The 72089-nt window shown below is 36.9% G+C and overlaps 1 protein-coding gene across 1 annotated transcript; it reads left to right on the top strand.

The window, feature by feature from the left end:
- Nucleotides 1–15742: 15742 nt before the first annotated feature.
- On the top strand, nt 15743–55961 carry LOC149846980 (uncharacterized). Its single transcript, XM_089992980.1, has 6 exons — nt 15743–16089; nt 54463–54580; nt 54673–55019; nt 55115–55246; nt 55332–55430; nt 55541–55961. The coding sequence occupies exons 1-6, from the start codon at nt 15743–15745 to the stop codon at nt 55959–55961; spliced, it is 1464 nt and encodes a 487-aa protein (XP_089849106.1).
- Nucleotides 55962–72089: the final 16128 nt, after the last annotated feature.

The following is a 72089-nucleotide window of genomic DNA, read 5'->3' as shown; positions in this document are numbered from 1 at the left end:
CTCACTTTTTTTTTCTAAGATTGTTGTAGATCAACTTGTGTGTATTTACTACAATCGTCTTGGTAGCTCTTTTTTTTTTTACTTTTTTAGTAAATATAATCTCATAGATGTGATCAACATGCTCATGTTTAGTAGGGATTGACTTTTGGATCCTTGGAATCCAATATTTATACAAGTTTTTTATAAGGATCTAAAATTGATGGTTTTTAAATACGAAAAATGATTGTATTGTATGACAAAAATAATGTGCTTATTTAAAAACCCTAAAATTTTCAAAAAACTTGCCCAATGTCCAAAATCGCAAATGTTCGACTTTAAAAGTATTATTTTATCCTTCACATAGTGGACCTCTTTAGGTTTGAGCAATGTAATGGTGCGCTCCATGAATATCATGCCTTCTCACTATATGGTAGATTCACATGATTTTTTTATGGACCTCATAAAGTTTGCATAACTATATTTGTGAACATTATGTTAAACTGAAATATCAAAATGTTGCAAATATTGCAATAAATTTGCATACATAGTATGAAGTTCACATAGCCATATATGTGAACTTCAGTAACTGAAACTTGTAGAAACTTCACAAATATTCCACTAAATTTGCATATATAGTTCAAAGTTTGCATAACATGTTTATATAACTTCATTCCATTAATTAAAAAATGAACTTGTTCATACATACATTTATTTTATGCATTAAAAAATGAACATGCTCTTACAATAATTTATTCATTAAAAAATGAACTTGTTCATACAATCATTCATTCTCATTGGGACTTCGGTACAAACTTCATGAAAATCATCATCAATTGGCTCAAGTTTTGGCGTTCATAGAGGCAAATGGTTAGAATGTTGTGCGTGCCCACTAGAAGGCATATATTTGTTCTTGCATGGACTCTTTGTGTAATTGAAAGATGTGCATCCTAAATTATGAAGCGCTCTACTTGGGTTCAACAAACTACATTGCACATAGCCATTAATTGATGAAATAGAGAAATGCTTGATAATACATGAAAATGCATTTATTATTAATTTAAGAGAGATGTAGGTAGTCTTTTGAAATTGTTTTTTTATTATGTTCAAGAACACAATCTCAAACAGAGTTTTAGTATCCTCACGGTATCTCAAAGATTCTCACACTATAAAAGGAATATCAAGGAAGAAATTAATTACATTGTTTTGTTTCTTTTACCTTTTCAAATAAATTTTAAGTTCTTTACACAAGAATCATTTTGTAAATCTTTATGCAAAACCAACTTCGGGCCCTGGCCTGCATAATTTAACAGTGTAATTAATTTTGAAAAATCAATAATGTTTAAAAATAAATTTTACAATGCATAAATAAAATCAATAATAAGTAGAGAAACACATGCTCCTAGCCTACATGGCCCGTAGTGGTTCACATCTGACCGCCACAAATCTCAAAAATGATTTATACATCTTTTACAAAAATTTAGCGAATATGCAACATACTCAATATTTCAGAACATGTTCACAATGCATATTCAAACACACAACATGAATGCACATAAAGTCAATTTCATACGCATGCCATCAGATATTTGCAACATATGGTGGTTTATATCCCGACCATGGTTTTAGGAAGATTTTAGCCACTTTGCCTGAGGGTGGTGTTGTTGACTCAACTGTAGTTTTGGTATACGAAGAAAGTGACGTCAATGGTTGGAGATTTTCATTGATGTCCTGACATTAAGTGATGATTCTTAATATTTTGATGAAAGGTGAGGATTTGTGATATCGATCAAAGAACAAGTATAGAACCTAATAATAATATACAAATTGTGTGTTAAGCTACAACTAGGAACCTAACTTGGACATCAAGAATTTATGCCCATTTTGATAATCCATGAGTTTAAGAAAAAGTATAAACTAAAATTGTGCATGCAAAAGTAACTCTGATAAATAACTTAAGTTATTCATGCATGTGTATTGAATCATGCATATTTACTGTTTTGTATTAGTTCATGCATTCATGCTTATTCTGTTTCACATGGTAATTGTTATTGCATGATATTTGTTTAAATGCTTGAATGGTAACTTAATTATGATGAATTGTTATTGTAATATTCGTTTAAAATTTATCCATAAATGCATAAAATTGGTTTATGTTGTTTTTTTACTGTTTAAATTTTTAGAAGAATTCATATAAAGAACTTTGGTTCTTACCTGTTTTCAAAACTGTTTTAGAGGTCTGGGTGTTCAGTGATGGGTTGACTTGTTAGTTGGAGCCTTGTGTCTAGTTCTGGTTCCCTGAGAGAATGACTCATTATGTCTTAGACGATTTTACTGTTTTAGTTATTTAACATTATTCATTGATTAATAAAATTGATTATTCTTTATTGATTCAATGCACAGTCTGTTTGTGGTTTGATATATTAAATTTGTGAGACCGCAGATCTTTGGGTTTGTTTTCACAATTGTTTAAAAAAAATTCTATTATTTTTATGATGATTAGTTGGGGTCATTATAGAAGCAACACATAAAAGATACATGTAAATGGTTAACTGATAATTAGCCTATGAAAATTTTGATACAAAGTAGCATTTATCTTGAGCTCGCTCATGCAGTTGAGAAAATGTAAAAGAGATGATACAAATTACGTGATTCATGTTTAATGCTTTTGCAAAATGACAGGCATCATAATTTCCTCAGTCAGCAAACCCATCAAATATGATTTATTTTCAGTACAACAACAACAACAACTACGCCTTCATCCCAAAACAATTGAGGTCGGCGATATGAACCAAAAAAGAAAATCATTCTGGGTCTTCCACATGAATCCTTCTCCTCCAATCATTTCTATCCAATGCCATGTCCTCGGTGAGGTTCAAATCATTCATATCCTTTCCTATCATCTCCATCCATGTCTTCCTAGGCCTATCCTGACCTCTTTTAACTAATATATTTTCCCATTCTTCTAACTGAAGCATCATTAGGCCTTCGCCGAATATGCCCAAACCACCGTAAACAATTCTCTCTCATCTTATTTTCAATGGGTGCAACGCCTACCTTCTTACGTATCTCCTCGTTCTGAATCTTATCTTTTATTGCATTTTCACACATCCATCTAAGCATACACATCTCAGCCACACTCATTTTTTGAATATGATGTCTCTTGGCAGCCCAACATTTCGTACCATATAGTAAAGCGGGCCTAATAGTTATCCTATAAAACTTTTCCTTCAACCGCAATGACATTCTATGATCGCACAACACTCCAGTTGCACTTTTCCATTTCATTCACCCAACCTTTATCCTATGATTTACATTTTCATTAATTTCTCCATACTTTTGAATGATAGATCCCAAATATTTGAAACAATCATCCACCAGTATTTCTTGCTCACCAAACTTCACTACACTCCCATCACTACTTCGTTGCTTACTAAACCGACATTCCATATATTTTGTCTTACTCTTAGTCAACTTAAAACCTCTTGCTTCCAATGTCTGTCTTCATAATTCTAACGTAGCATTAACCCCAGCTCTAGACTCATCAATCAAAACAATATCATCAGCAAACAACATACATCACAACACATTTTCTTAAATTGGTCTCGTAAGCTCATCTATCACTATAGCAAATAGGAAAGGGCTTAAAGCAGATCCTTGATGTAACTCAACCGTTATAGGAAAATTGGTTGTCACCCCTCTACAAGTGAGGACATTGGTTACTACTCGTTCATACATATCTTTAATTATACTAATGAAAATAAATATGATTTATTTTCAGTGATCCCGCAAAATTCAAAAGTTGAAGAGGAAGAGATAAATGTATAGCTTACTCAAATGTCAGCACCACACATGGAACTTAGATGATTTGAAAACAATGGAGAACAAAAGTGAGATTCTTGTAGACCAAGACCATAGAAGATAAAACTGGCCAAGTTTATCTTCAAACACCATATATGATCATAATCAGCCTTTTTTATCGCTTGTCACATCAACAGTTTCCACATAAAGCATATAAATGCCAAACACTACTTAGAGTGTAAGTATGTTGATTTACAGATACAAACGCTTCTTCAAAATGGAAATGGTTAAACTAAGGCCTTTAAAATATTCAGCTTGATCAGGAAGATGAAAAAGTAAACTAGAAAAATAACAAATGCAAACTTATGCAACAATCAAATTTTTAAACGTTTGATAGGATTGGAAAAACTCTCGCGGAGGGCAAAACGATACATACTTGCTGACATCAGCAAGAGAAGCCTGAAGTTTGACTAGATGTGCCATGAGTTCCTTTGCTGCTCCTACGTCAACATTCTTTACAGAGGGTACAAAATTTTTAATAAGATGACTTTGCACATGTAATCATCCCAAGTAGACCAATAACAACAAAATCCATGCAAAAAAACACAAGAAACTAAAAGATAGACATGAAAATCTTACTTCGTAATCATATCGTGTGTAATAGTGCCGGCCATAAACAGATCAGTGTTGACGAACAATGTCCTCCACAGACACCAGCTTTTCTCCATCCAGCTTGTGCTTTTTCTTGAATGCATGAATAGAAAGCCATGCCAAGGCGGCCCAGACTCCATCTTTCTCGTGGATATGATCTGAGCCTGGACCAAAGTTTCGTAACATTCACTGAAGAGCAATTGATTATTTGTAAAATTATGCCTTTCCCTTCCTATGCTTATTTATTTTTGAATTATTTACCATTTATAATTCTGTGGGACTCACTTGACCATAAAATTGGGGTGGGTGGGTGGGGGGACAAGGAATTGCAATACACATCTAATCATGAAACAATAGAAACAAATTGTCAAATTACTAGAAGAAATTCATGTGCATCTAATCTATCTGGTTGGCACAAGTTGTTGGGATAAACCACCAGCTAGTGGTGGTGGTTACCCACAATGTGGATACCCGCCCACGAAAGATGCTCCTTCCTATAAACTCGCACAGAATCAAGGAGGAACAATTATGCAAACTGTTCCCACTCTGTGCCTATAAAAAAGGTATCATGAGCGACCCCCTAATATGGTGAAAAATACAGAGGAAAAACAGAAAAGGAAAACATGTCGAGAGCCTTACCTTTCATCTGGTGTTTTTTCATCCGGTGAGAGAACAATGATCCTGCTCACCAACTGCATCAAAAAACATGCGCTCGTGGAGGGCAGCAGTCCGGCTGAGGAGTGAAGCCTCCCCTGCTTCAACCACTGCCAGCCACCATCCAACGCTTTCAATGGCAGATTCAGGTATGTGCTGCACATGTTGTTTTTGCTTTTTCTATCTTTGTGCACAGGCTAAACCCAACAATGGGTTATGGGCCCACACTTCTGTGGTATGCTGCGTTTTATGCCCCTCTAATGCAGTATTTTTTCGACAGTCAGGTCCATGTCTGGCTACACGGTGTCGGCGTCTCCCCCCTTCAAGAAAACAACCCTATAGGGTTCGCGGAGGGAGATGCATCGTTGTGCCAAACACTTTCTCTGTCGGGTTTCAGGAATACCCGACGTTATGCCGGTCATTTCCCAAAATGCCCAAATTGGAATTTTTTACTGGTCACCGACAGGTGCTTTTCTTTCTTCTGCGAGGAGCCTTCCGGAATCACCGTCGATCGACGACCTGATAGTCACCCATTTCGGTTTCCCTATCGCGACACCGCCTTTTCTTTTGGTGGTCGGCCAGAACAGGGTGAAGGCCACCCTCTGTTCCGTCTGCAACTGATGTCGTCGGCGTCTGGCCGCTGGAGACATCTTTGGGCAATGCGGTTTCGAAAGGGGCCAGTAGCGGCGATTCTTCAGGAAGAGAGAGAAAATTGAAAAGGGGGTTTAGGGTTTCTGAAACCCTAATTCATAAAACAAGATTTTATAGTTTCAGGTCGGGTCCATATTTGGATCCAGACCCGCCCCACCTAAACCGATCCATGAGGTTCACTGGATCGGGTCTATGCTTTGGGGTGAGGGATCTTGTTTTTTCTCATAAATCCAGACCCATGCCATTTTTGGATCGGGATTGGGTCCATAATTGGATCTGAACTTGACTTACTTGTACCGATCCATAAAGGTTCTTTGGATCAGATTTAGTTCTCGGCTAAGAGGCCCAAGACCCTTGCGACTCAGACTCGTTTTTTGTTTTTGGATTCGAGTTAGGTTTATGGAACTCGATCTAGACTTTGGATCTATATCTGATCCATATTGTTTCACTAGATCGAGTCACTATTTTAGATTCAGATCTGCAGACCCGTTCCAACCCATAAAGCTACCAGGTTGGATCTAGATACAGGGTTGTCGATCACAGTACCCAAGTCCAAATGTCCCTGGATCGGATTCAGAAAAACTGGATCCGGCTCTATCTTTGTTAGATCCAGAACTTGGTTGAACCAAGTTATATGGTTTTGGATCTGGCCAATCTGACAGAACTAGATCCACTAATCTGTAACGGTAACAGTGAATCAGTTCAATCATTTCACTGGGTTTCTGAACCATTTCAGGCTATTCAAGAATTGATTCTCAGTCAATTGGATCCGATTCAGAGTTTCTGAGATTGGTTTAGACTGTTACAGACCCGGTTCAAGGATTTTATAACCGGTTCATGGGTCTTTCAACTGATTCGTGAGGTTTTAAAATCGATTCAAGAGTTTTTATAGTCGGTTCATTCAGTTTTAGGATCGGTTTCATGAATCTTTCGACCTATTCATTAAGTTTTAGGATCGGTTCATGCGGTTTTAGGACCGATTCAAAAGTTTTTCACCGATTCATTATGTTTTGGGTACTCATTTCATGTGTGTAAACATCAAGTTGCAACATGTTAAAGTTCTTATTTTGATAACATGTTCATTTATTTATAATTGTGCATGTATGAATGAATGTATAATATTAGCATCAAGAATAGTTAGATGACTTAGTGTATTCACGTCACCAAAGTGACTGAATACACGCATGTTGTCGAAAAAATTCTAGTACAGTTTTAGCCAATATAAACATTGTAGTTAGATTCGTGAAATGATGAACGACCCAAATGAAATTTTATCGTGTTTGAAATTTAAGTAGGGTAAAATAAGATAAATATGTCGAGATACATCGCACATGTGTATCCAAAGGTACTTTGTGTTGATGGTCTAACTTCACAAGAACCTTAGTTTTATCAAATATGGTCGGTAGGTGAAGTAGTTTCGCGTGTTGGAGCGCTTACCAAAGTAAGGCTTCAATGACCCCCTACACTTGCCTGAAAATAAGCATATTAAGGGTCTTTATTCATTTATTTTTTTTATTAAGTTTTGTCTCGTACGAATGCATTTTGATACATGTCTTTTGTCGTGCAGTTTCTAGTCCTGTGATTTTAGATGACTCTAGCTATATTCCTTTTCTAGATGGATTGAACTTTAGTGATTGAAAAGAAACTATTCACTTTACATTAGGTTATGTGGATTTAGATCTGACCCTAAGGATAGATAAACCCACTGCCCTGACTCATCAAAGCACTGCTGAACAAAAGAGTGCTTTTGAGAAGTGAAAGCGTTCGAATAGGCTTAGCCTGTTGCTTCTGCAATCTAAAATGACTAAGAATATTTGAAGTGTCATCCCGCAATGCAGGACAGTGAGAGAATTCTTGAGTGCTATTAAAGCACAATTCGTGAGTTCAAACAAAGTCAGAGCCAGTACCCTGATGTCAAACTTTATATCTATGAAATATATTGGAGGGGAAAACATTCGCCAGCACATTTTGGAGATGAGAAACATAGCGTCTCAGCTGAATGACATGAAGTTGACAATTTCTGGGTTTTTTCTAGTGCATTTAGTTTTAGCGTCCTCACCCTTGGAGTATGGACCTTTCAAAATATCTTACAACACACATAATGATGAATAAATATTTAATAAACTTATGTCCAAGTGTGTTGAAGAAGAAGAGAGATTGAAAGAAGAGAAGGTGCAAAGTGCACATATGACTTCTCATGCACTCAAGATAGAACTGAAGAAGAATGCATTCAAGAGAAATGTTACAAAGAAGCCAATAAGGGATAAGACATCCCAAGGCAAGTAATCCGACTCTGCTCTCATAAAGTACTTCTTTTGTAAGAAGAATGGATATAGGAAGACAGATTGTATAAAGTAAAAGAAGTGGTTGGAAAAACAATATACTATTCATATTTGTCATTTGTTTCTCATGAATGTAATTTATTACAAATTCCTAAAAATAACTAGTAGATTGATTCTGGTGCTACTATTCATATTTCTAACTGTCTATAGTTGTTTCTGAGCAGAAGGGAACCAACAATGAATGAGAAGAGTATTTATTCGGGAAACAAGATGCGTTCGGATATGAAGAGTGTTAAGACCTGCATGATTACTTTAGATACATGCATAAATTTAGATCTTCATGATGTCTTTTATATTCTATCATATAGTAGAAACTTAATTTCAATTTCAAAATTGTATAAATTTAGATATTATTTTAAGTTTTAAATTTCCAAGTTATTCATTTACAGAAATTCAATTGAAATTGGTTCTGCATTAGTTTATGATGGTTTGTATAAATTAAACGTGAAGATTCAAACTCAGAAGTCTTTGACTTCTGAATATACATTGGTTGAGAATAAACGTAGCACAATTAATGACAAATCCTACATGCTTTGGCATCGAAGGTTGGGTCATATATCTGAAAAGAGAATAAAGAGACTCATAAATGAAGAGATCTTAAAATCTCTAGATTTTACCGATAATGATCCGTATGTTGATTGCATAAAGGCTAAGCATACAAACACGAATAAAGAGGGTGACAAACGTAGTAGTGAGATATTGGAGATAGTCCATACAGATGTATGTGGACTATTTTTCTCCTTGTTATACAAGCGAAAAATATTTTGTCACATTTATTGATTACTACTCTCGGTATATGTATCTCTATTTAATCTTTGAAAAAACTGATGTTTTTTAGATATTCAAGAAATTTAAGAAAGAAGTAGATAAATAAACCAATAAAGTTATTAAAATAGTAAGGTCTGATAGAGGTGATGAATATTATGGTAGGTTTACTGAGATTGGGCAAAGGGAAGAACCATTAGCGCAATTTTTCAAAGAAGAAGGCATTGTACCTCAATATACCATGCCTGGTAGTGCCTATCAGAATGGTGTAGCTCAAAGAAGAAATCGAACACTTAATGAAATGGTCAGAGCTATGTTGAATTGTTAAACATTTCTCATTAAGGTGTGGGGTGAAGCCTTAAGGACAACTGTGCAAATTTTAAATAAGGTACCTACAAAGTTTGTGCCTAAAACTCCTTACGAGTTGTGGACAGGTAGAAAACCATCTTTATCTTATATGCACATGTAGGGATGTCTTGCAGAGGCTAAGTTGTATAACCCCCACATTAAAGCTTTTGATCCAAGAACAACCAGTGGATATTTCATTGGTTATCCAAAAAGATCAAAAGGATACAAGTTTTATTGCCCATCTCACTCACCACAGATTGTTGAAACGAATAAGGCAAAATTCTTAGAAGATGGTTCAGTAGGATTAAGTGCAATTCAAAACCTTAATTTTGAGAAAGTACATGACCCAGTTTCATCACCTGTTAAGGAAAACACCGAAAATAACCATATTATCATTCCTAATGATGACGTGGTTGATCACCCGGTTGTTGATGCACAAATCCAAAGTGAACCTATTGTGGACAATGCGAAAGAGCACGAACAAGACAATCAGGTTCAATCTGAGCTTGAAGAACGACCTATTTGGAGATCCACAAGAATTAGAAGATCTGTCATACATCCAGATTATGTGGTGTATCTTCAGAAGCCCAGTGATTTCATAGATATAGATGATAACCCGTAGGGTGTAAATGGGTCTTTAAGACGAAGGACTCTAAAGGTGACATAAAAAGACATAAGGCAAGATTGGTTGCTAAAGGATTCACCCGAATAAGGCATAAACTATAATGAAACATTTTCTTCTGTCTCAACTAAAGAGTCAATGAGAATAATTTTGGCCCTCGTAGCTCATTATGACTTGGAGGTATATCAGATGGATGTGAAAACAATGTTTCTCAACAGGGATCTGAATGAAAAAGTATATATGGATCAACCTCTTGGTTTCTTTGAAAACGATCGTCTGGTTTGTAAGCTCAACAAATCTATATATGGACTTAAACAGGCCTCCTGACAGTGGTATATTAATTTTTCCCAAGTCATTGTGACTTTTGGGTTTACAGAAAACATTATTAATCAATGTATATACCTTAAGGAAAGTGAGAGTAAGTTCATTATATTGATGTTGTATGTGGATGACATTTTGCTTGCAACCAACAATATAAAGTTGTTTTAGGAGACAAAAGAGTTTAATGCATCACATTTTGATATGAAAGATATGGGTGAAGGTGCTTATATACTTGGCATTGAGATCCGTCGAGAAAGAGCAAAAGGTTTTTTAGGTCTCTCCCAAAGATCCTATATAAATAAGGTGTTAAAGCAATATGGGATGAAGAATTATTCTCCTAGTTCAACACCCATATCAAAAGGTGACAAACTGAGCTTAAAGGATTGTCCATAGGACAATGTTGACAAAGCACAGATGAGTGCTTATCCATATGCATCAGTTGTTGGCAGCTTACAATATGCACAAACTTGTTCTTAGCCAAATATTTCTTTTGTAGTAGGGGCGCTTCATAGATTTCAGTCTAACCCATACATACCCCATTGAAAGGCTGCCAAGAAAGTCTTGCGGTATTTACAAGAGACAAAAGACTATATGTTGACGTATCATAAAGTTGATCACCTCAAGGTCATTGGCTACTCATATGCGGACTTAGGAGGATGCCTTGATAGTAAAAAGTCTACTACTGGATACATCTTTTTACTTGTTGGGGGCACGATCTCTTGAAGGAGTGGGAAGCAGTCGACCACTGTTGCTCACACAATGGAGCCATAGTTCATAGCATTGTACGAGACTACCTTGCAGACCATATGGTTGAAGAACTTCATATCACAGTTAAAGGTGGTCAATTTCATTGAGAAGCCACTGAAGGTCTATTGTGATAATGAAGTTGCGATATCTTTTTGAACAACAACAAACGTACTACGTCATGCAAGCATATAGAGCTAAAATATTTTGTTGTTAAAAAAAGGACAGAGAATCATCTAGTGCATATTGTTAATATTGGTACCAAAGAGATGATTGTTGATCCTCGTACTAAAGGGCTAGCACTGAGATTATATTTCAAACATTCTTTGAGGATGGACTTGTTAAACTATTTTTGACATATGCATATGAATAAAGTGATCACATTCAGTTCATTAATTCTCGTTATTATTATTTTTTTTAATCTCATAAGGATTAGAGATTCAACTAAGGATCTACATAATAGATTATAAAGGCAGATCTATTCATCAAGTCATTCTCATAAAGTTTTCTGGTTAAGGGTTTATCGTCGGAACAAGTGGGAGGATGTTGGGATAAACCACCGGCTAGTGGTGGTGGTTACCCACGATGTAGATACCCCCCACAAAATATGCTCCTTTTAATAAACTCGCACAGAATCAAGGTAGCACGGTTATGCAAATCGTTCCCACTCTGTGCCTATAAAAAGGGTATCATGAGCGACCCCCTGATACAGTGAAAAATACAAAGGAAAAACAAAAAGGGAAAACAAGTCAAGAGCCTTACCTTTAATCCGGTGTTTTTCCATTCGGTGAGGGAACAATGATCCTGCTCACCGACTGTATCCAAAAGCCTACGCTCGTGGAGGGCAGCAGTACGACTGAGGAGTGAAGCCCCCCTGCTCCAGCCACCGCCGACCACCATCCAACGCTTCTAATGGCAACTTCAGGTATGCTTTGCCCATGTTGTTTTTGCTTCTTCTATCTTTGTGCAGAGGCTGAACCCAACACAAGTAACCTTCAAAATGTTCCTACATACAAAAGAGAAGAGAAAAGAAAAGAACAATATATCACCTACCAGTGACAAAACTTTCTTCTCCACAAATTGAGCATAACCCAGTATCCCTCAAGTTCCTGAAAAAATTCCAAACAGTAGGAACCTAAAATTGGGGTACATAAAGAGATATAAGTCAACTAAAAATGCCTGAGGCACACAAGCACCCATTTTTTTTATGATACCTAAAAAAACTTCAGATTTAAATGCCTAGCAACAACATCAAATGCAACTGATGTAGGCATACTCCTGTAAGAGAAATAAAAATTTCTAGTAAACCCATATTCATGGCCAAGATTACAAGCTAAAACAATGTTATGCCTTATGAAAACAACATGAATTGCTGAGTCAAGGTTGTTTCTTGCTATATATCAAAAACACCATTCCCTCTTTCTTTTTTACTTTTTCTTCTGGAATGTAGGTCTTTAGCATTTAGGACAGTGATATAGATATCATACCCTATTCATGCTTATAAAGCCATTTTATTTTTATACATAGATCTTGAAAACATAACATTTTTTTTAAGATACTGACATTGGTTATTGAAATCCTTTTTTTAGAAGACGAATCATGATGAGTATAACGACAAGCTCAAGTCTGCAGTCAAGGATTTGAGATTCATTAAGGAGTTGTGCATCTAGTTAAAGGTGTTGTTGGTATTCCATCAATACAAGTTGGAGTCCCTCGATGTCCGAATTGGGACACCAGAGACTGTCCCTAGCTCATTCCAAAGGAAGCCTCCACTCCCTGCGAGGAATGGTGTGGGCTAGCCAAAGATCTCATCCTTAATCAGTGACACCATAGTTTGAGGTTCTATCGAGCGAACGATGAGTGTTGATGGTCGAGATGATTATGCCTACAACATGCCTCACAAGGAAGTTGGAGAAAGCTTGGGGGGATCACAGAGACAAGAAGCCCCCTAGTCATGCTTTATTCTCTTTATTTTTTATCTCTTTTGAAATGCATAGAACATGATATCTTTATGAATTTGGTAATAATGGTAATGATGCACATTCATGATTTTTTGATATGAAATGTAATGCTTGGAATTTTTTTACTGTCCTTGTGAATGCATGACAATTGAACGCTTGTGATTGCGAGTATAAGAATATCTGGTGAAATGATGAGCAATACTTTCTTCCTTAGAGAAAGGGCAACCTTCTTTTGTGAACTTATCCATTTCTAGGATACATACACGCATGCATTGTGAAGAACTTTTTGCACAAACTTGTGATATGTGTGTGCATACTTATGCTCCCCAATTGTCTTAATTCAATGCGCTCTAAATCAATTGGTTTCAAAATTTGACCACTTCAACCTTCTTCCGTCTTTCCAAGTTATCCCAAGACAAGAAATATTAGTTTGACATTTATTGTCTCCTTTTTTATTGACTCTTAACCGAGATAAAAAGATAACTAGTCATAACAACTCATAATCAAAATATCTATGGTATAAAATTTTCATATTTTGCCTATCAGATATTAGGACTCTATATGCCGCCAAACAGGAAGAGTACCCTCAGGATATTTCATGCCCCTAGGAAAGAGAATATTGAAGATAAGTCCAAGTTCACCCTAAGTCAGCAAGCCGTTCATGAATTCCTCAGCTACTAACCTCCCCATTTCTTTCTTTAGATAAGCATAATTTTTTTACTCTCATGCGTGACCATTTTTTTGTTCTTTCTGACTTTCTAGCACATATGATCACTCAGGCTCTTTTATTTCTTAAAGACCATTGCCACCTGAACCTACAATCAGGCGATAACTTTACAAGAAACCACCAAGCCTAAGAGTATGACAAAGCCTTTTCTCCTTTTTAATACATAATGTTTCCACACAATTGGCCTATTTTTTCCCTTATTCATCTCTCACATGGTTTGAATACTAGATAAGGTCCACCTAAGGTTAGTGACTAGAGATTCTTTGAGACCGAACGAAGAAATTTAAGAAGCAAGGCAAAGTAAGAGATGACTTAAGCTTGGTTTTGAACTCATAGATTTATTTATCTAAGGAAGTCCTATATGGTTTTATGTCTAGACTTATGATATATTATTATGAATTCCCATATGCAATCATTTGGGTGACTTCACTTCGTTGTCTGTTTCTTCCTCCTTAGGATAACCCTTCTATTGAGATTTTGGGCTTTCACGATTTTATTTTAATCCATCCTCCTAAAAGACACATTTACATAAGATAAAAAAGAAATATTTTTGCAAAGTTTTTTTAAAAAGAATATCCAATCTAACAATTGATTTTTTTAAATGCATGACATTAATTAGATAAGGTAATTCAACTCCATCAGAATTGATCAACCAATATGCATTTTTAGGTAAGACATTTGACAATGTAGGCCCTGTATGGTGAATGAACTTCATGACCAATTCATTGACTTAAAAAGATCACTCAATCACATGTTTAATATAGCATCACTCAATCATTCATATTCTTCATTGTGCTAAGTTGCTATAAGCCTTTTTTAATCTAAGACCTGACCTAACATTATTGGTTAACCATAGATAATGATTATTATTCTCATGTCAAGAAGTATAAGGAATGTTAAGAACATGTTGATGTCATTCATGCACCATCATTTTCTTGGTTGTTCCTCAAGTAGTCATTTGATGTTAATCACATTCATCCGTAGGCACCAACATGTAGTTGCATTCATTTACAAGAACATTGTATACCGTTTTGGTGTGCCCAAAGACCTAGTGAGTGATAACTGTTTTTATTTTAAAAATAAGAAAGGTCAAAAGATGTGTAATAAAATTGGTCTAACCAAATACTTTTTTTGGCTCCCAGTTACTTCCAAGGTGATGGCCAAGCTAAAGCCACCAATAAATCATCATTTGCGTCAAAGAGAGAATTACAAGAATTGTTCATGATTGACATGATAAGTTACATGATGCCACACCACCATTTGTACACCCGCCAATGCAACCCCTTTAGATGGGTTGCATTGGCGGGTGCAATGGTTCTCACTCAATATAACTAACGACGGGTTGCATGTGTCTGTCACAATTGAAAAAATGCAAAAAACTGCAAATCATGAATTTATGTACTTTTGCATTTTTAGCGACAGTTTTCCACCACCCCAGTTCCGCTTGGACCTTTAGCCGAGGTCGAAATCGCTGTTAAATAAAAACTTAATGACACCTGCATCCTTTCAAGGGCGTTTGAGTAGGGATGGCAGTGGGGCGGGGCGGGGGACAAGGTTTCCACCCCCGCCCGCCTCAAAATTTTATCCTCCACCCCCGCCTCCATCCCCGTTTCATACCCTTCATCCCCGGTCCAAACGGGGATGAGGCGGGGCGGGGCGGGGATATTGCGGGGAAAAGTGGTCGGGGCGGGGATTAGGCGGGGATCGTGGCGGGGACGGGGCGGGGCGGGGCGGGGCGGGGAAAAGTGCACATCCACCCCCGCCCCGCCTCCGCGGCGGGGATGGATTTTATCCTCCACCCCCGCCTCCATCCCCGTTTCATACCTTTCATCCCCGGTCCAAACGGGGCGAGGCGAGGCGGGGCGGGGCCCCGCTTTCCCCCGGTCCACTGCCATCCCTACGTTTGAGGGTGGTTTCCAACCATCTCTAAAGAAAAAAAAAACGCGTAAATTCACGTTTTATCCTGAGCGCCGCCGCTCCACTATAGCTGCACACCTACTGCTTTTTAGCTTTTCAAAGAAGACAGAAATTCGGAATTTTGATCAGTTTGGATCCCTGGGATCAATCCTCGGTTTTAGTGGGATCCGATTGATGTTGTGTTGGAGTTCGGGTTGCACAATCAGTAACAGCGGGATTGTGTTGCCTCTCTCTCTCTGAATACACAGGCGTCGTCGTCGAGATGATCGCCGTGCACCGCCGGAATCCGTCCCTCCTCGTGCTTTCCCGGCGATTCTCCGACTCCCATATCGCTCTCGTCCTCAAGGAGATTGAAGGGATTCAATCTTCGAAGCCCAATGAATCACCGCCCTCCCCTCCCGTCGAACCTCGACCGTCCGATTCCGGCCGGAAGGTTGAGATCTCGCACCCGTGGTCGGAGTGGGTGGAGCTCATGGAGATGCTGCTTCGGAAGCGCTACATCGTCGGCAGCGGCTCTCTTTCCGGCACCCCAGACGCCTCCCTGAAGGACGCCAACAGGATCAGGACGGCTTCTCTCAACTTCGCCCGCGACCGTTTCGATATCATCAGGTCGGAAGCAATCGATTCCCCTTCTTTTTCTTCTCTTTCACTATTTAATGAATTTGAACGATATTGCCCATCATCATTTGGCTATTCCATTTCCTTTTCTCGTCACTGATCATTCATTATAGTAACACTTGCATTTTGAAAAAGAAAATGCTATTCTTTTAGCACAAGAAAGGCATTTCCAAAATCATGAAAGTTCATTTTTATACCAGGGGGAGCAAGCTCTCCAAATTTTTAGAACCGAGTTTCTCATAAAGCTTAAATAGTGTGAAAGAAGCTTATAGTTTCATGCTTCTGAAGCGAGTTTCCGAGGCTTTAAGAAACATTCTATAGCTATGGTTTGGGCCTACAATGCAACTCTAAAAGACCTACAGTCTAGGCTGAACATGAACTCTTCACTGTGGTTCTAGCTAGATCTGTATGATTGCATCTAGGTCAGCATTCTGGTTTCCAAGTGCGTTATTTTCCCTAGTTGGGAGGAAGATTCTTGAATTTGGACCTTCCTCTTGTGGGCCTGAAGTGTGAGATGATCAACTCCTATGAGCTCTTATGTGAATAAGACAATGCAAGAGGTTGTGATGTAGTTCTCATTACTGTGGTTGTGATGCCACTAGCTTAAATACGACATTGATTACGAAGAAACCTTTGCACCTGTTGCACGAATGGTCACTGTTAGGTGTTTGATCACCATTGTCTCTATTAAAAACTGGAACATTTATCAAATGGATGTCAAAAATGCTTTTTTAAATGGGGACCTTAATGAAGAAGTATATATGGATGCTCCTCCCGGCTTGGATGTTCCAAAGAGAAAAGTCTTTTGTTTGCAAAAAGCTCTTTATGGTTCAAAACAAGCTCCTAAGGCTTGGTATGATCGATTTAATGAAGTAATGGTTCAAAATAGGTTTGTTTCATGCTACACTGACACTGCTCTGTTTGTTAAAAGGTCTGATGCAGGTATTATGATTTTACTACTATATGTTGATGATATGTTGATAACAGATAGTGACATAAAGGTCATCAAAGGTATTAAAAACACTTTGAAAGAAAGATTTGAAATGTCAGATTTGGGGTATCTAGCTTATTTTCTTGGTATTGAGGTAGCCTATTCTCATAGAGGTTATTTTTTGTCTCAAACTAAACTTGCATGTGAGATTCTTGACAGATCTGGTATTACTGATGATAAAATTTGTGAAACTCCTAAAATTGTGGGATAAAAAATGAAAATCGATGATGGGATTTCGTTGAAGGATCCTACTCCCTACTGGCAGCTTGTGGGGTCTCTAATGTATCTTAGCATCACAAGGCCAAACATCTCACATGCCGTGCACGTTGCAAGCCAATTCCAGCATGCTTCTACATCCGTTTATATGGGCGCTGTTCTCCGAGTTGTCAGATACATAAGGGGAACTATCAACAAGAGAGTTTTTCTTTTCTCATCCTCTGAATTAAATTTGATTGCATATACTGACTTTAATTGGGGAGGTGACCCAAATAACCGTCACTTCACTACAGGCTTTTGTATTTTTTTCGGTGAATCCCTAATCTCATGGAGATGCAAGAAACAACAAAAGGTGTCTCTATCATTCACAGAAGCAGAATATCGAGCCATGACTTCTACAACTATGAAAATTGTGTAGATTCATCAACCGTTATAGGGATTCAGGTTCAAGGATCCACTAAGTTATGTTGTGATAATAAGAGTACAATCTACATTGTCAAAAATCACACATTTCATGAACGCACAAAGCATATTGAGATGGACTGCCACCAGAGTTACCTGAAACACACATGCATAAGGGGAACCGCGCTTCCCCGAGACGCACTTCGGAAGTGCGAAACGTGGCGCTTTCGAAATGCACGATGAAGCGCACGTAAAAAAGAAGAAACACGTCCCCCTTTAAAGGGAAACACGTCCCCCTTTAAAGGGAGACGCGTCCCCCTTTCATGGGGTACGCGTTTCCCTTTAAAGGGGGACGCGTCCCCCCTGAAAGGGGGATACATTTACAAAATGTCTTTTTTACCATTTTTAAAAATGAGATTAACACGTGAAAAACAAGAAACTAATTTTTTTTTCCGAATAAGGGCAAAACAGGTATTTTAAAAAAAATCGTGAAAACTTAATAACAAAGACTTAGGGTTTTGTTTTTCACTCGACTCCTCTCTCTCTCTCTCTCATTTTTGGCCACGGACAACCGGCGACCTCCTCCGATCGGCGACCTCCGACGATCTGCGACCTCCGACGATCTGCGACCTCTGATGATCGACGACCGACGACCTCCTCCTTTGTTGACATCCGACGACCGAAGACCTCCTCGAGCGACGTTGGCAATGTCTCTATTTAGGTATGTTCTCCTCTCTCATCCACTGACGTCCGACGAGCTCTCTCTTTCGATTCACTCTCCTCTCTCATCTACTATTCGATCCATCCATGTGTAATCAACGAGCACAGTTACCATAGATATGTTGGTACACCCCCTGTGATACAGGCTTTAGACTCGAATGATCAAGATTGTTTCCTTGTATAGACTCGAATAGGGGCTATCGCTCCCTTGTATAAGAACAATTGTGGGTACACCCTCTGTGATACGGGCGGAACACTGACTGTCTTTTCTGATTCAGGTATCAGTTTTCTGATTTGGGTTTTAAATGAACATAAAAAGATCTAATTTCTTTTAAGGACTTTTTGCTGAGATTTTAATTCTGTTTAAATTAGATATGTTGGTTTAAATGTTGATCTGCTTGTTTCTTATACTAGGTTCACGAATGATCAAGATTGTTTCTGTTTGAAATAAATTGATTGGTGTTATAGTTTTTTAATATGCATCCTTCTAAAATGGGTTCACAGTTTCGCACTGATTGTAGTTAAATCGATTGATCGATGCTTGTGTTTCGATGTTTATTACGAACATGTTTTCAAGAATCATATATATAACCTTATGGGTTTTATACACAAATTTTACTATATGCATTGAGTCTTGGACTCTTGGCTGATTCATGTACTGATTCGTTAAATTTTATTTGATGGCCATTAAACCAAAATTTCTAATAAGAATAAATAGAACTATAGTCTGCAGTTTTTTTAGATTGGATTTATCAGGCTTCTACCTATTTGTGATTTCCTGGTTTAAATTAAATCTGTAGTGTTTCAACTGTTTGTTTGTTTGAGATTTAGTTTAATTAAACTTGAGTTTTAAGGCTTGATGCTTTCCTCTGTATTCATTACGAGTGTTAATGCTATTAGAAAAAGGAAATCTGATTGGTTTCACAGTTCTGAAATTTAGATTGTGATTGCAAAGCTGTGTGTGATACATATTGTCTGGATTATTTTAAGAAATGAGCATAATTAGTTTATGTGCGCTGACACTGAAGTTGTTTAGTAAACCCCACGGTATTTTACGTGAATTTGATTGCAAGGGACGTTCATGGTTCACTTTGGGTCTCTTATTTTTCCCTTTTGTTTCTGCATTCCACTCTCCATCTTTTGCTGTTACAACAACAACAACAACAACAACAACTACGCCTTCATCCCAAAACAATTGGGGTCAGCGATATGAACCAACAAAGAAAATCATTATGTGTCTTCCACATGAATCCTTCTCCTCCATTCATTTCTATCCAATGCCATGTCCTTGGTGAGGTTCAAAGCATTCATATCCTTTCTTATCACCTCCATCCATGTCTTCCTAGGCCTACCCCGACCTCTTTTATCTAATATATTTTCCCATTTCTCCATCCTTCTAACTGGAGCATCATTAGGCCTTCGTCGAATATGTCCAAACCACCGTAAACGATTCTCTCTCATCTTATTTTCAATGGGTGCAACGCCTACTTTCTTACGTATCTCCTTGTTCCGAATCTTATCTTTTATTGTATTTCCACACATCCATCTCAGCATACGCATCTCAGCTACACTCATTTTTTGAATATGATGTCTCTTGGCAGCCCAACATTCCGTACTATATAGTAAAGCGGGCCTAATAGTCATCCTATAAAACTTCCCCTTAAACCGCAATGGCATTCTACGATCGCACAACACTCCAGTTGCACTTTTCCATTTCATCCACCCAACCTTTATCCTATGATTTACATCTCCATCAATTTCTCCATACTTTTGAATGATAGATCCCAAATATTTGAAAGAATCATCCACCGGTATTTCGTGCTCACCAAGCTTCACTACACTCCCATCACTACTTCGTTGCTTACTAAATCGACATTCCATGTATTCTGTCTTACTCTTACTCAACTTAAAACCTCTTGCTTCCAATGTCTGTCTCTATAATTCTAACTTAGCATTAACCTCAACTCTAGACTCATCAATCAAAACAATATCATCAGCAAACAACATACACCACGGCACATTTTCTTGAATTGATCTCGTAAGCTCATCCATTACTATAGCAAATAGGAAAGGGCTTAAAGCAGATCCTTGATGTAACCCAACCGTTATAGGAAAATTGGTTGTCACCCCTCCACAAGTGCGGACATTGGTTACTACTCCTTCATACATATCTTTAATTATACTAATGTACTTGAGAGAAACACCTTTCTTCATCATTGTCCACCAGAGAACGTCCCTAGGTACTCTATCGTAAGCCTTCTCCAAATCAATAAAAACCATATGTAAATCTTTGTTCCTCTCTCTATTTCTCTCAATAAGTTGTCTAAGAAGATGTATAGCTTCCATAGTTGATCTTCCAAGCATAAAACCAAATTGATTCTCCGATATCATGACAATCTTCCTCAACCTAGACTCAATCACCCTCTCCCAAAGTTTCATAGTATGACTCATGAGTTTTATACCACGATAGTTTGTGCAATCTTGTATATCACCCTTATTCTTATATAGAGGCACCAAAGTACTCTTCCTCCACTCATTAGGCATCTTATTTGTCCACCAAATCTTGTTAAAAAGATTTGTCAACCATTCTAAACCTTTCTCTCCCAAGCATTTCCAAGCCTCTATAGGTATACCATCTGGGCCAACTGCCCTTCTTGATTTTATTTTCTTCAAAGCCTCTGCAATTTCTTTCTTTTGAATCTTGCGCATGAAGTCACGATTCATCTCATGAAAAGGAATTGAAAAGTCTCCAAGATCCTGAGCATGACTTTCATTAAATAGCTTATGAAAATAATCTTTCTATCTCTCCTTAATCTCCTCATCTTTGACTAAAACCCTTTGCGTTTCATCTTTGATACATCTAACCATACCCAGATCCCTCGATTTCCTATCTCTCATCTTTGCAAGCCTATAAATATCCTTCTCACCCTCTTTGGTATCCAACTTGTCATAAACCTCCTTATATACCTTATCCCTCGCGTTCCAAACTACTTTTTTAGCTTCCTTATTTGCTATCATATACTTCTCCAAATTCTCATTATCACGATTTTTTACTTAGATTTCTATAACACTCTTTTAACCTTAATAGCTAATTTGACATCCTCGTTCCACCACGATGTATCCTTACCCAGCGGTGCACCACCTTTAGACTCACCCAATACCTCCTTAGCCACCTTTCTCATGCCACCCGCTATCTTATTCCACATAGATTCTGAATCCTCATCGAGACACCAATCAACTTCCTTAACTACCCGCTCTACAAACATTCCTTGTTTAGCTTCTTTCAGTGCCCACCACTTAATTCTAGGATCTATCATATGTCTATCCCTTTTGTGGTATTGTCTAATTCTAAGATCTAAAATTAAGACTCTATGTTGTGTAGCTACACTTTCTCCCGGTATAACCTTACAATCGATGCAACAACCCCTATCTCTCTTTCTAAGTAGGAAAAAATCTATCTGACTCGTATTAACCCCACTTTTAAATGTTACTAGGTGAGACTCCCTCTTCCTAAACCAAGTGTTTGCTAAGATCATATCATACGACAAACCAAAATCTAAAATCTTTTCTCCACTTTCGTTTCTTTCTCCTATACCATAGCCTCCATGGATACTCTCAAATCCATTCCTACTAATGCCTACATGCCCATTAAGGTCACCGCCGATGAAAAGCCTTTCTCCATAAGATATCCCTTGTACTACTCCATCTAAATATTCCCAAAATTGACGCTTAATGGAATCATCTAAACCTACTTGAGGTGCATAAACACTAATAATATTAATAATATTCGTACCTAATACTAATTTAATAAGTAAAATCCTATCACCCTTCCTACGGACCTCAACTACATTATCTATAAACTCACGACTCAATACAATCCCTACTCCATTCCTATTCCTATTTATTCCTGTATACCAAATCTTATATCCCCAAGGTTCTATCACTTTTGCTTTCTCACCTACCCATTTGGTCTCTTGTAGACATAAAATATCAATCTTTCTCCTACACATAACATCTACTAACTCTACCAACTTACCAGTTAAAGATCCTATGTTCCAAGTGGCTAACCTAATTTTATGGTCTTGGACTAACTTCTTTACCCCCACCCATCCCACAAAGGGAGGGAACCCTTGCCTATTTGACACCACACCCGGGCGCCGGTGTGACGCGTCGCTTTCGGGCGACGACCTAGCAACCCTTGCCCATTTATCACTGCCTCCGAGCCTATATAGTACAGCGCGTCGCTCAGTTGGGAACGCCCCAACAAAATTCTCATATAGGTTCATATTCATAGGGTATGACTAACTTTTTATGGTGACTGTCACAGGCCTACCGCAACCCTCCTCCTTTATCCGGGCTTGGGACCGGCAGTGTATAACTAAACAGTTATACACAGGCGGAGTTCATCTTTTGCTGTTAATAATAGTTTTTTTTAAAGTGTTTTAAAATGATTCCTATACTTTTATGATGTAGGTATATTTTCCTGTTCTTTGCTTCATTAATGACCATAACAAGCTATGATCAAGATAGTTATGATGACGATAATGATTCTTTGTACAATTTGGAGCATGAATCGTCTAGTGGTGTTGGGAAGGATAATGCAAGAAAGGGCAAGACCAAGAGGTCTTCTGATTGTCCATATCAGTTTGAGGACAAAAATAAAAATTGTTTTGATGAGGAAGATGAAGAAGAATATGACTTGGATGACTACTATTCCGAAGATGATCAAGATGATTGTAATAACCTCAATTTTTGTAATTTATTTATTTAAATTTATTTGAAAATAACGGGTACTTTTCTAAATTTGGGCCTCGGATCCGTTACCGGATCCATAAAAGAATGCGTAAATAGCCCACAATAGGGTATTAAAACTATACTTATAATATTTAAATAAATAATTAATAGTATAAGAAAAAAAACCCCAAGTATTTAAGGTTGGATCCGTGTTTGGACCCAAATGGATCCAACATATGGATCTAAGGTCCATAAAGTGGTCTTTATATCCATATCTATAATAAAACTAATAATAATAATAATAATAATAATAATAATAAGAAATAAATAAAATTTTAAAATTTTCTTAATTTATCCGAGGATCCACAGTTGGATCCATTCGGATCCAACTTGTGGATCCATATAGATTGGGGCCGGGTTACGGGACTCGGGTTCGGACCCGAGCCGCGCCCCTGTAGCAGCCCTTTTAAAAAGAAAAGGGGCAACCCGATAAGGGTTGCCCGATAAGTTTGAAACAAAGGAAGAAAGGGGGGGGGGGTTAGGGTTCTGAGAGAGAACCCTAACCGAAATCGCCGGAAGGAAAGAGAGGGAGGCTTGAAGCGCAGCCGCTGGAGGGAAGGGGGCTCCGATTTCACCGGGCCTTCCTCTTCAAAAGGGGTCCCAAGTGGGTCTCTTTCCCCGATTCCCATGTCTCTCTCCCTCTCGTTTTCGTGCTCATCGGAGGGAGCTCAGTCGCCGGCAAAGCTCCGGCTACCTGCTGCCATCGCCAACCTCTAGCGAGCACCCTGTCACGGCAGTGAGAGGAGCATCACCAGCCGACTCTGCTTTGCGTTCCCAGCCTCCGATCGCCGGAAAAACTTAAAAAGGTACGAGTTTTTCTTTTGGGTTAAGTGAGGAAAACGAACATGGATTCGATTTCCATGAAGTATTTTAGGGTGAAAGCATGTGGGTGAGTAAATCCAAGCATTTACTCTAGGATCCATGGACAAAATCCATGTGTATTCATTTTTTTTTTGTATGCTATTGCGGAATAATACTCATGTAGTGGTGTTTTTACATTAAAACAGAAGGTTTGAAATAAAACCAAAAACATGGTTGAACGTAAGTTATGAACTTTATAAACCCGAGTATGTTTGAGTTATGCAAGCATACATGCTGTTCTGAAATTTTTGGGATTTTGGTATGCTGTCAGCAATAAAAGAAAAAAAAAATAGAGTTAATAAATTTTTATTTTCATGATTAGGGCCCAGGCATTCAGTCGGCTGGGCTGTGTACCAGACCCAGCCAACTGGGTCGGCTGGGTGGGTTTGGCTGTGTGTTAGACCCAGTTTTGGCCGGGCCATTTGTTCAAATTTTTTAAGATACATGTGGTGTTCCCTAAATTTCCAGATTTCATTAACTGGGTGTATTTCAAAGCATGTAATTAAATTGATTTTGAACTTCTGGTTATGGCTATATATACTGACGTGGAATTTTTTTTGGGGGGGGGGGTTTAATAAAGTTTACTTCAGATTTATTATGTCAATCTGAATCAGTTATTTGAACCTGATTTGTTAGAATGAATCGAGATTGCATCCATTTTAAACTCTGATATGTCTTGGTTAACTAAATAATGTATTGAAATTTTGATTTTTTTTGTTTAGAAACTGTTAAAGCTTAATCATTTTGGACATTTAAGTAAACCTGAGACTAATAGGGGTTGAGCCTGGTGGTTGTGGAGCCTCATCCGAGTGCATCGGCTGGGCATTTTCGGCCTTAGCCCCAGCTGATTACATGTCGGCTGGATAATGATTTTTGGGCTCGGTGTGTCTTCATTTTGGGTTGGGTGCAGTTAACAGATTGCTTTTGTTGTAATGGGTATGGCAGGCTGCACTGTTACAGAGAAAATTTTCTAATATGAATAGTCCTTGCGTTGGATCGAATCTGAAACAAAAGACCCACTTAGCATGCAAATTCTAGAATTTGCTTTCTTGTATTAAACCGGCCATCTACATGCTAAAGAATGGATTATTTTCAGATGCATTTACTTGACATAATATGTTGAATTAAAGTAATATCACGAGGCTGCATCTTATGCATGTGTGTACATTGCATCATTGTTCACTTGTTTATTTGAGAAGATTCATGAATAGAGGCATTTAATTGGCATGATTATGTGATCACATGCATATGAAGCTTGTCTAGTTCATAACTCAAAAGTTTGCATACACGAATATGCATCGCGAAACATGGGAAGTGAATGCTTGTTCGAAATTATTGTTGTAAGAGAGTGTACTTGTGCATAGACCCATATGGAATTTAGATGCTTTTGCAGGGTCAAAATGGCATGGTTGTTCGTATGTTTTAATTGGATCGATTCATGAATGAACTCTTGCATTTGACACGAGTATCTGCATGTCATGAAAACATGCATATAACGTGGGTGTGTGAATTTATGCTTATGCTTATGAAATTATTGTTTCATGCACAACTTGCATACATGAATGTGCATTGAAAAGCATGTGAAAAGAATGCATAAGTGGCATACTCTTTATGATTTTTGCTTATGAATGCAGTGATGATCAAATTGGATCATCAGGGCTGGGTGAGCTTCGAGAACCAGTTGTTCTCTGTTTTAGTTATTTTGATGCATTGCAATAAATCAAATGTGATATTATTGTTTTACCGCACTGTTCTATGTTGTCACGGGCTGTGGTCCCGTGAAAAGCTTAGCATGCTGATGTGCAAGCTTATGTTATTAATTCTGCATGTAAATTGCAAATGTAAAAGAGATGAATTAATAACCAGATAAAAGAAAGTAAAAGAACAGTGTAATTCACTTTCTCCTTGATGTCCCTGCTTTAGCGTGAGAATCTTGGATGTTGCGGTTTGGGGAAAACCGTGAGGATACAAAAACTCTGTGTGCATTGTTGCCCCTGAACCCGATATTGAGGTTATTCTCCTGGCCACGGTTTTAGGGAGAGTCCGCCACTTTTCCTAGGGGTGGTGTGTTTTGACACAACTGTTGTTTTGATATACCAATAAAGTGACGCCAGTGGATGCTGTTTTCCATGGTGTCCCTGATTTTGGATGCTGTTTTCCAAGGTTCCGATGGATGGTGCTGTTTCCTGATATCGGTCGAGGGCTAAGTTTGGAACCCGGTAATAAAATACAAATTGTGTGTGAAGTTATCCCGAGAATCCTATTTGACATCGGGGATTGTGCCCGTTTGGTGTATCCGCGGACAATAATAAATTAAAAAAGAGGAACTTAAAGATTGTGTGCATTTAATAGGACATGCATATTGAAAGAGGGGAGCTTAAATGAAAGATAATAAGGGTTCATGCATTGCACATAAATCATGCATATTCTTGCTATGCATTAGTTCATGCATGTTTACCTGTTCACTTGGTTATTATATGTTGATCATTGCAGGATGTTGATCTTTGTTGCATTTAATTTCCTTATTGATTAAGTTGTGATCAATGTTAATTACTTCGTGTTCCATTATGTTCAATGTTTAATTCTGCATGAATGGTTAATTGTCTTATGAATTGATTATAACTATATTCCTCAAAATATTACATGGATCTTATTTATGTTTTTTTTTCTTATTTGATTCATTAGGGAAACCTGTACGCAGAATTCTTCGAATTTCTGACCCTCTTCATTTATTGGTTTTTCCCAGACACAGGTGATTAGTGAAACCGACTCGCTTCTAAGGGAATACGAGAGTCACGTTTACTTCAGACAGCTTCACTTACGGACATAGTGGCTCTACTTTTGTTTTCTTTTAGTTCTTATTTCCTGCAATTTGTTATTTCACTTTTGACATTGAATATGACTCTTATTGATTCATTAATAAAAGAGTTCAGTTGGTTGGTTATGAATGATAAATGTAAGTTGTTTGTGGTGTGTGGTTATCCAACTGAAATTAGAACTGTAGGGACCCCAGGTCTCTGGGAAGTTTTCCGCAACTCTTAGAAAAAAAAAATATATTCCGCATTTTTCAAAGGTACGAGTTGGGGTCGTTACAATGATGAACCACCTAGCATGCATAAAACAATAGTGCTATGGCGTCATGTATTGAAACAAAAGAAGAGTGGGCAAGGAAAGCAAGGTGAAACCCAGGTTTTTATGTGCAGGCACTGCAAAAATATTTATCATGGGTCATATACTCGAGTTTTTGCACATCTCATGGGATCTTCAAAATGACAAAGTGTTGGGATTGCCTTTTGCCCTTTAGTTGCAAAAAATGCAGAATTGGCAAAAAAAATTAAGAGGCAAGTTTGCAGAGTGAAGGTTTCATCAAGTGCATTTGAGTTAAGGAGATCAAGAATTGATAATCCGAAGAAGCCTATTAGTATGACTACATCATCTAGTGGAAGCCGAAAAACAGTTGATATTCGTGATACCTTTAAAAAAGTAGAAAGAGATGATGTAGATCACAAAATTATCAGATTTTTGTGTGCAAATGACATACCTTTCAATGTGCTTCGATCACCATATTGGGAAGAGATGATATCTGCAGTTAGTAAAGTGCCTGGATATAAACCCCTATCATATGAAAAAATGCGAACAACGTTGCTTGACAGTGAGAAAGAGTGTGTTCACAGAGAGTTAAATGAATTTCGAGAAAAGTTTGAGGAGTTTGGAGTTTTCATTGTCTTAGACGGTTGGACAAATATCAAGAACAAACACTTGATAAATATACTTGCCTCAAATTTTTTTGGCTCGATGTTCTTATATGCAAGCGATTTTTCTAATGTGCAACAGTCAGCTGCAAACATTGCCGAGTTTTTGAAGACGGGATTTAGACTTGTGGGGCCTTCTAATGTAGTGCAAGCGATTACAGACAATGCAACAAATTGCAAGTTAGCAGGTGAAGAATTAAAACAAACATATAAGTATATTTTTTGGTCACCTTGTGTTGTGCACACACTTAATTTGATCTTTAAGGATTTGGCACATGAGTTTCATTGGTTGGGAGAAACATATTTGCAGAGTAAAGAAATTGTGAAGTATATTACAAATCATTCAAAGGCACTAACAATCTTTAGAAGCAATGAAAAATTAGAGTTAATAAAGATTGCAAAAACAAGGTTTGCTTCACATTATACTATAAAGCGCTTTTTTGATGTGAGGGAGAGCTTGAGGCTCACAGTAATTTCAGATAGATGGAGCGAGTGGAAGCAGTCATGCATGGATGAAACTATGAAAAAAAAGGCTGTTACAACAAAAACAACTGTTCTTGACAAAGAATATTGGGATTCTGTACGTTTAGCATTATTGATTACAAAACCCATATATAAGATGATTAAATTTTGTGATCAGGAAGACCCTATAATTGATGAAGTGTATGAAAGCATGGACAATATGTTGGGGAAAATTGAAGACAATCTAAAAGGACAACCAGATTTGTATGAAAAAATTCATAAGATTGTCTCAAATAGATGAGATAGAATGAATGTGCCTCTCCATAATCTAGCCCACATGCTTACTTCAAAATATTACGAGTTGGAGTATCTCAAGATCCCAACAGCAGGAGAGGTCAAACGAGTTTTTTCTGGTAAAAATTTTATTCTATCTATTTAATAAAGTTTAAAGTTTAATGATTTAATTATTTTATTATTTCATTTGCATTTTCTTGTTATAGTTATTAAACAATTTTTTTGCAGAAAAAGATAATGATATCTTAGACGGTGCAATGCTCGCGCTTGAAGTGATATCTGTTGGAAATGAAGAACTATCTACACTTTATAGGTCACAACTTATGACTTTTGCATCAAGAAGTGAAAGATTTAGCCGAAATGCAACAAGAATAGATGCACTGAATCCTACAATGTCGGTGCTTAATTGGTGGCATTTTTATGGTGGTGATACACCTGAGTTGAGGGCATTAGCCATTAAGGTTTTATCTCAACCTATTAGCACATCTTCTGCAGAAAGAGTGTGGAGTACCTATAGTTATATTCACAATGTTAAAATAAATAGGCTCAATGAAGATCGTGTTGATACCTTAGTGTATATTCATTCCAATCTTCGATTGATTGACATATATGATTAAATTATGTTGTACTTTTGTTTTGGTATTTTTTTTCTTTTTTCTATCATTGATTATTTATTACCATTCATATTTTATATTCTTGTTATAAAAAGGTGCAATAATCGCTACAAAGAAGGACCTAGTCGAAAATGAGATATCAATCCAGAACTTTCTATTGTAGAAGAAAATACGTTGAGATTAAAGGACATGCGTTTAAGAGATTTGGATGATAGTGCACAACAATCAAGCACTATTTCCAAATCCAAACCCAAAGATGCACAAACAAGAGCTTCATTACCTCCAATAATCATACGTACAAATGAAGTTGAAGATGATACAAATCAATCCAACAGAGCTAATAGAACTACAAATATACAAGAGCGACCATCAGTTCCTCAAGGTCGGATTGATCGTTTCTTTAGCAGGAGACCTAGGCAAGGTATGATGATATTGTGTTTTTTATATTTTAAATTATGGTTTTTGAATATTTTAATTTTTTAACGTATTCATTATAGGAAATGAAGGAAGGAGCAGAAGACATGGTCGTGGAGGACAAGAAACACGTGATGATGCAGAAAGTTCGCGATCTATTGCTGACTTGAAGGGGGAAGATAAAGATGACAGATTAATGAACTCTTGAATTATTAATTATTTTTTTGATGATGTAGTTGGAGTAGTCCAACTTAAAAACTTTTATGTTACTTTTTTGTCATAGTCTTGTAATATTTTGTTGGTAAACTGTAGTTTTATTTTGAATCTTGCATGATGAAGTGAAATAGTGAATCATGTTAATTTTAAGTTTAGAGTTTAGAACTTTTTAGCTTATAATTTACAGTTTAGAAATTTATATCTTAAAAATTTAACCATATCTCTATGTAATCTGAGTTTATTGATTTTTCATTTTCTATGTTACAGTGATGACAAAATTTACAACAATCACAACATCAAATAACAAGTCATTTGATTCTTTCGTTGAAAATATATACTTTTTAATCAAATTTAATTGTTTTCTTAATGCATTATTTAGTGTTTGCATGCATTTGTTAAATGGTTGCAACAAGAATGCAAATTATGATATTTTCTTGATGTATGATTTTTTAAATGCTTGACAGTTGCAATATGATTCATTTGTTAGATAATTACAACTTATATTATTTATTGTCTTAGATATATGTTTTATTTTGTTAATGATGACATAAATCTTATTTTTTGATAAAATAAAAATATAATATTATAATTACATTTTCGCTTCCCTTTCGATTCTTATTCGCTTTTAGCTTCTCACTCGAATCCTATGTTGCTTCCGAGACGCTTCTTAGGTCGCTTCCGAGACACTTCCTGGTTCGCTCCTAAGTCGTCCTGCGCTTCCCGCTTCTTAAAATTTTAGAAGTGCCTCGCTTCCCGCTTCCTGTATCGCTTCCCGCTCCCGCTTCCTCGACTGACAACTCTGACTGCCACTATGTTAGAGAAGCATACTTGCAAAGAATTATAGATCTTTCATACGTGACTTCAGAATATCAGTTGGTAGATTTCTTCACCAAGGCTCTATGCTCTCCCAGATTCAATTTTCTTCTTGGCAAATTCGTGGTCATTTCGCCCTAAGTTTGAGGGAGGGTGTTAAATTGTATGTCCTATGTACATATATTTTTATATGTATATAACGAGAGATACATATGCATATATGTATCATACATATATGTATATGTATCTATTGTTATATATATATATATATATATATATATATATATATATATATATATATATATATATAAAAGTATATATTTTTCCTTCATGTAACCCCAAGGGTATTTTTGTCTTTTGTTCTATTTTACGCATATTTACATTTATAAATATGTTTGTAATTTATTTCTTTTTTTTTCTTCTTTTCCTTTTTTTTCTTCTTTTCTTTCTTTTTTATTTGTTGACTTAGTCAACCTTGGAGGGGGGTCCAACACTAGTCGTTGGACCCCTCCAACGATTAGATTTCTAACCATTAGAGGGGCTCCAATGACTAGTGGGAGCCCCTCCAAGGTTTCCTCTCCTCTATAAAAGGGGTTGAACCCCTATTGTAAAATCATCCAATGCTTGGAGCATTGTTCTCCAACTTCAATAAAATTCTTTATATTTTTGCATTTGGGTTCTCTTTTTGTACCTTTGCATACATTGTTCTAAGTGTTCTTGTGCCTTTGCACCTCTCCCTTGTGGTGGTTGTGCGTATTTAGCACTATATCTCTTTTGAGATAGTTTCACACTTACATCATGCATTTTTTATGATTTATTTTATGCATAAACTCTCAAATATGTGTAAGGAAATAGAACCCCAAACGAAACTTCAAAAAGAAGCTCACCAAAGATCTTTCTTAATGAACACAAAGGTTCATTCAACACACTCATAAGAACCGAAATACTCAAAAGAGTGCACACACCAAGAGAAAAAAATTTATCTCATTAAGGTGGGATAAACCCACAAAAAGTAATAATCAACCAAGAAGTAAAAACCCATATTTATAGGGCTGAAAAGAAGTTAGAGATGGGGTGTCATTGGGCTCCCAACGTCTCTAATTAGAGCCCTTGGGAGTCCAACGTCTCCTATTGCTGTTTTATGCTTTATTGACTGAAAAGTCAATAAAGGCATTAAGCCTATTTGAATGTCCAGAAAAAAGTTGCTTTATGCTTTATTGACTGAAAAGTCAATAAAGGCATTAAGCCTATTTGAATGTCCAAAAAATAGAAAGTTATTCTAACTAGCGTAATTCTAACTAAACTAAGAAACTAAACTAAAAAAAAAGATTACATATGATGGAGGTATCTCGCATATGAGATTACAATTTTTAACAATATGCACATGATCATATTCTTGCATATAATAATCTTCACAATTTTCATGAGTATGACATGAGCAATTGCAAACATGATAATCCAATGCATAACATATCCAATAAATACTTTGCCATTCATACCAAATAAATCTGGGCATAATTACATTGCTCGGGATGCATACCATAACCACTGAGTAACTATGCTGCCACACATGTACAAGACAACATTAGTATGCAGTTGGCAGCATGTTTCTTATGCAGAAACATGCAGCCGAAAATAGTGGACAGCGGACAATGTTGCACATAAATGTGAATCATTGTTCCGCCCTACAACAGTCCTCCAAAAACACCAATAGAAATAATTTGTCAGCATAGAGAAATAATTAAAATTCAGCCAACTATGACAACATGAAGGAATTATTTTAAACATGGTGCTAACATGGATCAAAACTCATGATATCAAAAATTGATTTTTGTGAACTCGGTTTTGGAGAACCGATACACCAAAACAGTTGGCCAACACAAGAAGAACAACCCGGATAGATCTGGACCAGATTTGTCCAAGCGAAATAAAGTGACAGATCTGCTTGCGTAAACGCAGCAAATCTGATCCAGATCTGTCCACTAACGAAGGCCAGCAAGTCTGTCCAGATTTGCCTATGTAAACACAGTAAATCTTGATCAGATTTGCCATATATAGTTAACAGTTTCTAGACTCAAACAAAAGCTGCATTACAGCAAATCTTAAGCCAAAATAAAAACTGGTTTTGAATCAACCTAATCGCATACAAATACAGTTTCGATATAAAATAAAAGCAACCATTACCAGTCTTCAAATGACTTTAAAATAATATTGATGGTGCTGTAAAATATTTCTGTTATACATCCTTACAGGAAATCGGCTCTACATATTTTTTTTGTACAACCAACAAAATTTCAGCATAACAGGTATGAGTGACAGTCGATCAAATATAGTCTTAACAACAGTCAAATGAAGAAAAATAGGATGCTGACAAAAAAAATGAAGCTGATGCACAGTCATACTAGCACTCACATGAAGAAAAACATGCTGGAAAATAAATCCGATGCACAGTAATACCAGCAGTCACATGAAGAAAAACAGCATGTTGGAAAAGATAATGCTGATGCACAGTCATACCAGCAGCAAAAGAGGAAAAACAGCATGCTGAAAAATAAATCCTATGCACACTAATATCAGCAGCAAAAGAGGAAAAACAACAGAAAATAAATCCGATGCACACTAATATCAGTAGCAAAAGAGGAAAAACATGCTGGAAAATAAATACGATGCACAGTAATACCAGCAGCAAAAGAGGAAAAACAACATGCTGGAAAATAAATCTGCGACAGGTCTGGTTTTGATCAGATCTGATCCAAACCAGATTTGCATGGTTTTTCCTCGCGTGCACACACACACAACACACAACACACACACACACACACACACACACACACACACATATATATATATATATATGTGTGTGTGTGTGTGTTTAGGTCACGTGCATAAACAAAAAATTTCCTTAAATATAAATCTGTCCACATGTATTACCCTTATACCAAAACAGAAAATAAAAATAGATATTGAATGAGTGCATGATGTATATTCACATGCATAAGTAGAAAAAGCCATTAACATGTATTAGTTCCACAACAAGAAAGACCGACCACTATCAAGATCATGCATATTTTCAACAATGGATATTTTAGGAAAACCAACACAACCAAAAGGAAATAAAAAATCATCACTCTATATATAAATATCCTTTTTGAAAACATATTTTCCTCTTTTCCCATGAAATATACATGCATAAATCGAGTTATGCCTATTTCTTCCCCGTTCGAACTTAAGGAGGAACCCATACCTTTGATTGAAAACGAAAAAGACCAAAAAAGTGTTCGTCAGTCGATTGAAGCAGCGGAAAGGGATCCTTCTTCTTCTTCTTTCCTTCCCTTTTCCTCTCTTCTCTCTTTTTTTCTCTTTCTTTCTTTTTCATTCTTCCTTCTCTCTCTAGAAAACGAAATCTAGAGAGAGGGGCGAGTTAGACCCTTTTATAATATATATATATATATATATATATATATATATATATATATATATATATATATATTGGTCTTCTAGAGAGAGGGTGATGTCTTTTCTCTAGAGGATAGAGCTCTCTCTAACCAAATCCTATTTATCCTCTTATTATCACTTATTTTATTTTTTTCTATTAATTAATTTGGGATCTATCTAGATCTCCTATCTAGGTAGAGTTCTACCAAATGTGGAGCTCCACCATATCCAGATAAATAAAATTTTGAAATTCAATTAATTAATATTTTTATTAATTATTTAATATTAAATTATTAAATAATAATTATTTTTTAGAATATTCCAGAGGGTGTCTTCCCCCTCTGGGAGTCCTCTCAACATGAAATTTTTACTCAATTTAACCTTTAGATTGAATTTAAAACTTTAAATTGGTTGGATTTGGATTTTGGATCTGAACTCGGATTCAATATCCAAATCCATATCCAATATCCATATGGATCTCAACCTGGACCAGATCCTAATTAATATGGGTCTTGGACTAGGCCCAGATTCATATCAACTTAGATCAGACGGATCCGATCCGATCCAATCCGGAACTTGTTACATCTAGGCGGATCATTTTTGAAAAAATGCAATTTTCAGGCCAACTGTAGCCCGCATTTAGAAAAACAAAATATCAATGTTTTTAGAATTACAAGACACATCTAATGATATACTACTTGATTTTCACCTCCGAATTTTGCTTGATTTTAAAGGTCAAAAACACAAAGTTTTACCAAATCGTATTTGCCTCATTTAGGTCTTGTCAATGGGTCATGGGCCACGCCCAGACTCAGTTGACGTCGCCTTAAATTGAAGATTTTATCAACTTTACAAAATACTCAGCCAAATTTTCAGAAATCTCAGAATCTACAAAAAAGGAAAAACACACAATATTACATCTATTTTTTACTTAGAGAATAATTTTAAGCCCGTGGGGAGGCAAGTTCTCCAAAATTCGGAACATCATGTTCCTGAAGTGAGCTTTTGAGGTCTTAAGAAGCATTCTATAGCTACAATTTGGGTCTCCAACACAACTCTGAAGGATCTACAGTCTAGGCAAAACATGAACTCAGCATCGTGGTTCTAGCTAGATCTGTATTATTGCATCTAGGTCAGCTTTCTGGTTTCCAAGTGTGTTATTCTCCCTAGTTGGAAGGAAAATTCTTGAATTTGAACCATCCTCTTTCTTTTCTTCAAATTTCATTTTGGTACTATGGTTGTGGGCTGGCAGTGCGAGATGATGATCTCCTATGAACTTTTTGGTGAATGAGATAATGCAAGAGGTTATGATGTAGGCCTCCTTAGTGGCGTTATGATACCACTAGCTTAAAATGGATCCCTGTGAGCTACTCAAGTGGGAAGTTACATAGTTTGCTAATAGAGGTGTGTTTGTGTTTCCAGTGCTAACTGAGTGACGTCTAGCTTGGGCATGTATGAGACACATATATATGACTAGGGATAGCCAAGCGATGTAGTTTTACTCGCTTAGGTATGCGCACATTACAATGGGTTAAAGATGCTCTGATATCAAAATTTGGGCTGTGGACATGAAAATAGGAAGAGTTGGTTAGGTTCAGTTCTTATTCTGTATAAAGTTGACTTTGGCTTAAGGTTGATGGATCACGACTGAATAATTTGGACTAAGATTTACTTTGTTAATTTGGTTCAAGAGAAACATACAAGATAGGTTTTATTTCATTTGGTTCAAGAGAAACATACAAGATATATTTTAGCACACCTTGGGTTTGATGGATCTGAATTGTCTTGCAAAGGACAGAATGGGCCGGTTGCCTAATAGAGAATGATATCTGGCCAAGTAGGACCTAATTAACTAGACTTAAGTGGATTAAGTTCTAATCGACCAGCTGGTGAGGTGCAATCAACCAAATTCACTATTTGTTAATACATGTTTAAGTTACAAATGTATTTGGTCTGATTGATTATGGTTTGCTTGAATAGCTTACACTCTCCTTGAGTCCACCAGATTTGGATAACAAGCTCATAACATTCATGGACATAACTTGGTCTAGATGCGTTCTTGAACCTCCATTGGATGCACCCTTGCTGGAAGAATGTTCAATTGCAATTGATTCTTGTGTTACATTTTGGTTAGGTAGAAGGTCCTTCCTTTAATTCAGATCAACTAAAGATTGCCTATCAGCAAACATTATTTACATAAACACTTTAGTGAATTGAGTTAGGATTGATGCCTCTTTGATGCTTTAGTCATGGTTATTTGTTGGAAGTGAGGATCATGATGAAGTATGGACATTTCCAAAGCTAGACATACAAAACCTTTCTTCATTAATGGAAGGATAAGTTATAACCCTTGATGAGTACTTGAATTATGATATTGGCCATATACTTTGTAATCTAAGAGAAGAATTTGAGCAATTCTGCAAGGAAGATCTACCCATAATATAGGTCGATCAGATTGATGGAACAAACACTGGAGTCGTCGATAAGAAGGTAATGGATAAACAACTGAGTTTATTTTAGAAGGGCCAAACAAGTGCAAAATGATAGTAGAGATAATGTCTAAATCAAATGAGAAATCTGAAAAGGTTCCTCAAAAGGAAGATCAGTTGAGCAATGCTTGTGCCAATCCTACTTAGAATATAGATAAGTTGATCAATGTGAAAAGATGTCACGGCTGGGCCATGATCTCAGGATCCAGACCCAATCTGTTTTAGTTTTATTTAAACACATGCTCATTAATGACATGTTGTAATTTTCACACTTTGTGTAAAGGGTGTTTCTTAACCCTAATTAAACTGTACGTGTGTATATCTAATGAAGAAAACCGCATACCCTAATTTGGGTTTTCTGCAACCACCGACACCTCTCTCCCTCTCTACTTCTCTTCCTCTTGTGATTGAAGGTGGGATACCATTTTCTAACATGGTATCAGAGCATTAGATCCCTTGAAGATCGTGTCCAGCCTCCTTGTCATCCTCTAAGGTATTTTTCTTTCGGTCCCCATTGTTTCTTCCTTCACAATCCAAAATATTCGATTTCTTCTTCTCTTGTTTGTTTCCTCTCTATTCTTTCCTTCATTCTACACATTCTTTTCTGATTTTCCCCGTACAATAATCTTTTCTAACACCACAAATCAGAATTCATGTTTGCGTGATTTCAAAGATTGAAATCACGTCAAACCCGTTCCTTATCTTTCTTCATATTGACGTCAGAACTGAATCTGACCTGAACACGTTCACTGTATTTCCTTGATTGATTAATATCACTCTATCTACCTCTCAACTTTGGCATTTTCCCTTTTAGAAAGAAAATACGTTAAAGAAAACACATTATTTTCATATTAACGTGCTTTCTTACTGATTGATCCTTATTTCTTTTTCTTTCTTATTGCATATTCTGTTTTTTACCTCGGGTCTGCAGGTTATTTTAAAAAAAAGGCAGACAACCGAGTTCTCTAAAATTCCATCATCTGTTCCAAGTTCTGTTCTAAGTTTTTATTTTGTTTGCTCTAAAGTGATTTCTCTTTCTGGTCTCTTAATCCTTCTCGTTTTTCACCCATTGACTATGAATTCATTTTCCTCTTCACAATCTGGCCTTTCTTCCAACTTTCTCAGTCAGCTTGTGTTTGAGAAACTGAACAATTTCAACTTTTTAACCTGAAAGAGACAAATCATCCCATTAATAAGGAGTCAGGATCTTTCTGGACATCTGGATGGTTCTGTTCCTGTCCCTCCAAAGTTTGTATTACAAGAAGGCAATAATGGGGAGGGTGAAACTTCAATTACCTTTGTTAGAAATCCAAAGTATGTATCCTGGATGAAGCAAGATTAGGCTTTGGTTGCCTACATCACTTCCACTCTGTCACAGGAGGTGCTTATGGCAATCCCAAATAACTGCTCAGCTATGCAGTTATGGCATTGTCTTGTTCGGACATATTCTCAAGTTTCTCAGGCTAGAATTTTATTTTTAAAGAAAGAGTTTCAAATGCTGAGGAAGGACTCCATGACGGTCATGGAGTACTTAAACAAAATGAAGACTATCATGGATCAGTTGACCATCGTGAGTTGCGCGGTCAGTGACAAAGATATGGTGCAACAGACTTTGAGCAGGCTGGGACCCGATTATCACATGATGGTTACTTCTTTGTTGTGTTTGCCAGACTTACCTACATTTGAAGACCTTCGTGCTAAGCTCTTATAATATGAGATGACCTTGAAGGGATTCTTCGAAGGTACTCACAACCCCATTGGAGGACATGAGGTCCTTGCCACAAGTGTTACTTATGGTCGAGGACGTGGCAGATATGAATATCGGGAAAGGGGAGGTCAAGAGAAGAATAGACAAGGAGCCCGTGGAATTTTACCTACGCCCAGTATGCCTCCTAATCTGCAAAGGCAAAGGACAATACCTACCTGCTTTCTCTGCAATAAAAGGGGGCACATCAAAGTAAATTGCTGGTATAACCCGCAAAATCGAGGAAAACAATTAGAGACAAGAAAGAGAACAAATACATTGAAGAATACTGGGGAAGTCAAGGAGTTGTTGTTATCTGCCTTGGCTGAATTGAACATCAAACAAAATGATCAAGGTACTTGGTATGTTGATTCTGGTGCAGCCACTCATGTTACTGGTGATGCTAGTAAGCTCCTAAATCTTGCTCCTTATGTTGGTAGAAATAGTAGTCACTGGAGATGAGTCTCATCACCATATTTCACACATTGGAAATTCTGTAATTCCTATGTCCAACTCTTCCCTTGCTCTTTCAAATGTCATTCATACTCCTAATATCAAGAAAAATATTGTTTCAGTCTTTAAACTTTTCGATGACATTAATGCTTCAGTTGAGTTTACTCTTTTTTCTGTTCATGTTAAGGACCTTCACACGAGGGAAACGCTCGCTGAAGGAAAACGGCAAGGGAATATGTACGTGTTTCAAGAGAATCCTTCATCTTGTGTTCAACCTGTTGATTCCATCTTGAAGCTCACAACATCATCTTCAACTCCTCCTGAGAATGTCCTTAACATCTTGAAGCCAAATTCCATCTTGAAGCTAATATTTCTGAATATATTGAGCCGAATCTTTGGCATGGTCATCTGGGTCATTGTAGTAGTTGTTTTATTGATAAGCTTGCTTCAAGCAGTCTTATTCCCAAGTCAAGTCTGAATTTAAGTGTCGATAATAAAAAATGTTTTAGTTGTCTTCAGTGTAAGAGTCATATTCTTCCATTTTATTCCATTAATAAAAGAGCTTCAAGACCATTTGAAATTATATGTTATAATGTTTGGGGTCCGGCTCCAGTTCCTTCAATGTCTGGCACTAGATATTATCTCATTTTTGTTGATAGCTATTCTCAATATACATGGATCTTCTTTATGAAAACTAAATCTGAAACCTTCAAATTGTTTCAAAATTTTCATTCTTTTGTTCAAAATAAATTCTCTGAGAATATTACTTGTTTCCAATGTGATGGAGGGGGTGAGTTCTCTTCAAATGAATTTATTAATTTTATCCAGACAAATGAAATAAGTAGGCAGGTGTTTTGCCCTCATACACCTCAACAGAATGAGATTGCTGAACGGAAGCATCACCATATTGTCGAAAGTGCAATGAGCATGATGCATGGTAGTAATCTTCCAGTTAACTTCTGGGCAGAGGCCTTTCATAAAATAGTCTATGTCATAAATCGATTGCCCATGAATATCTTGGAAAACAAATCACCCCATTTCTCTTCGTATGGTGTGCATCCAAATTATCATGATTTGCGTGTATTTGAGTGTATATATTATGTTCATGTTGACAATTCAATGCGACACAAGTTTTAGGATAAATCATTACAATGCAGATTTGTGATATATGTTGATAATTACAAAGGATATATATGCTATGATCCCGTGAACAAACACATCAAGATATCTTGAACTCAGATCTCTTTTCTAGTATTGACGGTGCTTGCTCTTCAGACTATAATCAAAGAGATGAGGGAAACGTGTCTACTATTGCGCAAAGAATTGAGGTTACCCGGCCTCGACATCCTATTGATAGGTGGGTTAGTTATGAGAACTTCACAATGGATTTTCAACTTTTCTTAAGCGCCTTGGGCAAGGAAGATCAACCCACCACGTTTTATCAAGCAATAAATTCTAAAAGATGGATTGAAGCTATGAACGAAGAAATGGAGGCTCTTCATGAGTGTGGCACTTGGGATATTGTTCCCAGACCACACAATCGAAATGTGGATGGTTCAAAGTGGGTGTATAAGATAAAGTATAAGCCAGATGGTACTATCGAGCGATACAAGGCTCAACTGGTTGCCAAAGGCTTCACATAGGAGCCAGGACAAGACTATGATGAGACCTTCAGTCCAGTCATGAAAATGGGCACTATCCGCATCATATTATCATTGACTGTTGAGCACCGATGGACTCTAAGTCAACTGGATGTAAAAAATGCTTTTCTCCATAGAACTCTGAATGAGGAAGTATACATGGAGCAACCCACTGGGTATGTCGAAGGGAATTCCAAAGAATACGTGTGCAGGTTAAAGAGAGCTATATATGAAAAAGGTGCAAAAGATCCGACCCGACCCGATCCATGTAAAGATTATGCACAAGAGGACCCGAGCCATGTAACCCTTTTTATTAATCGGGTCTGGATACACCAGACCCGGATCCATACCTCTGTAATGTAAATATAAATGCACGGTTTTAGGTCATGATTTCATGATTGAAATCGTGACAGCCGCAATTATCTTTATCCTATCTTTTCTTTCTCTTAACGCAGGTTCAAGAAATGATTTTAACATGGTATCAGAGCCTAGATCCATCTAGGGGTTGAAGAGGATTCCAAAAGGTGTGACAGATCAAAGGTTTGAGGATTCGTCCATCTCCCATCTTTAACCTGCACACGTATTCTTTGGAATTCCCTTCGACATACCCAGTGGGTTGCTCCATGTATACTTCCTCATTCAGAGTTCTATGGAGAAAAGCATTTTTTACATCTAGTTGACTTAGAGTCCATCGGTGCTCAACAGTCAATGATAACGCAGGTTCAAGAGAAGATTTTAACATGGTATCAGAGCCTAGATCCATCTAGGGGTTGAAGAGGATTCCAAAAGGTGTGACAGATCAAAGGTTTGAGGATTCGTCCATCTCCCATCTTCTTTTCTTCTTCAGCTTTCTTCTTTCTCTATCTCCATCTCCAATCTCCATCTCTCGTCTCTCCCTTTTCTTCTTCCCCAGTTCTCTTTTGGTGGATTCACGTCTCACGTGGATCCCTAAGTTGTTCACGAGGAGTTCATGTGAATCTTGGTTCACGAAAACCCTGTGCGTCAAAAGAGGAGGAAAAGCTCGTTCCATGCGAACCTCCTGTTTCACGTGAAACGTCAAGATCGAACTATAACCCAACCTATTCTTCATTCTTTATTCAAATCTAGTTTGCCAAATCTGCGTCCTCTGCGTATTATTTTTTTTCTTCTCTGCGTATCCCTTCTTTTCACTTGGACTGGATATCCAGATCTGATCGTGAAGTTTAGTCAAATCTGAGATATTAAATCTGAGATTCTAAACTTCTTTTGCTGTCCAGCCTGCTGTGTGACAAATTTTTTCATTTGATTCGATTCTCATTCTTTTTTTTGTTTTATTTGTCCTTTCTTGTAACATATTCCTTCTGGCTGCCATGGGTGGGATTCACATTGAAAATACAATATGTAAAAAAAAAAAAATCCCATTGCTTAAATATCAAACCTTACAGAAGGTAGAAGAGAAAACTCAGTTTTTCTTCTGACAACCTCTGGTTGCCAATCTTTGAGGTTACTCAGTCGTCAAAAAAAAAGGGCCGATCAGCAAACCTCTCTGGTTGCAGACTGAGCACTTCGTGAATACTCTGGTAAAATTCCTTTCCTTGTTAAAATTCTTTTCTTCATGGATCTTCATTCTTCTCCATCCAATCTTTATTCAAGTTTTCTCAATCAACTTGTTTCTGAAAAGTTAACCACCTAAAACTTCTTGATTTGGAAGAGACAAATCATCCCTTTTATAAGGAGTCAAGGTCTCTTAGGTCACCTGGATGGAACTACTCCCGTCCCACTCAAATTTGTTACGAGAGAAGAAAAAAATGACAAAGGAGTAAATTCAATTGTGTATGTAAAAAATGTAGACTACCTCAACTGGGAAAGAAAAAATCAGTCAGTGGTTGCATATATCACTTCTACCCTGTCCCAAGAGGTCCTTGTTGCAATTCCCGACAATTGTACCGCTCTGCAACTTTGGGAGAAATTAGTTCAAACATATTCACAAGTTTCGCACGCGAGAATGATTTTTCTCAAGAGGGAATTTCAGATGCTGAGAAAAGATTCCATGACCATCATGGAATATCTGAACAAGATGAAGACTATCACAGACCAACTTGCAGTTATAGGATGTGCGGTGAGTGACAGTGATATGGTGCAACAGACTCTGAGTGGATTGGGATCCGACTACAATATGATCGTCACTTCACTATTGTGTCTGCCTGTCCTTCCTACCTTTGATGAGTTGCGAGCAAAATTGATTCAGTATGAGATGACTCTGAAAGGATTCTCTGAAGAATCTCACATTCACATAAATTCTCAAGAAGTTTTTGCCACAGGAGTGACTTATGGTAGTGGCCCGAGGAGGACAAGGGCGAAGTGGACACAGAGGGCATGGTCTGCTTCCCACTCCAAATATGTTAGCTCATGCGCAGGGATCAAGATCCATCCCTTACTTGTTTCCTTTGTAATAAAAAGGGGCATATCAAGGTGAATTATTGGCATAATCCAGAGAATAAAGGAAAGAGTCCACAGACATAAACCAAAGGGAAGTTATCAAATACCAGAGACAGTGGAGCGATTAAAGATCTGCTGATATCTGCCTTGTCAAAATTGAAATTGAAGCAGAGTGATGAAGGCACTCGGTTTGTCGACTCAAGGGCAGCGACTCATGTGACAAGTGATGCAGGTAAGATTTATAACCCTATTCCTTATTTTGAAAAAAGTAAGATTGTTACTGGAGATGGATCCCACCATCCTGTTTCTCATGTTGGAAAAACTGTCATTCCCATGTCATATTCCACTCTTACTCTTTTTGACGTTCTTCATGCTCCTGACATTAAGAAAAATAGTCTCTGTCTCCAAACTTATTGATGATAATAATGCTTCAGTTGAATTCACTCCCTTCTCTATGCAGGTCAAGGACCTACGCACGAGGGAAACATTCGCTGAAGGAAAGAGACGAGGCAATATGTATGTCTTTGAAGAAGCTCCATGTCATACTGTTCGCCCTGTTCATCTGAATTCGAAGTCTTCATTAGAGTCGTGTTCATCCTCTTCTGCTAATGTTTTTAGTATTTCTGAATGTAATAAGCCATTCTTATGGCATAGTCGATTAGCACATTGTGGGAGTCATTTTATTGAGAAACTTGTCTCTAATAATCTCATTCCAAAAGAAAGTCTCAATGGGGATGAGAGCAGTCACAAGTGTTCCGGTTGTCTTTCATGCAAGAGTCATGTATTGCCTTTTCATTCCATTAATATGAGAGCTTCAAAACCTTTTGAGATAATCTGTTCTGATGTATGGGGACCCGCCCCAATTGCCTCTGGATCTGGAAGCAGATACTATCTAATCTTTGTTGATAACTATTCTCGATACACTTGGATATATTTTATAAAAAATAAGTCGGAAGTCTTCTCTTTGTTTCAAAATTTTCTTTTCTTTGTCAAAAAACAATTTTCTGAGTCCATTCAATTTTTCCAATGTGATGGGGGTGGGGAATTCTCATCCCGTGATTTTATTTATTTTCTTCAAAATAACGAAATAAGAAGAAGGGTGTCATGTCCTTACACCCCTCAACAAAATGGAATTGCTGAACGAAAACATAGGCATATCGTTGAAAGTGCCATGAGTATGCTTCATGACAACAAGCTTCCCATCAACCTATGGACAAAAGCTTTCCATTCTACCGTGCATGTGATAAATAGACTGCCTATGGTTATTCTGGAAAATAAGTCTCCTTATCACTGTCTTTTTGGAACTCATCCTAGTTATTATGATCTGCGTGTTTTTGGATGTGTTTGCTATGTGCATATTAATCAGTCCTTGAGAAACAAGTTTCAGGACAAGGCCCAGAAGTGTAGATTTGTGGGATATGCAGATGACTACAAAGGATATAGGTGTTATGATCCCACCAACAAACGCATCAGAATCTCAAGAAATGTTGTCTTTGATGAACAAAATTTTGATCACGGAACTGACACAACGAATATGTCAACTGAAGTTTACTATCCTTGGCTGAGCTCAGAACTTTTTGCTGGCTCCAATGAAGCATGTTCCTCAGATTGCGTGCAGCAAGAAGAAGAGATGTTCGAGAACACTGGGACATCGGGATCATAGAATGCAGAGGAAGTACCGGGCAGATACAAAGGCATTGTCTATTCTAGACAGAGACCGACAACATCAAGCCATTCAGATCATGTCTCAGTCGCCAATCCTACTCCTTCTCATACTCTTGAGGTCAGAAAATCAAACCGCATACGACACCCTATTGACAAGTGGGTTAGCTATAACAACTTCTCCTTGGACCTTCAACTGTTTTTAACTGCCATCAACAAGGAAGATGAGCCCATCATGTATTATCAGGCAGCTGCTTCTACGAAATGGGTAGATGCCATGAATGATGAAATGCAAGCCTTGCATGAATCTGGAACCAGGGAAGTTGTTCCCAGACCACCTGACAAAAATGTTGTCGGATGCAAATGGGTCTACAAAATAAAGTACAAGCCAGATGGAACCATTGAACAATATAAGGCAAGGCTTGTGGCAAAAGGATTCACTCAAGAAGCAGGGCAAGACTATGATAAGACTTTTAGTCCAGTTGTAAGAATGAGAACGATTCGAATTATCATTTCCCTTGCTATTGAACATGGATGGAAGTTGAGTCAGCTTGATTAAAAAATGCATTCTTGCATGTGGATTTGAAGGAGGAAGTATACATGGAGCAACCCCCTGGATATCAAGAACAAAATTGTAAAACCCATGTGTGCAGGTTAAAAAGAGCTATCTACGGTCTGAAGCAAGTATCTCGCTCTTGGTTTGATAGTTTCTCGCTAGAGATTCAGAAACATGGATTTTCACGTTCCATGCTGGACCACTCATTATTTATTTTTAAAAGTCAGTCTGTGACCACTCTATTATTAATTTATGTCGATGATATTATCATCACAGGAAACTCTGCGGGCCACATCCAAGAAGTAAACGACTTACTAGGTCAGAGGTTCAAAATGAAAGATCTTGGAGTTCTATGTTATTTCCTTGGTGTAGAAGTTGATAACCAGGCTCATGGCTTGACACTCACTCAGCACAAGTACACGGTCGATGTTCTCAGCAAGGCAAGCATGAAAGACTACAAACCTCTAGGAACTCTGAGTGTGCTTCATAAAAAACTTAGCGCTCGTAATGGAGATCTGTGTGATGACCCTACCAGGTATCGAAGCATAATAGGAATGTTATAATACCTCACATTCACTAGACCTGATATTGTATATTCAGTCAATCAAGTGTCTCAATTTATGTATGCGCCATATACTGTACATATGGAAGCGGTCATGTAAAACCCACGTTAAAAAAAAAAAAATCGGACCCGGGATGGGTCTGGTCCGGACCCGACCCGGGTCCGTCATCATTAGGGTTTCATAACCCGACACAGGAGGCCTTTCTCCTGTGCGCCGCACCCCACCGCGCCTTCGACCCGATAAGGGAAACCCATCGGGGTTTCCCCATTTGTCGCCCCTCCCCGAGCTCTTTAAGAGCGTTGCGGGAGGGGAGGATCGATGCCCCGCCCCCCTTCTCGTTCCCTACAGGCGATAGCCTCGCCGGCAACCCCGACCGACGCCTCCTCCCCCTCGCGCCCTCTTCCCTCGTCTGCCTGCCGACGCCTCCTCCTGCTGGTCCGATCGCTGCCGACGCTGCGACCACCGCGGGCGACCTCGAAGGTATGCCTTTTCACCGCCCTCTCCTCCTCCCTCTTCTCCTCCTCACCCCCCCCTCTGTCACCTCGCCGGGAGGCCGACAGGTGGCGCACGACCCCCCTGCCGCGTCCTCCCGCCTCTCCTGTGTTCTTCGGAGGCTCGACAGGTGGCCTACGAGGCCCCTGTCGTCCCCTCTTCCCTCTGGGGGTGCACCGGAGTGCCGGCAGGGGACCAATGGCCCCTGCGACACCTCCTCACCCTTGTGGGTGATAGGGAAACCGACGGGAGGTCGGTTGCCCCCTGTCACCCCCGTCCCGAGCTCTCTCTCTGGCAGGGGTTAGCCCCCCTGCCGCCTCTCAATCTCCGATAGGCAGGGGCAATGCCTTTGCCGTTTCCTATTTCCCCGACAGGCAGGGGCTCGCCCCTGCTGCCCCTAGGGTTTTGGCACGCAGGGGTAATGCCCTTGCCGCCTTCCCATCCCGGCTGGCAGGGGCGATGCCCCTGTCGCCCTTTGTTTTGCTGGGCTGGCAGGGGCTCGCCCCCTGCCGCCTCTTGGCTTCTGGGAGGGTAGGGGATATCCCCCTGCTGCCCCTTGATTCTCGGCACGCAGGGGGCTTGTCACCCCCTGCGGCTCCGTGGATTTGTCAGGCAGGGGTCGAGGCCCCTGCCATTTGTTGGTTCTTCAGGCAGGGGCCGAGGCCCTTGCCGTCCCTTGTTTCGTCAGGCAGGGGCTGGGGCCCCTGCCATTCCCTATTTTTGTCAGGCAGGGGCCAAGGCCCCTGCCATTCATTTTTGTGCCAGGCAGGGGCCGAGGCCCCTGCCATTCATTTTTGTGCCAGGCAGGGGCCGAGGCCCCTGCCATTCCCTGTTCTTCAGGCAAGGGGGGCGAGGCCCCTGCCGTTCTCTGTTCTGCGAGGTAGGGGCTGATACCCCTGCCCTTTATTATTCTGTCTGGCAGGGGCCGAGACCCCTGCCATTCTGAGCTGGCACGCAGGGACCAGTGTCCCTGCCACTTATTACCTTCGTGAGGCAGGGTGTCGGCTGTTTTGTCAGGTAGGGGTCGAGGCCCCTGCCATGCGTGACCTTGTTTGGTAGGGGCAGAGGCCCCTGCCATTCGCTATTTTTGGCAGGCAGGGGCCGAAGCCTCTGCTATTTTATTGTTCTGTCGGAAGGAGCCGAGGGCCCCTGCCGCCTTGCTGTTTTCGGCAGTGGCTCGTCCCTGTCGCCTAAACCTACCCATGTCCTCGTCGCACCATTAATTAGATTAGCATAATTAAATGTTTCACACTCTTGCAGATTTACGCAACGGGTCCCGTTCGCGCTCCGCGGCCTGACCCTCGTATCATCTACACTCGTAGACGCACACAGCTGCACGACATCCCGAGGTAGGGTAAAGTCGCACAAGGGGCAATAGATCTAATTAAGTTGAAATAATTAAGATGTCCATGCTAGTTGTACTTAGATTTATATTGCTTTTGCGTGGCGTATTATTCTTGTCTGCATGTTTATGAGTCGAGGTACGATTTTACTCTTCGAGTATTAATTTGCGTATTTGCTTATGTGTTGAGGGTGGTTTCGCACTTTTTGAAATATATATGCCCTTGTTTGCTTGTATACATTTCTGCCTGCATATTTCCTTTGAGTGAGGTACGACTTCGTGTCTCATGTATTACTTATGACAGTGTTTGCCTGTCTAAGTGGTCAAGGTATGGTTGGGCACCTCGTGTGTTACTTATGTGTTTTTCGCTTGATGTGCGGCATCGCAAGTCGAGAATTGCTTGTCGTCATGTTATAACCTGCATATGCTCACATTTATGGTAAATATGTACTTACATAAATGTAGTCTTGTGCCTAACCTGATTTCAGTTGTTTTCAAAACACTAGAAGTTGCGCTTGTGCGCTATAGTTCTTTAAAAGAGAGTTTCCTCCTGTGAACCCAGTGCTCTTCAAATGGCACAACTTTTGCAAAGTTAAGTTTTAATCCTCGCAGGATTTCGAAGTTACATTTGAGTCCTCCCAATTCCGCACACTTGGGAGAAATATTTTATAACCCCGATTCGAGTTGCGACCCAATTCGAATAACCCCCGATCAGGGGCATGAGCATATGAATGAGTGGGGTTCTGTTGAAGGACCCATTCTTTATTTATCAATCTAGTGTCACATGTCGATACTAAGATAAATTTTGGATGCAAGATTGATAGTGTTGTGCCTTGTGTGAATGACTTAATGTGGCATTATGACTTTTAAGGATGAATCGTGCCAAATGAGCACTCCTATATTCTTTGGATTGCTATGAAGTTGTGTGTTGGGTATTCCTTTTAAGAAGCCCACAGACCTCCCTTGTTCAGTATAGCGTACTTTTAGACATGCACAACATGTTAAGTACTTTGTTGATCGGACGAGAGATTCGAGACGACCTTGCATCATGAAATATGCAAAATATTGTTGAAGTGAATTAAAGTCTTATCGTGCCAAACTATGTTGTATTGATTCTTTTGCAGATAATATCTGTTGGGGTTTCTTTTGTGGAACCATTTCCCTTTCATCGTAGTTGTACTTTTGACAAGTACGATCGTACTTTTTGACAAGTACATCTTCTTACGTTGCGATGATTGGATGAGTAGGTTGTGGCAACCTCGATGAGTGCAAATAACAAAATGTTGTGACCACCTAAATAAGTGATGTTTTCGCCTTCACCGGCAAGATACTCGAGTTGGTCGAAAGACTAGAGTATGTAGAATGGGTCTTCAGTTAACTACCCTTGATGTACTCATTCGAACCGCTGACTTCTGTCAGGAGAGAGGACATGAAGGTACAAAACTTCGATGGACAGGCCATTAATGGCAGTTACGAGCAAAAGACTCGGCTTCCCCAATCATCAGAGTTAGGGGAAAGGGACTACCATAATTATTCTAGGTGGTAGCTCTCCATGTTTGGGATGCATCCATTGTTTATGCTGCTTTGGGGATTTCTCTCTTGGTCACCGACCATCCCCTTAGGTGCGGACTCAGTCAGCTATCCGGGTTATAATAAAATACATAGCATAATAAACCCCCGGATCAGTCTAGGCTGTTTCTAGATTCGTGCCTTGTGCGTACCCACTTGGCCAGTTAATATCGAAACATAATCTAAATCCGATCACACAATTTGTTGAGTTATGCGCGTATGAAAGTTATGGAATTGTGTGTGTGGTTGATGAATCATTGTACTTTGCTAGTTAAATTTCTTATGCAGTTCTTTGCTTGTAGTAGTTAGCCTACTTGTGCCAGTAAAATGCTTGTAATAATTTTAGCATTGTGCTCATGATAGTTTGCTCTATGACTCTGCTGAAAGCAAATTGCTATTTAATTGTCTGTCTACTTGACATATTAAATTATTCTGCTCAATTATGTTCTATATTGTACTGTCTGTGCACCTACCAGTTTTTAGTGAAACTGACCCATTTTATGGGCAGGTTTTGGATAGGTAACACAGTCTGTGATGGCATGATGGCGTGATGAGATCAAGCTAGAGCTCTTTCCCTGACGTTTCGCTCCTGAGTACATGTTGGTAAATTTAGTATAAAGTGTATTTCAAATTTCTTTTTTTATAAAACCTTGAGTTACTAAAACTGTTTTAGTAAACTTCTTCTTGGTTTCAACAAACAAATTCTAAATCATTGAAATTGCATTTTAAAACCCTTTGATTTCAATAGTTGTGCGGAATTCGGTAAAGGAAAGTTTACGCTGTAATGCGCTCAAGGTCCATCGACTTGTTTTAAAAATATCATTTTTCGCTTAAGTACTATTTAGACTCTGATAATTGTATGGTTTCAAAGCTTCCTAAACTATTCTAAAAGTTACAAGTCCTGGATTTTTGGGGCGTTACAGGTCAAGAGGATCCTTAGATATCTGAAAGGGATTGTTGGGGATGGATTGATATATTTACCACAATCATATGGCAAAGATGAACACGAACTTACTGTATATTGTGATGCAGACTGGGCAGGAGATCCTGACGAACGAAGATCTACATCAGGATATTGTGCCTTCATTGGAAGAAATTTAGTCTCTTGGAGCAGTAGAAAACAAAAGGCTATTGCTAGATCAAGTACTGAGGCTGAGTATAGATCCATGGCTGCTGCTACTGCCGAAGTCACATGGATCAGACATCTATTAACTGAAGTAGGAGAAAAGATCTCCCACACTACCTTGCTATGTGACAACCAAAGTGCTATCAACATGACATTCAATCCAGTACATCACAGTCGTGCCAAGCACATTGAGATCGACCAACACTTTGTGAGACAGAAGGTTGAAGAAAAAGAGATTGAGCCTGAGTTTGTCAGTACTGAAAGACAGGTTGCAGACATATTTACCAAAGGGTTAACAAAGGATCGTTTTTGGATGCTTAAAAGCAAGTTGTTCATGGTCCAAAACCATAATCAACTTGAGGGGGGTGAAAAAGGTGCAAAGGATCTGACCCGACCCGATCCATGTAAAGATTATGCACAAGAGGACCCGAGCCATGTACCGAGCCATGTAACCCTTTTTATTAATCGGGTCTTGTTACACCAGACCCAGATCCATACCTCTGTAATGTAAATATAAATGAATAGTTTTAGGTCACGATTTCATGATTGAAATCGTGACAGCCGCAGTTATCTTTCTCCTATCTTTTTTTTCTCTCAACGCAGGTTCAAGAGAAGATTTTAACAATATATAGTCTGAAGCAGGCATCTCGATCTTGGTTTGACAGTTTCTCTCTTGAAGTAGAAAAATATGGTTTTAGTCAGTCTCTTCTTGACCATTCCCTTTTCATATTCAAATTCAAAGATATAGTTACCCTGTTATTGATATATGTTGATGACATTATCATTACATGTAACTCTAATGAAATATTGAACAGGTCAAAGAACTTTTGAACCATAGATTTAAGATGAAAGATCTTGGTAAACCACGATACTTTCTTGGAGTAGAAGTTGACAGGACTCTTGAAGGCATGACACTTACTCAACATAAGTATAATGTTGATGTTCTTAACAAGGCAGGTATGACAGATTGCAAGCTTTAAGCACACCTAGTGTACTTCATCAGAAACTCAGTTCCCAAGATGGAGATTTGTATAAGGACCCTACAGGATATCACAGGGTAGTAGGAATGCTTCAGTATCTTACCTTCACTCGACCTAACATTGTCTATTCGGTCAATCAGGTATCTCAGTTCTATGCACGAACCACATATTGGACATATGAAAGCTGTTAAACACATTCTTCAATATTTGAAGGGAACTATTGGCGATGGTCTTCTGTACAGAAAGAGTATGCATGGCCATCACATGCATGAACTTCTTACTTACACAGATGCAGATTGGGCATGAGATCCTGATAAGCGTAGACCAGTCTCGGGATACTGTGTTTTCATTGGCCTAAATCTTGTCTCCTGGAGCAGTAGGAAACAAAAGGCCATCTCCAGGTCAAGCAAAGAAGCTAGATATAGATCAATGGCAGCTGCTACAACCGAAGTGACATAGATCATACACCTGTTGGCAGAAGTAGGAGAATCGATTTCTAAAAGCATTCTCTTGTGTGACAATCAAAGTGCTATCAACATGTCATTAAATCCTATCTACCACAGTCGTGCCAATCATATTGAAATTGATCAACATTTTGTAAGATAGAAGGTCGAAGAGAAGGAAATTGAACCAGAATACATTCGGACTGCTGATCAAGTTGCTGACTTGTTTACAAAAGGACTTATCAAGGACAGATTTTGGATGTTAAAAGGCAAGTTGTTCATGGTTTAAAACCATGTACAACTTGAGGGAGGGTAAAAAGATGTCACGACTGGGCCTGGATCTCAGGATCCAGACCCAATCTGTTTTAGTTTTATTTAAACTCTAATTAAACTGTACATGTATATATCTAATGAAGAAAACCACAAACCCTAATTTGGGTTTTCTGCAGCCACCGACATCTCTCTCCCTCTCTACTTCCCTTCCTCTTGTGATTGAAGGTGGGATACCATTTTTTAACACAATGCACATGTCAATTTGAAAAGGTCCATTCACGAAAAACATCCAATAGACAGGTGGGTGTCTTATAAAGGATTCACTCCTGAGTACAAAATATTTTTCCACAATATACTAAAAGCTTGAGAACCAACCACATACTGTGAAGTTGCAATGGATGGAAAATGGGTGAACGCTATGCAAGAAGAAATGAAAGTGATGCACATTAACAGAACTTTGGAGATTGTAAAGAGGCTAGCAATAAGAATCTAGTGGGATGAAAATGAGTTTACAAGATTAAAAATAAATCTAATGAAGGCATTGAAAGATGTAGGGCACACTTATTGGCTGGCGGGTTTAATCAATAACATGGGCTGGATTGTGAAGAAATTTTTAGTACAATGATCACAATTATGACAGTTCGAGTAATTTTATCCTTCAGATTGACACACTGATGGATTGTTGTACATCAACTGGATGTAAGCATGCATTCTTACATAGAAAGTTAAAATAAGTGTATATGGAACAACCTGTTGGGTTTCATTAAGCCGATCTAACAAATATGTGTGCTTAATAAATAGAAGCAGAGACAGTGTGGTCATTATAATCTTATATATTGATGATCATTTCAACATCCTTAATAAATGAAATGAAGACGTATTTAGGCAAAAGATTTCACAGGAAAGACTTGGAAGAACTGCAATACTTCCCTTGGTATTGCAATTGATGGAAGAGAAAAATAAAAATGAAATTATCGCAACATAAATATGATGTGGACTTGTTGCGGAAATTTAGTATGGTCAATTGCAAACCTGTCGAAACTCCCTGGGTGATAAACAAAGGTCACCAAGGATGAAGGAAACTTATTTAAATTAGCTGGAGAGAAACAGAAGCATTGTTGGAGCACTTTCATGTCTTACCATAACTTGGCCAAACATCTCATATGCTGTGAATCATATTTGTCTATTCATGCATTCAACCACAACTGCTCACATGGCCACATAAAAAAGAATAATGTGATATGCAAAAGAAACATTTCATGCACATTATATGTTATAAAAAGTATCATAGTAAGCATATCATGTGATCCACTATTTGATACTTAGACACTGATTGAGCAGGAAATCCAAACATTATATATTCAGATGGTGGTAAATTTTTTTTTGGATCTGCAGATTTAACTTTCATATGAAAGAGAAATCTCAGAGAAAATGGGAACCCATGAAAGAAGCAAGTTTTGTGTGTCTAATATTAAGGGCATTTTTGAAAATTTATGACTTGTAGAAACTAGAATTTCTATAATTTTTTTAGAAATTGATGGAACTCTCCATTCAGCACTTCTCCATGACACACAGACGTGTCTTGCCTGCAGTATCCAAACACACCCTTAGAGAATCAATTGTCCAAGTAGGTTGAGAGGTTTATGTACTATCTTCCAGCATGGTACATAAACACCTCATAGATAATTTAATTTGCGTTTATCTATCAATCATATCAAGTTGATTGACAGAGGTAATTTTGTTCTTTCAAAATAGTTGAGAATTGGTGGCACATTGGTCATGCACATTTGATATATAATTGGTGCAAAATGGAGAGGGGCTCGATGCAAATGTATCCATGGTGATGGACATCTATGTTGACATTATTGCTCTTGGATAACTATGTGGAGATGAATGTCAGTTCTTCAGTTTTAGCTATTGACCATCTTCAAACGGCAATTTTATGTGTGCACACTAAAGAACCTGAAAATTTCAAGAATCAATGGGGAAATTAGTTATTATGTGGTTCTCAAAACAAATTAAAGGATATAAAACAATAAACAGGTAAGCCCCAAGGGGTTTGGTGCAGTGGAAGGGGCATTGGCCACTAGACCGGGTGGTCAGGCTTCCATTCCCATAAGTGCCAAACCCCTTGCATTAATGAGGGCAAGGGATAAAGGTCAAGGGTTAAGCCCTTGCTTATCCCTTGCTCAGCCAAAGCTGGGCGACACCCTGGGGGTAAGGGGTGCGCCACGGGTTTATGCCATCAGAAAAGAGACCGTAAGTATGACAGGCTAGGCCGTGTGACTAGGTCTCTGATCCTGAGGGTGGTTTCCCCATCCTTCATGAAAAAAAAACCCCAATAAATATGTAGTATTACTAACCTTTATCCCTGTAAGGAAATATCTTTCTAATTGCTTTTCTTTTATTGGCTACAAGATATATGATTTTCCCCATGAAAGAAAGGTTTCTTTTCTATCTTCTTTCCCTTTGTCCTTCCCCTTTTTTATTGTACAGTTTTGGGCTTATTTTCTGTTTCTGATTAATTCCCTGAAAAACACATTTAAATCGAATAAATGAGCATAACTATCTGCTTCAGATCTGGTTCTTTTAAATTAATTTATCTTCTTGAACTTCTGATTTTGTTGCAGACGCTTATCTAGAAAGGATATCTATGATGTTGTGCAATATGGGTGCCCTAGCTTAGATAGGAAAGTTGTCAACTCAGCAAAACGCCTAAGGGCATTTGTAGCCATTGAGGAAGGAGATGTAGGTACAGAAAGTGGCACCTTTCTGCATGAAATTTATAATGTGATTGCATATGCTTCTCAGAAAGGTGAGTTTTAGCTTTTGACATGTAGGTTTGCAGCATGTGCAATTTAAGGGGTACATGCGAGAGAGCATATGTGAAAGCACGAGAGGATGAAGGTGGACGTACTGTTGATGTCATGCGAATTTTATTGACTTATGGTTTTGATCCTCTTGTTGGATCAGTTGAGAACAAGCCTTGTTTAACAAAAACCACTAAAGAATCGGCTAGGAGGCTGCTGAAAGAAATCGCGGAGTTTGGCACCAAGGAACTTGATCAAGATCTTCTGAAACCGGTTTCTACGTGGCCAGCAAGAAAACCTGAAAGCTCAATCAAGCACCAAACCTCAGCTGCCCGGGTTGATCTGCCAATGAAACAAGGAGATTGGATTTGCCCAAAGTACTTTTTCTTTTCTAAAATTTTCAGTTGTTTACCCAACTTCACATTTATGTAACTCTTGAGCTTTTAGTTCATTGGTTTAATTTTATTTATAGGTGCAACTTTCTTAATTTTGCAAAGAACCTAAAGTGCTTAAGATGTGATGGATTATTCCAAGAGAGGCTCAAGAAAATCAAAGATGACAGTGAGTACATAATGATGAAGAAAGGAGACTGGTTGTGTGACAAGTACAGCCTCTTTTCAACTTCTTGCTTTCAACAGTGTTTCTTACATCTGAAATGTTTGTTTCACAGTGGGTTTGTAATTTCTCAGGTGCAATTTCCTGAATTTTGCTAAGAATGGTAAGTGTTTGCAGTGCGGTGAGAAGCCTCCAAAGAGGGAGCTCAATCCTGGAGAGTGGGAATGTGTATCGTAAGTATACCGACTATTATTGCTTAAATAAGCTCGATTATTTGATCTTGGCAATTGAATTGACCAGCTTGATGTGTTGCTAATGACATGCAATCCTGCATTCTTTACAGGTGCAATTATATCAACTTTAGGAGAAACATGGTGTGCTTGAAATGTGGCTGGAAAAGACCAAAAACTGAATGCTCTTTTGTCAGTTTTGGGCGGTTTCAAAGCGAACAGCCTGATTATCGTCGAGGATCCAGGATGACTTTTGTGAAAAATGAAGGTGAAGCGACTGATAATGAATTTTGGGATACTGGGGAGCATGAAGTTTTCAAGTTTAAGGATTTTCCCATGCGTGGTGGTAAGAGTGTGATGTCAATGGGTTGGAATAGGAGAAATGTGGAGGCTGTAATGGCACAAGATGAAGTTAACCATAGGTCAGAAATCGATGGCTTGATAGGTTGGAGAAATGACAATGGTCGTAGCAATTTGAGTGATGGTGATGATGAAATTGTTGGCTGGTTCAGTGGAAAAAGGGCGTCTGGGTAGTATGATCTGCTATCACAGCATAGACATGGAATATGTATTAGCATGGAGCATGAAGGGAAATCTCAAAGTCTTCATGCATTAAAATCTCCAGAAACTCCTGCAGATTTGCAAGTGTTTACAGATCCACAGGCTCTTGAGTCTGGTTCTCAAGTGGGGCGATAGTGTAAAGACTGAGAACAGGAACGTTGATGCTGGCAAGTCCCTACAAAATTCTGGTGAGGTGTTACAGACTTGTAAGAGTTATTTCCATTGATATCACACAGTCACAGCACCTGTGGAGTCTTGAATTCCTAACTATTAACTGTGTAAATGAAGACATTATTAAAGGGCCACACCCAGTGCAGTCCCCGACTTTGGGGTGCTGGAGAGGGATGCACAAGGGTTTGGTCCTAACTTTCTACGTTTTTGCAAGACGAGGCCATCCTTAGGGCTTGAACCAACGTCTCCATGCTGACAGCCTGAGCACCTTACCATTGCACCAAGCAATTGGCCATTTTAATGATGATGTTATCGACAAATTGTAGTTTAAAGCAGAGAAGGATATGGAGTGTCCTTTTCCAGGCCCATGCATCACGAGGTTGCATTTTGACATAATGTGTCCCGGCTTGTGCTTTTCTTGGACAACATGTGCACTCGGTGCAGTTCAAGCCTTATTGATAGCTTTTATGTGGGAGATGTTTTTTCTCGAAATTTGGAACCTTGGTTTGTGATAAAGTGGTTTAGAAATCTTGAAATACATATGTACTCAATTCCGATCTCAGTGATGCAGCAGGAGATATCTGCACATAGTCGCCACCTGATTGCACGCCAGGCATTCAGCTCAGAACATTTAAAGCACCATGTTTCATGTGGTAACAGGAAAAAAAAACCGTGTTAGTGCTCGCTTTATGGATAAAATAAGGACCAAGAACTGTGTTTTAGGAATAGGGAATATGATTTTAACAAATGAAAAATGACTGAAAAAATTGTGTTTCCCAAAACCCCTATAATTTGCCAAAATCTGCCCCATATTTAAAATTGCATACAGCCAACTTCATTAGGACCTTTTTATCATTTGCATGTGTGAAACTCACGAAGTTCGTGTTATATATTGCTTTGTTCATCAGGTATCATAAACTTTTATTTAAGATAATTTTTTTTTGCGGACATCATGAAGTTTACATAATCATATTTGCGAACATCCTGATAAACTCAATATCTGACAAACCTTGAAACTTTACAAATATTTCACTATTTTTGAAGTTTGCACATAAACATGCATATTTCAATTAAGCAACTCAAGGAGATTCACAAATAAGGGGTGACATGCGCAAATTTTTGTCATGCTAATTTTTTTACATTCGCATGCTTGCTGAATCATATATAAAGTCATTTTTTTTCATGTTTTTTTTTCTCGTTTATTTTTAAAAGAACCTAAAACCTTTTTCCTCTAGAACTTTCAACATTTTCTCTTTCTTCTTGCGATGATTTTTGTGTAATAGTGGTGATTCTTACGATTTTTTTTTGCTGCATTTCGACGAAGTTTCGGTATCCTTCCTATCGACTTCTTAGGATTGAAAGGTGGGTTTCATAGCCTCTTGCGTATTTGTGTTGTTTCATTCCAAACATTTTTTTATTTATAGATGTGAGCATTTATTAGCTCCATGCATATTTGTGTTTGGTTGTTGTGAATGTTTTTTTATGTTTTATTTAATATTTGTCATCATATTTATCATTTATAATTTTTTATATGTATATATTTATTTATGTTATAGATGATTTATGTTTGTTTACTTGTCCTTTAGTTAATATAAAATATTTTTATGTTGGTGTAATGAGGCTAGGGTTACTGTGCACAAGCATAGAATAAGGGTTTTCAGAGTGGTTGTTGTAGGTAATTATGTTAATTGAATGTATGAAGTATATATGGATAATGTTTTCTCACATGTTATTTTCATTAGATAAATGATATGTTGTGTGGTTGATCTTTAGTGTATATGGATGTTTTTTAGTTATGTTAGAGTACGTATGCTTTGTAAAATATAAGAATTGTTAAGAGTAGTTTAATGAATTACTTATTTGAATTTATCTAGTATTTTTTAATGAATTGCTCAAATGTCTTATATCTTCTATCTATAAACATAAAGGAAAACATGACATAAAGAGAATCAAAATTCTATCCCTACCCTCAACAAAGAAACCAATTATAGTGCTTGAAGTGTAATCAATGTCCCAAGTCATTTGTGTATATTTGTTCTACTGTATGTATGTATGTATGTATATATATATATGTTTGTTTATATACAATTTCAATTTATGTTGAAAATAGGTTAACGGGGAAGGAGAAGCTATGCAACATAAAATAAAAGAGCTTAAAGAGTATAAATTTGGCTAAAAAATTTTGTTGGCAAGTGACGTAAGTGTTACATTAGCACGTTTGTATAGTTGTACTTTTGTTATATTTGTATGTAAACTCATTTGAATCTAACATGAATATACCACAATAAAGACATGAAAAGATGAATGAAACTGCCAAAAACCCTTTACCTTATCTCATTTTTTTTAGTATGAAAAATGATGTTTATGTTATTTTTTTTCTGACTAATAAAAATTAACGGGTAAACCTTTTCTGTTAATAGCAAATGATCACAACTAAAGGACAACAAGATGGGGCAATTGGGTGCTTAAAGGACAAAGAATTGATATAGGTGAGTTTCTGTATCAATTCTTTGAAGTTGACATGGTATTCATTGGACAACTTTGCATACTTACAAAACTTAAATTTTCACGTGCACAATGACCTTAAACTTGATTTATGTTGCAATTCTTAATTCATGTCAATTGGGGCAACTACCACTGGGTTATTTGAGGAATTAACATGAAAGAGAAGGTGATCAAGTTGTAGAATTCCTCACGGTCCACAGATTGTGTAGATGAGAATGCCATATAAATAATATGATAATATTACTTATAATAATGTACTCGCTTTTATCAATATGTTTGTTAACTCATTTTTTGCATATATTTGTTAATTCATTTTTGCAGGTTTATTTATTTTTTGGCATGGTTTGGCTATGACTGTTTCAACGATTGGATAACTGAGACCATAAAGGGTATTTATAATGACCCCAAACTAACCCTTGAAAAAATGTATAAATTTTATTTTTTTAACTAATACATGTTTTAATTCATTGCAGAAAGATAACCCATGGATCTGAGGCACGTTACATATTTTATACTTACCAAATCAACATCTATTCCAAAACATAAATTTAGTTAAATATGTAAATTTAAACTAAATGTATTTGACTTAATAACCCAAATTTAAAATTTCACAACTTTAAAAAATATTCAACTCCTATAGCAGTTAGAATCCAGACCATCAAATCATAAATCCTCATCCTCTCCAGCAAGCCGGTTCCTCCATTACCTTGCTCAGCTAAGACTGAATCTTAACACCTGAAAAAGGTTTTCTAAAAATGGAGTAAAAACCGAAGTTCTCATACGATACTCTCTCAAAATCCCCACAGTAAAGAAAGAAGCATACATTAAATCAAACATAAGTTTAAGAGAGCTTTAACACACAATTCACACTTTTTTCAAGCTTGCAATATAAACCAATTTAATTTCAGGCAGTCACAATTTGCATGTCACATCAATCAAAGTGGATGCATGGACCATGTAATATCGTGCATTTTTCTACTATGTTAAATTCTGAGATTTCAGAAAATTTGGCTAAGTGTTTTGGTAAAATTGATAAAATCCTTAATTTTATGTGGTGTTAACTGAGTTTGGGCATGACCCAAGACCCATTGACAAGACCTAAACGAGCCAATTAAGATTTAGTAAAACTTTTTATTTTTGACCTTTAAAATCGAGCAAAATTCGGAGGCAAAATTCAGATAATATATCATTAGATGCATCTAAAAACCCTGAAAACATTGATATTTTATTTTTCTAAATTCGGGCTATGGTTGACCCAAAAACCGTATTTTTTAAAAAATGATCCACTTCGATGTGACCAGTTCGAGATTGAATCAGATTCGATCCATATGATCCAAGTTGATATGGATCTTGACCTAGTCTAAGACCCATATTAATTAGGATATGGTCAAGGCTGAGATCCATATGGATATTGGATATGAATTTGGATCTTAAATTCAAATCCATATCCAAAATCCAAGTCCAATTAATTTAAAGTTTTAAATTCAATATAAAAGTTAATTGAGTAAAATTTCATGTTAAAAAGGCTCCTAGAGGGGAAAGACACCCTATGAAACTTTTTAAAAATTTATTATTTAATAAATAATTAAATATTAAAAATTAATTAATTAATTTCAAAAATTTATTTTGGATACGACAAAGTTCTACATTTATGGAATTCTACCTATTATGTAGGGATTCTAGAGAGGGGTGTCACCCTCTAGAAGCGCTCAAATGTGGTTAAAGTAAAATAGTAAAAAAAATAAAATAAAATAAGAGAATATATATGAGTAGCTAGAGAGAGATAGAGTTCTACATTTTGTAGAACTCTATCTTCTATAGAAGGACTCCAGAAGGGATGTCATCCTCTCTCTAAAAGAACAAAAAAAAATTATAAAAGGGTCTAACTCACCCCTCTATCTAGATTTTGTTTTCTAGAGAGAGAGAGAGAGAGGGAAGAAGGAAAAAGAAAGAAAAGAAAGAAAGAAAGAAAAAAAAAGAGAAGGAAGAAGAAGAAGAAAAATAAGATCTTCCATTTCAGGCATCCGACATTTTTTTTGCGCTTTTTCCATCTTTAATCGAAGGTATGGGTTCCTCTATTAACTCAAACGGGGAGAAATAGCCTAAATCAGATTTATGTGATATTTTTGGTGAAAAAAAATCTGATTTCTATGAGTATATATATATATATACATGATTTCAAATATATATAAATATGGATTTACTTTTTATAAAAAGCGAATTTCACTATGTGCCAAAAATTCTGATTTTATACCTATCGATCTATTTAAATCATGCATTGACATGTAGAGACTATTTGATGTACAAATTTAATATGCATGTTAATTTTATGTATATGCATAACAAAGGTACATATGGATGCAATAAGAGAATTAGATTGAGTGATTTTATTATTGTTCATGTTATATATATATATATATATATATATATATATATATATATATATATATATATATATATATAACAAATGAATACTGGTGTGAGTTTTGGAAAATAATTTTTAAAATAATATTTTTAATGAAAACTAAGTGAAAGCCATACACCAAATAATAAAAACCGGCTCGCACGAGTGGTGGAGTCTGGGTCGATATCAGGGAACAAGAAATACTTGTATTCAAACACATAAGCTAGACTACTCTTTATTGCCAAAATAAAAAGAATTAATTCAATAATTAACTAACTAAGGGAGTACAACCCTACGTAGAGGGCTTAAACAAAATAAATAAATGATTTTATTACATGCCCAATTAATAAATAGAAGAATTAAATTCCTAATCTAAGACTAAAAGAAAGGTCTTCAGTGCTCTGAGTCTTCTTGATTGATTTGCTTCCCTTTAACCTTCCCTCTGTGTACCCTTTAGGTACTTAGGTTGAACATTTTTGTATGGTTTGCTAAAGGGTTCTCTGAGGATTCCTTGAGGGCACTTATGAGGGCTTGAGGGGACCTCACATGGTATTTTTAGGGCACAAAAAAGGCTCTACCGCACGTTCCAACGCTTTTCTGCAAAACACAAAAACAAAACACGAAGCAGAAATAAGAAATCTACAAGAATATCAACAGGAAATATGATGAAAAATCATAAAAACATGAATGAATAATATAAACCAACTATAATACTAATTATAACAACTACATTAAAAGACAATGAAAAAGAAAACTATCCAATACGAATTCAAGAAGCTAATTCTAGAGATTAACTAAGCTAATGAAATCAAGGTGTATTAACTAAATCAATCAAATGAATTAACGAAACAACTACTAAAATAATCTATAAAACTTAAAACAACTCACATGCTCCACGGCTAAAAAAATGAATTGATGACGCACACTAGAATATCCAATGAATTAAGCTACGAATGGCTACTAGTAAACTAATACTAGAAAAATAATGAATGAAATAAGTTATGGAAATAAGATGACACTAACCTACAACAACATAAAGAAGTTAACAGTGAACCTATACGGTGGAAACACTCAATGTTTGGGGAAATCACTTACTTCTATTGAATAGGAAAATGACTGTTACCATCAATATAATTATATTTATGTGACTATGTATATTAATAGTACTAGGCTAGGAAACTAATCAAATTTACGTCTAATGTAATGAGATGACTAATGTTTAATGTAACACAACTACAATGAGTGAACTGACTAAGATAATAACTAGTTAATGAAATATATGTTAACTATTAACCAAGACTTAACAACTTGATCAAATAGGCAACTACGTCTAATGCCATATGCTACTAAAAATTTAATAAACTAAGACTAATGCAAACAGAATAAACACTAAATACAATGAGTTGCTGAAACTGATATGTGGAACAACGACTAACTAACACAGAAATACCAAGGCAAAGGATGTTGATTCAAGAAAATTAAAACAAATTAAGATCCTATATGCAAAGACTTACTAATAATAATCAAAATTTTATTAACGAAAACAATGCTACATGTAAAAGACTACACCGGCTGAACAAAGAAATAAAAAAAATATAATATGCGTCCATCACGTTGGCTGTCAACAATGGTGGACAAGAGCACTAACACAACGAACTAATAAATAACTAATGCCTTTAACAAATAACGAACTAATATAATGATGAATCAATGTAATGAATCCACTAAAAAAAACTAATGCAACATTTAAATAATGACTAACTAATGCAGCTAAGTCAATGCAATAAAACAAAACAAATCAAATAACGCTGTTGTATGCCCAACAACATCAATCACACGTTGTATGTGTGGTTGACACTGTTAGGTAAACAAGTTTTTACAGCTTGAAACACTATATTTTTCTTTTGTAAAAACCTAGATCTCCACTTGATCGACTCAAATAAACCTATGACGAAAAAAAAAATAGCAACTGGATGAACAAGGTAATGAAGAAAAGAAAGACACCACTAAGAAAATCTATTCTTTTGCTCTACTACCTAAAACAATAAAAGAAAAATTAAACACAAGAATACTCTACGCTACGGAGATGGGGGAGAAGAAGCTCACCTGCGCGGCTCACTTCCGACGGACTGGTTGAGAGAAGAATGGTTGATCCCAGCTGAACGCACGCCTCCTCGATGAAGAAGAAGAAGTTGCTGATGACGAAAGGGTTCGAAGCTTGAAGAAAAAGAGGAAGAAAAAGAAGAACAAGAGAACAAGGAGGGAAAAAAATCGACAAAAGAGAGAGGAGAAGCAAGGGAGAGAGAGAAGAGGGAGGCAAGGAGGGGAAGCAAGAGGGATGCTGGAAAAAACATGTTTCCAGCCCTTGACATGACTATTTACATTAGAATATTAGGTTAAAACACATTTTTCAAAACAAGTCCGATAATTTTTCAATAATTTCCAAAAAGGGTCTTTTGAAAAATGTGTTTCATAAAACCAAACTTTCTAAACTAACTAGGACTCCTACTTGAACTCTTCTAAACTAATCAAAACACTAATTAAAAAATCTTAAATTAAATAAAATGTTGAAAAATGCAGGGCAAGCTTTGAAATACGCGATTTTTTGATAAATTCATTTTCAATGCGGCTTCTCAAAACTAACGATAAAAATGAGTTTTTAAAGCGATTTTAACACGGGTCATGCATACATAAAGATGAATAAAATTCCAAATGTATGCATGATCAGATACTGTATATATTTTCATAAGTTCTGGTCTGCCACGTGTACATGTGGATGGATCTGTTTGACTATACATGTAGACAAATCTGTCTGACAGAACATGTGGACAGATCTGTTCGACAATGCATTGAACATGTAGAGACTATTTGATGTACAAATTTAATATGCATGATGATTTTCTGTATATGTATAGCAAAAGTACATATGAATGCAATAAGAGAATCAGATTTAGTGATTTCATTATTGTTCATGTGATATATATATATATATATATATATATATATATATATATATAACAAATGGACACAATATATATATTTTCATAAGTTCTGATCTGCCACGTGTCTATGTGGACAGATCTGTCTAACTGTACATGTAGACAGATCTGTCCAACAGAACATGTGGACAGATCTAGATAGATTTGCCAATTACCTAGGTGCGCATATTTGGTCCAGATCTGCTGAAATTTCTTTCATGCGAATCTGACTAGACTGTGTTCTTAATAGTTGTCATATGATTTTTTTTTGAGATATTGTATTCTTTTTTTTTTTTTTCTGAACTGTCATATTCAATATGCTCTTGATAGCTGTCATATTGAATGTTTGAACTATCATATTGAATGCTTTTTTCTTTACTGTTCAACAGATTTATTTTCCATTCCAGCACTATCTATGTTCATGATAAAGTGTTGTCGAAAACTATCATGTTTATGTTGTATCAAGTCTTTTGTTAGACAATGATAGACTGTCAAAACTAGCCTAGTATTGCCACATGATTGACAATAAGGGAATGGCTGTTTCTGGCATCATCATGCTGCAAAAAAAATCTTGGCATGCACAAGCTGCTATCAACAATGTGTTGCTCTGAATTTTTATGGCAGCAACATGCTGCTGATAGCATCTTACCTACCAGCACACAACATGTTGCTGCACTGAAAACACAACAAATGATGTACTTGGTTCCTATTCATAGTAATGTTGCTTTTTTCAATGGTGTTTCTACATTTTAGTAGCTAATAAGACTATGCATCAGCCATGTACCTCTAGCCTATTGTTTTCTTCTATTTTGGTGGCTGTCATGGCCATGTTTGATCGAATGTCATTGATACATGTTATGCTGAAAATTTTGTTAGTCGTGTAATAACTTTTTGGGAGATGATTGCATATATATATATATATATATATATATATATATATATATATATATATATATTACATAGTGTGGACAAATTTGATTCAGATATGTCCAGGCTACTTTAAGTTTTTTTATTCTTGGCCTTTAATTTGACTCGTGTAAGGTCTGCCCAACATCTTTATATATGTGATTTAATCATTTTCGGTGGGCTGTTATAGGGTAGAGAAATGTTGCACATTTAGGTGCAACATTGTCCGCTGTCCACTGCTTTTGGCTATATGTTTTCTGCATGAGAAACATGCTGCCAACAACATGCTAATGATGTCCTATGTATCATGGCAGCATAAGTATGACTCAAAGGTTATGTTCTATATCCCGAGCATGCCCAAATTGGTTACATGAATGACAAGAATGTTTATTGGTTATGGATGATCACTCAAATAAATATAATGTTTACATAGATGTGCATATCATGAACATGTACTTTTTAAAGTTATTTTGATGTTGCATTAACATGATCATGTGCATGATTGGATGTTATCATGAGATGAATCATGAAAGAAAAATGCATGTTGCAAGCATTTGTTTGAATGTATATGTAATTTATTTTGTATGTACATTCTTATTATGTATGAATGAATGTGCATTGTAGACATGTTTCAATAGTTGTGTGTGCGCATGTTCACTGAGGATTTTATATAAGATGCATCGGTGGTCAGATGTGAACCATTGTAGGCCATGTGGGCTATGAACATGTGTTGTTTGAAGATTAGGGTTTATGTATTGCAAAATTCACTCTTGATATTATTGACTTTCTAAATTAATTATACTGTTAAAATTGTGGCTGGATAGGTCCCGTGTTGTGTTTTACATATTGATTTGCAAAAAGATTATCATGTAGAGAATTTGACTTTTGTTAAAAAGATAAACAATGTAATTAATACTTTTTGTTCCTAGATGTCCCTTCCACAGTGTGAGAATCTTGGATGACGGTTTGGGGAAAATTGTGAGGATATTAAAACACTGTGTGCGTTTGTGCCCTTAAACCTGATATTGTAGTTTGCCTCATGACAACGATTTTAGGGAGTTTTCAGCTACTTTGCCTGAGGGTGGTATTGTAGACACAACTGCTATTATTGATATACCAAGAAAGTGACATCAGTGAGTGTTGATTTTCCTGGTGTCCCTATATTAGATGTTAATTTTTAATGTTTCGATGAATAATATTGATTCCTGATATCGATAAAGAAACAAATGTGAAACCCAATATAAAATACAAATTGTGTGTTAAGCTATAACTAAAAACCTATCTTGGACTTCGAGAATTATGGTACCCATTTTGAGTATCCACGGGTTTAATGAAAAGTGAAACTAAACTTGTATGCATTTAATAGGGACATGCATGCAAAAGAAAACTCTGATAATAACTTAATAAATTGTTCATACATGTGCATTGAAATCATGCATATTTACTCTTTTGCATTAGTTCATGCATTTCTACTTATTTCTATTTCATGTGATAACTTGTTATTGAATGACAACTGCTTTCAAATACTTCAATAGTAAATTGTTTATGAGATTGTTGTCGTTATATTTCCTCTGAATACTTGCATGAATTTGATTTATGCTATTTTTTGCCTATTTAGATTTTTAGAGAAATTCGTACAAAGAATCTTTGATTCTTACCCAGTACTTCATATGCTTTTTCACAGGACCTGAAGCTCAGTAATGAGGATGACTGCATCAAGGAGTCTACAAGATCGCACAACTTAGTTATGTTATTCTTAAACAATATGACTTTAAGATTTTATGCTTTAATTTAATTTTGTTTTCAAACATTGATTTATTGATTAATAAAGTTAGCTATTTGATTTGTTAGTTCAATGTAAAGATTACTTGTGGTTTGAAATGTTGTTAAGTCTGTGAGGCCTCGGATCCTTGGGTTTTGGTATATGCAATTATTAATTTTTTTTTTCACTTTTCAACAAGGATGAGTTGGGGTCATTATAAACTAAAGCTTAATCGATGCATGAATCAATACAAATTTCATGAGTGACTTTTTGTCTAAATGTTAATCATTGCTTTTGAATGCATGTCCATACTTAATGCAACACATTTAAGTTTCATCTTGCATAAAACCCGCAAATATTAAAATTGGGCCAAATCTCAAGGTTCAAGGTAGTCCCCAGGTTTGTAATGCCCCCAAAATTTTAACCTTAATTATTGTTCAAATATTTAAATTTTGAGACCTACTTTTTTTTATAAGTATAAGTAAATCATATTCTATAATGCAGAATCAATTTTAAAAAATGGTAAGACTTTGGGCGGAGTTATACTAAAGATATCAATCAAAACAAAATGTACGTGATATACACATTTTAAACCACGTATAATATAAGACAAAAATGTAAAGAGTTTTAATTTTATTTCAAATCAGAGTATAAAAATAATAGTTCAATATCTACATGATCAAGTACTTAAAACAAAAAGATCATGTCTACTAAGATTACAAGGTAAGAGTGGACCCTCAAGGATGCAGCTCGACCAGTCCTTCGCTCCAACTACTCATCATACTTTACCTGCATTACCTGTCCCCCATAAAATGAGCCCAGAATTGCTATAGTCTGGTAGAGAAACTCAAACTTAAAAAAAACATATCAAACATCCAAAGGTAAAAACATGATATATTATTCATCAATCATCAAGTGACAGACAAGGGGACAACATCCCATAAGTCATCTATTCAAGCATTTAAACATAAGGCATTTAAAAGCATTTCATCACTTAATATTTAATTCAACATAAAGTCACATCATAAGGCATAATTTATATATATTCAAGACGTACAAGTTATAGCTTGAATATATACATGCATATAAGACATTCAGGTCATTGTATCATTTTCATATGCATTCATAATTCTTATAAACAATAGGTCAAATTATATTTGACCATGCCAGCGTGAAACACACATATACTTCCTAAGTAAGTTAGATATTCATAATACACATCAATTATGATATATAGGCGTGATATATTTAAATCAGACAATCATAATGCAATCATTTACAACAAAACTATGTAAGCGTGATGTATCATTCACCTATACACTAACATAGACATTACAATCATAACCTCATAGCAAGATCTAAAATCAATAAGGATCTAATTCTCACATATGAGTTTAACATATACTCATACTACAATAGAAAAGTCAAATGTATAGATTCATAATTGGCTATCTCAATAAACTTAGAAGATCATTATAATTCATTATAACATTTCATTTATTCATAATAAGGATTTATAAGATCCACATCGGATCACCTGATCTAGAAAATGGATAACCTCACAAGGAGTTACCGCCTTAGATGAATGACCTGCCTAGTCTTGGACAATACACTCCCTCACAGGAATATACCGTCTTCGCGGGCTACATACTCTTAAACAATGCACTTCCTCACATGGACTTACTGCTCTAACCGGATTACCTGATCTGGTCATGCGCACCCTCACAAAGAATCCTTTGAGAACAGTTCCTCAACGAGTACCATATCCAGTGAAAACTATTGTCATACATGCATTAATACAATTGACCACTCTCAGGGTCTATAGTCATCATCACAGGCACAAGTTTGCATACAATTAAAATGCATCATATCACACATCACTTCATATGGCATCTAAAATCATAAAATTATATATTTAATCAATAAGGTTCTATGAACCATAGTTCACTATTGAACTTAAATATTTATCGCATGCATTCATAATTTCATATCATGTGACATTTAAATCATATAATATAAAAGCATATTATCCTATGCATCATATCATCGTCACAAGGAACATTGTATTTCGTAAATTGAACCTCAAAGCATGCGTAAACAAAACATGAGTTCTATGCATGCATACGTGAACATGCACATTTTATAATACAAAGCAACTAAACCTCAACATAAGTATTTCCTACGTAGTTCGAGCTATGCACACAGGATTTAAGTCATATATGCATTGTTTCACCACATGAATCAATATGCAAAGCAAGCATTTCATGCACAATGTGTCTCACACATAGTATATATATACATATATTAATAGCATTCACACAAATCATGGTTCATTCATGAGAGCATGAAATGTATCCATCCATACATAATGGTATTTGCATAATCTTATCATGAACATTATTCTATCGCTCATGCTTTCGTGTATGATCACACAATTATTATTTTACACTAGCATTCAATATGGTCATGTCAAACACATCAATTTATGCAACATTTATTCATAAAAATGCATGCTCAAACATGTACCTATAGCAAACATGTGTAAACACCCCAAATTTTCACCCTCATCCAGTGTTTACATTTTATATATCATTGCAATATCATTGCATGCATTTGACATGTCATTTCATTGCATTACATAGCATTGCATCTCATTATCGAGATCCAGAACTCTTGTTTTCAAAATATTAATCCAGATTTGAGTTTTTAAAACTCTTCTTTTGAAATCAATTTCAAAACCTGGGTTTTAAATCGATATTTTTGCCATTTGCCAAACCCCAGGATCTTATATTTTGAAATGTTTTCCTCAGAAAACAATCTGGATTCATTTTAAACTCAATTTCAATTGATTTCAATTCTCAGATGAGGCCCATTTAGGTGGTGTCGCTTTTGAATCCCTTTATTTATCAAAAATTTCAAAAATTTTAGAGTCCTAGTCGGATCAGGACTCTGTATTTTCATCTTTTAAAACCTTTTCAAAACTCCATTCTGATTTTAAACCAGATGTAGTAATATTCTTTGCCCATTCTCATCATTTTTTGCCAAAATTTCAGAATTTCAGTCCAATCAGAACTCTTTTTCCAGAATCATAGTTACATCATGACTCTTTTTCCAAAGTCCTAGTTGGATCAGAACTCTATTTTTTATTGCCATTTTTACCTATTTTCGAAAAAACCTATTAAAATCCTTTGTTTTTGGCCAAAGTTCTGGAGTCCCAGTCGAATTAAGACTCTTTCTCAGAGTCCTAATCGAATCAGAACTCTATCATGATTTCATCCTTTATTCTTGTCCTTCACTTGATTTCAAAACCTTTTCATCTGATTTTCAAAATCTTCCATTTTAGCCAAAACTTTAGAGTTTTAGTCGGATTAAGACTCTTTCTCAGAGTTGCAGTCGGATCAGGACTCTATCCTTCATCGTTATTCTTACCTGTTTTTAATCAAATCTTTCAAAATCTTTCAAAGAGAAGTAAAAAACTCAGAGTTTTAGTTGAACCAGGACTTTGCTTGAAGAGTCCCAGTTGGATCAGGACTCTGATCCTGATTTTAATTTTGAGAGAATCTTTCAAAAATCCTTCTATTTATCTCTTCAGGAATCAAAATTGTTATACCTTTATCATGGAATTTTAAAATTCTGGGATTTTATCCCAGAGTCCTGATCGAATCAGGACTCTATCCAAAGTTTGTTTTCTCACTTCATTTTCATTGGTTTTCAAAAGCTTTGTTTAAATCTCATCATTTGTTTCTCAAAAAACAAAAAATTTTCAGAGTTCTAGTCGAATTAGGACTCTTCTTCAGAGTCCTAGTCAGATTAGGACTTTGAACCGAACTTCAATTCTATCTTGTTTTCACTTGTTTTTCAAAATCCTCTTATTTGTTTTCTTAGAAAATCTAAAATTGTGAGTCCTAGTCCAATCAGGACTCTGTTCCCAAAGTCCCAGTTGGATCAGAAGTCTGTTTTGATTTCAATACTTGTTATTTTTTTCACTATTTTCACAAGTTCTTTCATCTGTTTTTCAGAAAATACCAAAAAAAATCTAGAGTTTCAGTCCAATCAGGACTCTGTCCTAGAGTCCTAATCCAGTTAAGAGTCTATTTTGAAGTTTGTTTTCACTTCTATTTTCATTCATTTCTATTTATTTTTCAAAAAATAGGTCATTTTGCAAAGTCCCGATTGATTTAGGACTCTATTTCAGAGTTTTGGTTGAGTTAGGACTCTAACCCTGACTGCATTTTCAACTTGTTTTTACCAGTTCTGATAAAATCTTTCAAAAACTCCTTCATTTGGCTTTTAAAATCTAAAATCTTAGAGTCCTAATTGGTTTAGGACTCTGGTTCAGAATTTTAGTTCGCTTAGAACTCTATTTTCAAAACCTTTAAATTTCACCTATTGATTTTAACCCCTTTTCAAAGTCATTTTCAGTCTTTGTTTCAAGTTTTTCAAAACTTTGATGTGGGGCCCACTCAGTTGGCGCCATATCTGGAGGAGTTCTTACCCAATCAGAACTCTGTGCCATTTCAAAACTTTCAAATTCCAAGTTTATTTTTGAATCTCCTTTGAAAAATTGTTCATTTTTCAAGTTTTAAAATCATTTTGGAAAATTCAAGTGGGGCCCACTCGGGGTGGCACCACATTTGATAAAGTCAGGGTTAGACTAGGGTTAGTCATAGTCCTAGTTAGATTAGGGGTTTAGAAGAGTCAAAATCCATTTTGAAAATCCATTTTAACTTTGGCTTTTAACTATTAGTTTTTAAAAGTTTTAATTAAAGCTTTAAAAGACCGATGTGGGCCCACAGAGGGTGGCGCCACATTTGGAGTCATTTTAATAGAATTAAGAGTCTTAGGTTAGTTAGGGGTCTAATTAGGAAGGTCAAGAGTCAAATCAAATTAGGAAAAATTGCCCCCCACTAATTACTTGAGATAGGTTTTAAAAAGGGGTAAATTTAGAATTTAGTAAAAGCCCTAATTAAGACCTAATTTTTCCTATTTAAAGAGGCTAGAGGGGAGGTCGACCCCTAAGGATTTTCAGCAGTTTCTTGGACCTTCTCTCTCCTCCCAGCTGCTCCCTCCATTACTGCACCATCCAAGGTAGAATTCCTTAGTGATTTTTGATAGTTTTTATTATTTTTTTTGTTGTTTTTCAATAGATTTCTCCATTGGTGCCCCCTCTTTCATGGTTTTAACCATGAATTCTCATCCAAGAACCCTAAAATCGACCCAAGAAAGTGATTTAACTCAATTTAAAGATGTTTTTCAGGATTCTAATCCGTTAGAATCGATGAGAGGTATGTTTTCCATGTTCTTAACCAATGAAATATGCGATTTACCCGTTAAATGGGTTAAATCCATGATTTCAAAGGTAAAATTAATTCCAG

Source organism: Nuphar pumila, chromosome 2 (genome assembly GCF_984573655.1).
Source record: "Nuphar pumila chromosome 2, dmNupPumi1.hap1.1, whole genome shotgun sequence".
Taxonomy (NCBI): Eukaryota; Viridiplantae; Streptophyta; class Magnoliopsida; order Nymphaeales; family Nymphaeaceae; genus Nuphar; species Nuphar pumila.
This window is presented reverse-complemented; position numbering and strand designations above follow the sequence as displayed.

Coding starts and splice junctions, on each gene's coding strand:
- LOC149846980 (XM_089992980.1), top strand. CDS start 15,743: ATGATCGCCGTGCACCGCCGGAATCCGTCCCTCCTCGTGCTTTCCCGG. Junction 16,090..54,462: donor GACCGTTTCGATATCATCAG/GTCGGAAGCAAT, acceptor ATTTTGTTGCAG/ACGCTTATCTAGAAAGGATA. Junction 55,247..55,331: donor GGAGACTGGTTGTGTGACAA/GTACAGCCTCTT, acceptor GTAATTTCTCAG/GTGCAATTTCCTGAATTTTG.